Source organism: Rhynchophorus ferrugineus, unplaced genomic scaffold (assembly GCF_030347505.1).
Source record: "Rhynchophorus ferrugineus isolate W39M unplaced genomic scaffold, kcgeb_rfMv2 rfM11, whole genome shotgun sequence".
NCBI lineage: Eukaryota > Metazoa > Arthropoda > Insecta > Coleoptera > Curculionidae > Rhynchophorus > Rhynchophorus ferrugineus.
The window spans coordinates 27,134,761-27,206,849 of NW_027472590.1; the positions used below are offsets into that span (position 1 = coordinate 27,134,761).

A 72,089-nucleotide genomic window follows, 5' to 3' on the forward strand; every position below is an offset into this window, starting at 1 on the left:
TAAGGACCTTGCCAGATGTACTAAGTTCTAAGTTGCTGTAGAAAAAAATGATATATTAGTCGGCAATGATTGGTAATAATATATTAATAAATTGAAACAATTATTGTTGCATAATTACTTAATATTTATTTCATTGCCATATCGTATTTAACATTAAAATTGTATTTAACGTATATCAAAATGACACAGTAATTTGATTGAATGTTATGAAACTGTTCAAGTCCTCCACAGTCGTCAGTCTCAGAAGTTATTACAATCTCGAATTTCTCAAACCACCACATTCTGTCGCAAATATCATCTGTGCCATCTCGGAAAGAGTTTATGGACTTTTACAATTCCCCACTTTTTTATATGTACATGCAATAAATAAATAGTAAAAGTGAAAAATGTTCTTAGTTTTTAGTTCACAGAGAAACTCTATATATAAATAAAATATGTGTAAAATTTCATATTGATTGGTTAAAAACTTTAAGAGATTGAATGTACACAAATTCGAAAAATATATTTTCGAGAAAAACGCGTTTGAAAGTTAGAGTAGCAATAGAGGTAAGTTTACGTCAGTAATTCATTAATTTAGGCAACTCACTAATTAATCAGCTATCCCAGCACCATGTTGTAGTCCTTCATCAGCTTTATATGTTCCATTTTCGGCTTACTACTGCTGTTCCCTTCAAGCGTTTGGAGCTGCTTTACTGTCCGTAGATCTGCGTCAATTTTCTTGGATTATGCGTCGATTGTCAACTTGTTGGACATAATTGAAACTTCTGCTATCAACGGTTATATTAAGCTCGTTTATTGCATTTTGGGTATGACCATCTAAACATCTCTCATCTATCAATTAAAACAATTATCGTTGGATAATTACTTAATATTGATTTCATTGCATATCATATTTATCAATAAAATTGTATTTAACGTATATCAAAATGATACAGTAATTTGATTGTATGTTATGAAACTGTTCAAGTCCTCCACAGTCGTCAGCCTCAGAAGCTATTACAATCTCGAATTTCTCAAACCACCACATTCTGTCGCAAATATCATCTGTGCCATCTCGGAAAGAGTTTATGGACTTTTACAATTCCCCACTTTTTTATATGTACATGCAATAAATAAATAGTAAAAGTGAAAAATGTTCTTAGTTTTTAATTCACAGAGAAACTATATATATATATAAATAAAATATGTGTAAAATTTCATATTGATTGATTAAAAACTTTAAGAGATTGAATGTACACAAATTCGAAAAATATATTTTCGAGAAAAACGCGTTTGAAAGTTAGAGTAGCAATAGAGGTAAGTTTACATCGGTAATTAATTAATTTAGACAACTTACTAATTAATGAGCTATCCCAGCACCATGTTGTAGTCCTTCATCAGCTTTATATGTTACATTTTCGGCTTACTACTGCTGTTCCCTTCAAGCATTTGGAGCTGCTTTACTGTCCGTAGATCTGCGTCAATTTTCTTGGATTATGCGTCGATTGTCAACTTCTTGGACATAATTGAAACTTCTGCTATCAACGGTTATATTAAGCTCGTTAATTGCATTTTGGGTATGACCATCTAAACATCTCTCATCAATCAATTAAAACAATTATCGTTGGATAATTACTTAATATTGATTTCATTGCATATCGTATTTAACATTAAAATTGTATTTAACGTATATCAAAATGATACAGTAATTTGATTGTATGTTATGAAACTGTTCAAGTCCTCCACAGTCGTCAGCCTCAGAAGCTATTACAATCTCGAATTTCTCAAACCGCCACATTCTGTCGCAAATATCATCTGTGCCATCTCGAGAAAGAGTTTATGGGCTTTTACAATTCCCAAAGTAACAAGTTACTGCGCGCAGATAAAAACAGTTAGTCCATAAACAGATAAGATGCAGCCTCTCGTATGACTGCGGAACACGCAGGAGATTAAATATCTGAGACACGTACGTTAACGTGTCACCAGATTCCGTAGCAGATCTAAATTTCCTTCGGTATTTTATTTGCAATCTGCAAACGGGCATCGCCGTTAATTTGCGATAACTACAACGATATTAAAACATTTGTTTAATGTTTAGTTCATCAGAGAATATCTTCTAAATAGAGAGTTACAACATATCTGTAACTTTTACCTGTTTTCACGAGTCGCAGATGATACCATAACAAAGTTGGTACCATAGTAAGGCCGATCAATTAAAATAATAATCGGAATCGTTGTATTTGTTTTAGTAATGATTAGTTGTTTCTCTTTAATCTGATGACTCTTGACTTCACACTATGAAATATTTTTAACATAAAAATTGAACCGACGTCAAAAAATAAATAGAGAACTCACAGAAAATTAAAAAATAATCAAACTTAGATCCTTAACACAAAAAAAAACATTTTAAAATAAAATATGTACCTAGTAATCGTAGTAATAACTAAATAAAAATAAATAAAAACCTTATTTATCCTACCTAGTCCCCGTATTTTATATTCTATTAGCAGGATTCGAACCCCGCGACTATCGCAACGGTAGGTGGACCGTCCTGTCGCCTTTACCATTGCGCCAACCAAGCCGGCTAGAAGTTGTGGTCATTTGTTTCTACACAATTTTTCCATCTCTCAGGCAAATTATGGATGGTGTTCCAAGAAAACAATTACTGCTTTGAGCTAAACCATTCAGATGACTGGAACAGGAACCCAGCGTGCGCGTTGATGAGCTCAGAACTGTTCATAATTAAGTAATTTGATTGTATGTTATGAAACTGTTTAAGTCCTCCTGGTTACACAAAAGATATGTGTAAAATTTCATATAGATTAGTTAAAAACTCTACGCGTTTGAATGTACATAAAATCGAAAAACATATTTTCGAGAAAAACGCGTTTGAAAGTTAGAGTAGCAATAGAGGTAAGTTTACGGCAGTAATTAATTAATCTAAACAACTTACTAATTAATGAGCTATCCCAGCACCATGTTGTAGTCCTTCATCAGCTTTATATGTCCCATTTTCGGCTTACTACTGCTGATCTCTTTGGCTTTACTGTGCATAGATTTGCGTCGATTTTCTTGAATTATACGTCGATTGTCAACTTCTTGGGCATAACTGAAACTTCTGCTACCAACGGTTATATTGTATTTATACAGGGCAGCGAAATATGAAGAGACCTCAACGATTTTTAACCCAGAATGTAAATGTTTTGGAGCCAATCTCCAAACATTGCAACAACAATTGCATTTTGGGTATGACCATTTAAACATCGAGAAAATCATCTCTCGTTAAATCTTCATTTTCTTCTTGTTTCTTTTTTTTTATCATTTTTTCTCTTTTCTTCTTCTTCTACTTCATTTTCACTACAGCTATTTGACTGTCGAATTGTATAGCGATTTCTAATACTACGGCTTGAAACACCATGGTCGTTTTTCGGACAGGAAGATATTTCTTGTATAAATGAAACGTACGCTATGAAAGTTAAGATTTCTTTTTTAATTTTCAGATTACATTCTTGAATAGTTATACTATCTACATATGAAACAAAAAAATTTTTTGAAGGCTCTACACTTATTCCCCCCTTAATATATCTTTCTGAATAATGTCGCTTTAATTGGTATTGTATTATTATATTCTGTACTATTTTGGAAATGTTTCTTTGTATTCATTGTATTATCACTACATAGTATAAAACGAAGTCGCCTTTTCTGTCCCTATATCCCTATGTGCGCTTAAATCTTTAAAACTACGCAACGGATTTTGATGCGGTTTTTTTCAATAGATAGAGTGATTCAAGAGGAAGGTTTATATGTATAATACATGCATAATATACTAAGGCAACATTGCTAATTTTAGAGGTTTCTAACGTGATGTAAATTAACCTATTGTTTTAGGCTTATTTAGCAATTAGCAAAAACGCTGCCTAACCCTACGAGTTAGATTAAATTAATGTACTACAGTATTGTACACCATAAAAAGGTCTACAAAAAAGTCCGCGATGGTATATGTTTATATTTTAGGGATAACCCACATTAACCATTTTTATTGTTTACTTTTTACGTGAGAAAATGGCTTATTTACGAAGCTATTTTAAGCAATACGGCATTAATCCTTATCGAATTAAGTACCTTAAATACAGTGTGCAATTAATATAGATCAATATGGTTCCTTACAGCATGTAAATTAAACAAATATTTTCGGAGATATTACAAATTTAAAATTTGCGTTTAAAAATGTGTAATGTAATAAAAATTGTATGAATTTAGATATTCCAAAGATAGCAGGAAATCTTCATAGTAAGTATAGGGGAAGAGGAATTGTTTTACTCCAAATTTAATGCGTGCAGGCCAAGGGCATTAATGAATGAACCAAAAATACTGGATCGATTTTAATCATGTTTTCATTGAGTGACATAAGCATATATATTTTATGCCCGTGCAAAGTCGGAGCGGGCCGCTATGTTTTTATATACAACGTTCATATTTTTTCTGTAGTGTATTTAATTTAGTATCAGCATTGCACCCGTGCGAAGCCGAGGCGGGTCGCTAGTCATTATTATAAGTATTAGTATTATTATTATTTAATATATAGTCTATTCAATTTTTTTTGTACATACGTCATTTAAATTTGTGACATCAAAACCTTGCAATGTTGCCGCATCAACTCTGAGTTTTAGTTCGGTTTGGCTTTAACATACAACAAAATTCTATTCTAAATCAAATAATTGAACAAAAGTGTAATCAAATATAATTTATCTTAACATTATAATACATTAAAAAGCTACAGTTATTGTATTGTTAATTAATTGGTTGGAGTTATAACCTTTTATCACCATTGCTTTCAAGAATTTCGCATACGTCTGACAACCGGCGGACTCTGACAGGGTCATTGGTTTACGCGTTCGAACTAATCAGACACTATTGTGTCTCTTTTTAACTAGATTAAAATGAGATGGAAAATATTGTCTGATTCTGGAACGAATTTACAAATTGCGGCCGGTAATATATTAAACATATTGATGACGTATGTACGAAAAGAGTTTTAGTAGACTATAGTATATTTAATTGCAATTTTGAGCGTTCTATAATTAGCGTTTCTATACATTGAATAACTCAATAATGCTAAATGAAAAACTGTTATATAGAGAAATGTTAAATCCATCGAATGTAACAGTTAGGTTAGGTTATTGTTCATATTGATCAAATAAATATCCATAATCAGAATACAAGCAACCACCCAATATATAAATACTATAAAAATTATTGGATAAAGCGACAAGGATTTTATGGCTTTGCTAAAGGAAAGTATTGAACAATAATTGTTCGAATTACTAAAATAACTCGTTAGCATTCTACGGTGGTAGCTGTCGGATAAATACGTCGAGCGCCGGCATGGCTAACGAGATGTTTATTTAAGGAAAATGGCGAATTCTGAAACGATTATGTTCGGTCAGTCCGAATTGACCGCGTCGGCGTACATAAAAGGAAACCGCTCAGTTCGCCGAGACACCGCGAGCGGTTATCTCTCACGTACGGTTTCTTCCTTCTTGTTTTTATTCATTTGCCGGATTAACAAGCCATTTATACGTTACGTGATTTTCTGACCACAATTACAGGTGGATTTTTCTGCCTCGTCGCCAAGTTAGGCCTGCCGCTGCCAGAGACTCGTCACTTCGTTAGTTTAGTTATATATATTTTTTCTTCTTAGTCGACCGGTTTTTGAATAAGACGTTGTTAGACGTCAGTATTCTTGGTCAGACATTTTTTTTTTTGAAAAAACGTGAAACTACTTATAAATTGCTGACATTTTATAGACTTGAGCGATTTTTTATAATATTACAATATGCTTGTAACACCGTTGGACATTGGAAGCAAAAGTTCTCATTATTATTTCAAAGATCCATCGTAATAATAAAATGGACCACCAACAAGATGAATATTCTTAAATAGCTTAAATAGATCCCAAAACAAATGTTGTATCACAACTATACAGGAAGTTGAGCTTAATGAATAATTTGTAAATGCGGATAGAGAAGAACTATCTTAGTTGAATTTACCATCTTAAACCAGCTTGAATGAATCATCTCCAGGTAGTTTTAAACTTTTGACTAGGAATCACTTATCAGAAATTAAATCCAAAATACATTTTCGTTGAGGTTACAATATCTAAGCAACAATAAATAGTACAAAAAACAGGTTAATTTAAAAGTCCCCGGCCTACCATAGTAAAACACATTTTTTTGGCAAAATTAATTATTTTATTCAACATAATTCCCTTCAACAGTGATACACTGATTATAGCAACCCTCCAACTTTTTGATACCATTTTAGTAGTAGGACTTGTCCTTTGCTTCAAAATAAGCCTCAGTTTCATCGATCACCTCTTCATTCGACGAAATTTTTTTCTCAGCTAGTATTCTTTTGAGATCTGAGAACAAAAAATAGTCGTTGGGGGCCAGGTCTGGGGAATACGGTGGATGAGGAAGCAATTCGAAGCCCAATATGAATTTTTGCCATCGTTTTTATTGACTTGTGACTCGGTGCATTGTCTTCGTGAAGCAGCACTTTCTTTTTCTTTAAATGCGGCCGTTTTTCGGCGATTTCGTCCTTCAAACGGTCCAATAACACTATTCAATAGTCGCATGGTCCTTCCTTTTTCAAGGTAGTCAATGCAAATTATTCCATGCGCATCCCAATACAGACGACATAACCTTGTCAGCCGATTGTTGCGTTTTCCCACGCTTTGGAGCGGGTACATCGTGTGTAGTCCACTCGGATGACTGTTGATTGAATTACGGTGTGAAATAATGAGCCATGTTTTATCCATTGTCACATATCGACGCAAAAACTCGGATTTATTACGCTTGATCATCTTCAAACACTGCTCCGAATCATTAACCCGTCGTTCTTCTTGGTCAAAAGTGAGCTCGCGCGGCACCCACTTTGCGCAAAGCTTGCTCAAACCTAAATATTCGTGAATGTAAGATGTACACGTTCGGTTGATATCTTTAACATAACTGTGATAACTTAACTCGGCATCAAGCCAAATTTTTGCTTCAGCTGTATTTTTTCACTTCAAAAAGCAATATTTTATCAACACGCGAAATTCCTTTTTTTTTCACAATAACAAAAATTGCTTCACTCAAAATGCTATAATTCACAAACTAGTGATCCGACAGCTATCAAATTTATGCACGCATCTTTCGAGGGTAACTAGGCTAACTAGAAAATATATGGATTTAATTCTAGTAGCGCCATCTATGTGTCAGGCCGGGGACTTTTCAATTGACCTGTTAAGTACACTAACATCAACACCTTGGTCATTTTCGAAAAAAAAAGGGACCAATGGTGTTTCCAACATGAGTACCACACCATACAGTTCGTTTTAGAGGATACAATGATGTTTGATGAATTAATTGAAGATTCTGTGTTCGCCAAAACGGATTCTTCTATTTATTGACGTGGCCACTGAGAAGAAAATGGGCTTTATCGCTCATTATGAATTTAGACGAATAATCTTCAATTTCACCAGATAGCCTTAGGATTGCATTACTGCACTAAACTCGTTGATTAGGATCTTCCGGTTTTTTTTCGACTAATTGAATTTTATACATTTTCAAATCAGTTTAAAAAATTCGTCTTAAACTGCGTGCACATATATGTAACTGGGAACCACGTCTCCGAATAGATGTTTCTAGAGATTCTGCAACACTATAGCGCACCAGTGCCACATTTTCAGCATTGCAAGACGTCCGTTGTCTTCCAGAACGAGGCCTGTCTGTTGTCGTACCGTACTGTGGACAATTTACATGTAAAGGATAAATTGTGGTTTTGTGAAGCACTGGACGACTAGGATATTTTTGACGCAATTTCCGCTGGCAGGTGGCAATAATGGAACGATTATATTCAATAAATATTGTCACAATTTTTGCTCGTCATTGTGGCGTATATTTATCCATAATAAAATTTGGACGTCTACACAACACAATGGTTAAAGCGAAACTGAGTTAAACGTCACATAACCAAGATGGCGCGCAATCAAAATGGTATCGGGACATTTGTCCCACCAAAAGAAGTTGGGAGTAAGTTTTAGAACAAGGTAAAAGCCGGTAACAATAAATTTAAAACAAATATGTTAACAGGTGTATCGGAAAGTCATTACGATTTTTTTCTGAAAAAAAAAATATATATAATTTTCGAGAAAAAGGAAACATGTTTTTATTACAAATTTTGCCTATTTGCTTCTATACATCTTGCACTTCTCAATTTATGGATGCCTTCCCAAGACAACTGTCTGGCCTTTGTTTTTTTAAGCCATTTTCTAACTCTTTCGAAATTGGAGATGTTCTGCTCTGCAAGCGCGTATCCCAGTGATTAGGAAAATTGTTAGCCGGACAGGGTAAGGTCTAGAGAGTATGGTGCTTTCATCGCTTTCTTGACCGGTTTTGTTTTATGCCCAATACAGTAAGTACTATTGACCACTTCAGAGAGAATAATAGAACGCATTATATCAAAGACAAAACTATACAAGAAACTTGCAGATAAAACAGAAACGAAACAAAATAAGCATCTAATAGTTATGCTAGTGGAAAAAATTGTAGATTATTTAAAAAGGAAATATGTTTGTTCTGCAGTTTATCAGATTATGGTTTAAAAAGCTTTTGGAATCAAATTTCTTGTTGGTTTATGTATTGACTAGAAATAAACCATGAAAGCTAGACTAATTTTAACATACCGTGCTGCATATTTCAGTCTTAACGACAATAGGAAGACGGCGGAATCTTGCTGGTCGGTCGGGGCTGCAACAATCTTCTAATGTCCATTGTCGCTGTGAGAAGTAAATAGCGAACAAAAAAGCCACTGAAAGCCCCATTTCCTGCCCGTAATTATGGGAGTATCTCGAGGTACCAGTGGCCTGCATTGACCATACCATTGTTTCGTGTTAGTAATTAGCCATTGTTTGATACGTTCTCACCTCAGTTACACTTCAGTTTCTGCACTAATTATAGGAAGATGAATTTAACAATTGTGTTTAACAGATTTGCTTCGGTATTTGAGAGGTTGTAGGTCGATTCCAATTACGTGATACTGTTCGTTATTAGGTACGGCACTACGAATACGTAAAATGCTATTATATGAATATTGATGTTTCAAAGACAACCTAATATAATATTAATAGATCTTTTTTATTATATTGTCATTTATTTTCAATTGTATTGTATAATTTCAATTGCCATGTATAATATGGCAAGTTACATTAATATATAATATAATTATATTGTACTAGCGGCCCGCCCCGGCTTCGCACGGGTGCAATGCTGATACTAAATTAAATACACTACAGAAAAAATATGAACGTTGTGTATAAAAACATAGCGGCTCGCTCCGACTTTGCACGGGCATAAAATATATATGCCTATGCCACTCAATGAAAACATGATTAAAATCGATCCAGTATTTTTGGTTCATTCATTACTGCCCTTGGCCTGCACGCATTAAATTTGGAGTAAAACAATTCCTCTTCCCCTATACTTACTATGAAGATTTCCTGCTATCTTTGGAATATCTAAATTCATACAATTTTTATTACATTACACATTTTTAAACGCAAATTTTAAATTTGTAATATCTCCGAAAATATTTGTTTAATTTACATGCTGTAAGGAACCATATTGATCTATATTAATTGCACACTGTATTTAAGGCAATTAATTCGATAAGGATTAATGCCGTATTGCTTAAAATAGCTTCGAAAATAAGCCATTTTCTCACGTAAAAAGTAAACAATAAAAATGGTTAATGTGGGTTATCCCTAAAAGATAAACATATACCATCGCGGACTTTTTTGTAGACCTTTTTATGGTGTACAATACTGTAGTACATTAATTTGATCTAACTCGTAGGGTTAGGCAGCGTTTTTGCTAATTGCTAAATAAGCCTAAAAAATAGGTTAATTTACGACATCACGTTAGAAACCTCTAAAATTAGCAATGTTGCCTTAGTATATTATGCATGTATTATACATATAAACCTTCCTCTTGAATCACTCTATCTATTGAAAAAAACCGCATCAAAATCCGTTGCATAGTTTTAAAGATTTAAGCGCACATAGGGATATAGGGACAGAAAAGGCGACTTTGTTTTATACTATGTAGTGATATAATATATAATATAATTGTATTTGACTCTTTTATAGTTTTTCTAATACTTTAGCATATTATAGAAATTATCTATAATATTCATTTGATCGTATCATAGACGGTAATCAAGTATTATTTTATATATATTTTTTAAATTTATTTATTATATTTTAGGGTAAATGATGTGGCTCGGTGAATGGAGGTAGAACGAAGTGAAACAGTGGTGTTTACATTATATGACCGTTATTTATTGGCTATATAAAAAAATGTGAAAAATACAATTAGATAAAACGGATGGCAGCGGTGTTACCTGGAGACGAGGCTTGGGCAGTCGATGGTGGCACGTCTAAACCAAACGAGGGTTGAGCACTGAATCAATCGAAATACCCTTCAATAATATCCCAGATAAACGTCTCGAGGTTGCCGACAGCTATTCGTTATCGGGTTCTAGTTGGCGCTGCTGGCACCCCGCCCGTGTTCAACATCTGGGATTATATTTTTGGCTATTTTGTGGACCGTTATTCCACGATGTAAATTTCGACATGCCTCAAGGTCGCTACAATATTATTACTAGTCCTTGCCGACTAACCTATAATTTGTCCCTACAATATCTAGATATATATCTAGGCATCGGCCCTATCTTAGTCCCTTGTGTAATGATGTTTATACATTTACACCGCTGTTTTTCTATTAAATGGTCCTCATTAACACTACACTACACAAGATCAAATGGTTTGATTCCTTTGATCTATGTCATATTCTGATTTTATCCAAGAGTCCTTGCCTAGATATTGATATGAGAATGGGGCCTTGTCCTCATGTCTCTTTGTCTTTCTCTTCATTTCCTGAGTGACAGTTGTACCTGACACTGAAGATCTCGGTGTAAGTGCTCAGTTCTGTGGCATGTGGGTCCACCTACAATACTCTTCAGAACATTGTTGTGGAAATCTCGTATTGCATTTATATTACTTTTTCTGGGAGATCCCCATCATTAGCCCATATAAGTTTCATTACTTGCTTTCATTACTTCATTATAATTAACTAATACTTTTTCCTATATATTAACTCCAATTCTTTCCTTTTCTTTTCTATGTGCTCCTTCCAGCGAAGTTTTGCATTAAGATTCATTCCGAGATATTTAGCGTTGTTGCTATATGGAATGACAGTATTATTTAATGTTATTGTTGCTTGTACTGTCTGATTGTAGGTGAACTGCACATGCACAGATTTATTTTCGTAAATTTTTGTTATTGTTGTGTTCAATTACTTATATTGTCACATACCTGTTGTAAATTTCGTGTGGCTCCTTCACTATTGTCTTCGACATCTATAATCGCAGTATCATCAGCAAATGTAGCCATCGTAATATTCTCCATTTGTGGTATATCACAAGTGTAGAGTAGATAAAACATTGTCTTCAGTACACTTGCTTGTGGTACACCTGCTTTAGCTTCTTTTATTATTCATTCTGTCTGTAATGTACGATTTTAGTAGTTGGGTGTGTTATTTTGGTAACATTTTCTGTAGTTTATGAACATGGCCTTCATGCCAAACCTTACCGAAGGCTTGAAACTTATAAACACTAAAATAAAAATAGAACAGTATGTTTGTAACTAATATTTACATAATATAACCATTTTTTATGTAGTTGTTAGAAGTCCCTGGAGGACTCATCCGTCTAATTAACAATTGTGTATCTGAGAAACGTATTTTACTTTCATTCGAGAGTATGTTTACCTTTTTACGTTTAGTTATTGTTTTCTTCGATGAAATGGTTACTTGTCAAGTCATCTTGGTATCACTGTATATTTTATATCTGCTACATTCTTCGTAAAATCAATCACTGAATTCTGTCTAATGCAATTGCCATATCTATAAAACAGTTAGTATTCATTCTCCCCTCATACGCTCTAACCTAATGCTCATTTTTAATTTTGAACATCTACAATCATATCTGTGCACACAAATCATTCACGCCCTACAATACCATATTCTATAGTTATATTCAATTAATTATGTGCATACCTTTAGTTGTTTCCACTCTCATCACTCTGTCTCAGGAATTACCAGTATTGCACAGCATTATCACATATCCTGAAAGTTTCCTTCAGTCACTTTCACTTTCCGACTCACTGTCCAATTCAATCACTAAACTGTTAATTTCTAATCTGGCTAAAACATGTTTACGATTCCACCATTTATCAAATGCCTCCTCTGTATATCTTATCGAGTTCATCTAAACCGAGGGTGTTATGGTTGACAATGCATCCTTCCACATATCCAAACAGTTTTGATGACCTCTCGACCAGCAATGTATCTGCAATTAATTATTAACAAATGTAATGACCAACAAAACCTAATCGAATGCTATGGTAATTTTTACCTTTTCCATCAATTTCTGGTGTCTTTACACTTTTCTGTTACTCTTGCCCAGAGTGCCACAATGAACTATTTTGAAATATTGAAGTTTCATCAAGATACACAAATTCAAATAGTATATCTTCCTTGGTTTTATTTTATGCCTTTAAAAACTGACTTATTTTTAAGGAAATGCCTGGTAGTTCCTCTCCCAGGTTTTTCAACCCTATGCCCAGTTGGAGTGTCCAAAAAAGTCCCCCAAAAAGCAACAGCCAATTTTCTCTAAAATAATTTCTTTAAATTATGTTTATATCTATGAAATAGTTTTTGTACTTACTGTTCTTATACATTTCGTATATTTGTTCTCGAATAGGGCCAATATCAAGATGTTCAAGATGGTGAATTATTTTAATTAGATTAGAATTTTATTGTATGTTAAAGCCAAACTGAACTAAAACTCAGAGTTGATGCGGCAACATGGCAATGTTTCGACGTCACAAATATCCGTGACGCATTACTAAAAAAACTTTGAATAGGCTATAGATATTGTGACTAAAATTTCTTTGAAGTGAAGAACAATATAATGTTAAATCCATGAAAAATACGAAGCGAATTGGAATGAAATATATGAAATAAATGAAAAAAGCGAATAATTTTCTCGAACAAGCTGGATATACTTATAATGTAATACAATTATTTCAGAGGAAACAATCTACGCAGGCAATATTCAGAAAACTCGGGACTACTCACCTCCATGTTGAAGAATTATTTCAAGTTGAAACATGAATAAATATAAATTTTCTTATTGGTAAATATAAATTACATTTTTGCGTTTTATATAATTTGCTTCTTTTTGGAAACAAGTAAAAACACAAACGAAAACGTTTATATTTTACCATATTTACATCTCTATGCATATTAAATAAAACCCGTTAATGTTAAATTCACTAAGAGATTCCTGTGGGATTATGTAATAATGTCTTTTAATGCTAAATTACCGAATCAGGTAGCTATAGCTATAATAATAATAATAACGTATCAAACAATAATTACAAAGCTGCGGCTTGAAGAACAATGCAGGTCGAAGAGGCAGCATGTCCAAGATAGGTAGTATTTAATTTCTTTTGTGTAAATAAAAAATCTTATTGTTACAGTACCGGATTGGAAACCGTTTTGTCAATATTTCGATTGTCGAAACCTTTTGTTCATAAATTCAAACTGTCTGGCAAATATTAGATTCTTTCTTTCGATAATTTGTTCTAATTTTTTTAATGGAAATTTGTTAGTTTTCTATGATAATAGCAATTGGTTAAATTAAGAATTTTCTTTCGTTTTTTGTTTCAGGTTACTGAGAATAATGCAATCGTGTTTTCGAAACTCACTCTCTTCTTGTTGTTTTGTTTATTTTTCGGTAAACATTAATAAACATTTAGTAGGCAAGTAGATAGTAAAAATATTGTTTTATTTTATTCCTCTGAAAAAAATAACTAAAATTCGTCTATATGTAGCTCATCTTCCTTCATGTTGGGTCCAGGTCTCCATGTCTTCACTGTGATGAACGAATATCTGTCTCCTACATGTTAACTAAATACAGGCACTTACTAACTAGCAAAAGAAGATATGGCGGCATTCATTTGGAAATTGATGTGTTCATTGTTGAAATTGAAATGATGATGGAAGCTGGGCCAGAGATCAATAGAGGAAGACTAAAGATTTGCATACCATCTCAAGAGAATGTTTCAACTACATAGTTCACGTTACATTATTACTCTACGCCATGACATAGATACGGATGAAAATTCCATTTGCCACTCTAACAGTTTGCCGTTAATAAAGAAATAAAAATATTGTTCGCACAAAAAGAGCTCATAGTTTGACCTTACTATAGGAAAATTGTTAAAGAAACTCGAAGTAAATAAAAATATGGATCAATTTGTTATCAACAGTCAACATCATCAATTTGTTATCAAGAAACAACATTCCACGATTCATGTTCACAGAATTAATGTTAGAAAAATTACTAGAAGAAAATTATTTTTTTTAGATGTTGCTCAAGCCTTCCATAAATTTCGGTATGAGGGTTTAAAACATAATATTAAAATTATTTTCCCTGGCCAGTAATTGAAAATGTTAGAGTCATATAGGGAAGTGTATTTGGATCAAACCTCTACCTGCTATGTTCTGGTGACTTGCCTACATTCAATGCAATTGGAGATGACAACACTGAACCAACTGAAAAGTTACAAACAACTATTTCCGAAATACAATGATGGACACAAAAAATGGTGCATCAACATTAATAAAAATAAATCTGTGCATATTGATTTCACCAACAAAAGAGTTCATGCACGAGTGAATATGAATGAATCAGCAAATAGTTCGGTATGAAAATACAGCAAAATATTTTGTCGTGACCTTTGAAAGCCATTTATTAATAAAAACAAAAGTTTACTGGTTATTGGATATACCAAGCTTCTGTTTTACAAACAAGTGTAGACTTATGCTGTTCAACTCTGGAGTTGTACCAGCCAAATAAATAAAACTATTACACAAAGCTTCCAAAACAAGGTATTGTTGATACTCCAAGGTACATTCGTAATGACTTTCTGCATAAGGACCTGAAGGTAGAAGCTGTCAAAAATGACTATGCCTAAAGACATCAGTATAGGTTCCATCAACATATCAATGTCGAGGTTCTTCAGCTCGTAAATATTGATGGCTTAGTCAGAAGATTAGAGAGAGAGAAAAACAAATTGGTCTGGTTCAGTTAAGTTAACAGATATATTGAAAAATCCCCAGCCTACCATGGTAAAGCACAATTGGCAAAATTAGTTTTTTTCTATTAAACATAATTCCCTTGTTCTTATTATAGCGACCCTCCAACTTTTCGATACCATTTTTGTAGTACGATATGTCCTTTGCTTCAAAATAAGCCGGAGTTTCGGAGATCACCTCTTCATTCAACGAAAATTTCTTCCCAGCTTCCCCCATTCTTTTGAGACCTGAAAATAGGGAAATACTCGATTGGGGCCAGATCATCCTGGAAATCCATCTGGGAAGCAATTTGAAGCCCAATTCATGGTTTTTGTCATCATTTTCACTGACTTGTGACACGGTGCAATGTCTTGGTGAAGCAGCACTTTCTTTTTCTTCAAATGCGACCGTTTTTAGGCGATTTCGTCCTTTAAACGGTCCAATAACGCTATGTAATAGTCGCTGTTGATGGTCCTTCCTTTTTCAAAGTAATTATTTCATGCGCATCCCAAAATACAGACACCATTACCTTGCCAGTCGACTGTTGCGTTTTCCCACGTTTTGTAGCGGGTTCATCGTGTGCGGTCCACTCGGATGATTGTCGATTGGACTTCGGAGTAAAATGATGGAGCCATGTTTCATCCATTGTCACATATCGATGCAAAACTCGGATTTATTACGCTTGATCATCTTCAAACACCTCCGAATCATCAACTCATCGTTGTTTTCGGTCAAAAGTGAGCTTTGCACGGAGCTTTCTCATACCCAAATATTCGTGAATGGTAATCTTAAGAGTGTCATTTTACTCAATTTCAATTTACGGTCATTCAAAATCATTTTGTGGATTTTTTAAATGTTTTCGTCGGTAACAACCTCTTTTGGGCGTCCACTACGTTTACCGTCTTCGGTGCTCATCTCACCACGTCTAAACTTAGCATACCAATCCTTAATGGTTGATTTTCCTGGGGCAGTGTACGAAAATTCGGCATCAAGTCAAGTTTTTGCTTCAACTGTATTTTTTCCCTTCAAAAAGCAATATTTTATCAATACGCAAAATTCCTTTTTATTCATTTTTTTCACAATAACAAATGTTGCTTCACTCAAAATGCGATAATTCACAAACTAATGATCCGACAGCTGTCAAATTTATGCACTCATCTTTTGACGGTTAAGGCTAATTAAAAACATATGGATTTCATTCTAGTAGCGCCATCTATGTGTCAGGCTGGGGACATTTCAATTGACCTGTTATTAGTAAAACTCAGTGTATTATAATGTTAAATATACAGTGACATAGATAACAGTGACATAGATATTAAGCCCAAAGTGCCAAAGTACTTTTTAATTTTAAAACCGCAGCAAATCAGGATAAAAACAAATATCTCATTAATGTTAATTTACTAGATTGCTACGATAACAAAAATATTTTAGTTTACGTATATTCTCCATAAAATGTTAACGCATTTTAACATCTCTAAACGTACTAAAACAATAACACCAAAGTTATTTAACAAGCAGATCAAGAGCCAATTTTTATCGACATCATTTCGTCGTTACGACTGTCCGTTCCTGTACGGTTCAAGTCGTCAGCAGGGAAGTCGGTCTTCGGGTAACAATGGAAGCCGTGCGAGGACTCCCACGCGATTCGCTGACCACTGACCCCTGGGGATCGCGTCTTCCTGACCCGAGCGAGAGACCCGACCGCCCGGACGTCCTGCGTCTTCCTGCTGTGAGAAACGCCCGCCATCCGCTTTTTTATGACCCTGCCGGGTCGGCCCATTCTCGCGAAATGCATGCCAACCTTTTGATCGGACTTGCCCGCTGCGAACCCGAAACCGATATCCCTCCGGTAGCCGTTATTCCTGAATCCTGCTGCTCGACTAATTTTGGAAAACGGCTCTATAGTATCCTAGCGTATTTACTTTTTCTGAAAAATATGTTGTTTCCTGAGAAAGTCATTATTTAAACGCTCGTTAGTATTATGTGACGTCAGTCCTCAGTAAAAAGTCTAAAATTGTAACGAAATCTTTAAAAAATACGTTCAAGATATATAAAAGGCTGTATAAATGGTCTATATAGGTGAATGAATGATTTCCAAGAAAAACAAGACTCAACAAAAATAGTTCACCCAGGACCTACATCAAAGCAATTAGTTGCCTGTTTCGTTGGTATTACTGGTCACGTGCCGATAGTGGCATTAAAGCAACGTACCATAGTCAATTCTGAATGGTATGAGATCATTTGTTTTCCAGAAGTTTTTGGAGAAATTCAGAACTAGTCATAAAGAAAACATTTCTACATATTACGCCAATATTTTGTCTTACATCTTAGATTGTTAGATATGGTTAGCACAATATTAATTTACAAATGAAATTATTATTATTATTTTCTTGTATCTGCTTTAATGCATGCACAATCAAGGGTAGTGGGGTATAGATATAATAGTTTTGTGTTTCCAAAATTAAAATTAAATTAGATTACTTAGGTTAAAATGTAATCAAATGATTTTAGATATAAATTCGTGTGGTTAGGTTCGCTTCATTCTTCTGATCTAAATGGCCCATTGCTCGAAGACAGTATTGTTTCCACGCTGCTGTGACTGGTAACTTTCTTTCGTGTTTTGAGGCGAAATCTTGAACAAGTTCGCAGATCTATTTGATTTTGAGGTTATCATGCACTTTTTCCCTGGTTATGTAGCGATAAATAGTGGTAATTAATCAGATAAGTTTTGTTGTTTTTACAACGTTAGTTTAATGTTTTTGCACTTTGCATAGAGCTTTCTCATATCCAAATATTTGTGAATGATATGATGTATACCTTCAGTTGATTTCTTTAGAGTATCTACTATTTCATACAATTTCAATTTACGGCCATTCAAAATCATTTTGTGGATTTTTAAATGTTTTCGTCGATAACAACCTCTTTTGGGCGTCCATTGCGTTCACCGTCTTCGGTGCTCATTTCACCACGTCTAAACTTAGCATACCAATCCTTGATGGTTGATTTTCCTGGGACAGTGTCCGTAAACTTGGCATCGAGCCAAGTTTTTGCTTCAATTGTATATTTTCCCTTCAAAAAGCAATATTTTATTAACACGCGAAATTCCTTTTTATCTATTTTTTTCAAAATAACGAAAGTTCACTCATAATTCACAAACTAATGATCCGACAGCTGTCAAATTTATACACGCATATTTTGAGGTTTAGTGCTAACTATGGATTACTAAACTTACTACTTACTGCTAAACATATGGATTTAATTCTAGTAATGCCATCTATGTGTCAGGGCGGGGACTTTTCAATTGACCTTGTATAATATTTGTGATTGTCCTAGACAAGAGTGCAAAATCCGACAAGGAAAATGATCCCGATCATGCCAATAACCAGGCTGGGCAAAACCGGATGTTTGCTTGGATGATCTCCAAGTTGTCAGTAGCCTTAGCGCTGATAACCGTAGTTTGTGGCCCATATTAAAAAGTAGCTCCAGCCCTGATAAACCCTAGTTAGTATAAAATAGACTCAGAGTAAGTATATTAAAAACACTTTTAAATAAGATATTTAGACATTGTCCGATTCTATTTTAACTTATATATTTTTTTAATTAATCTCCTAGAACGTCAACAATTTGCCCGTAGGCAATAAGTATTATTATATGATTTCAGTTATATAATATAACCATCCTGGCATGTAGAAGTGATCAAGCTGTTCAGTAAGTGATCTGCTGTACAACTTATAATCTAAACTTATTTACTTATTTTAAAGTCTATCCCAACTTATTCTAACAACTATTCTAGCTTATTCTAGAGATTATTTGATCTCAGTCTATGTGTCTATTAATTAGTTCGTATAGTAGTTTGCGTTTGAGTGCACTAATAGTCTTTCAGAGTACTTCGCACTAACACTCTGAATCACACTCGTTATGGGTTCTATGGGGATATCGCGCTGAATCAGTTTGTTGGACACGTAATATGAGGCATCGACGATGAATGTTATTTTGTTACGTAACATTTTTTTTCTGTAATAGTGGATAATTAAATTGGTATCAATTTTGTTTTATTGTTTGTCAGAAATTTTCAAAAATATTATAAACTTGGAACAATTTTTGATCTTGGAGACTGAGTACAATTTGGAATAATTGTTTTACTCCGTTACTAATTTATCAATAATAAAAGTAAAAAAAAGTCCCCGATCCTGCCAGGATTCGAACCTGGAATCTTCTGATCCGTAGTCAGACGCGTTATCCGTTGCGCCACAGGACCTTGCTGTTCTTGTGATTTTATAAGTGATGGGATTTATAATTTACTAGCAGGCTGATCACCAAAATGAAATACCAAAATGTGGAAGGGTATTGCTTAACAGGAATACGGTTTCCAGCTGATATTTAAATTGTTAGTCTTTTGTAATGTTAATTATATGTAACCGATTAGTAAAATATAACAATCCTCCATTTTAGCTGTGGCATAGAAGAAGGAAAACATCGATCCAAATATGTTAGGAAATGTGAGTTGAACATCAGCAGCAGCATGATAGATGTATTTGATAAAGTCAGGAACTTTTTTTTTGTTGGTAAATTATGTCTCCACTGTTCTACTTGATTTCCAGTTTGTACACAAAATTTAACTTAACTAGCAGTCGGTCCAATATTTTATATCATGCAATGCCTGTAAAACAATCAATTGTGTTGAGCATTTTTAACAAGACGTGATCAGAAGGAAATAGTTGGGTGTTGTTTGTTTTAGTGAATGAGAAAAGTGAACAGAATAGCAGAACGTAAAAATGATTTTTTTTATTGCAATATCTAAATATAAGACAGCTCATTTGAATTACGTACAATTATATATTTACAATAAATATTTGGCAAAAAAATTAAAAAGACATTTCAAAATAAATGTAATAAATCTTCAATATATATATTGTACTGTACTCTGTATTTGGCCGAGTTATATTTAAGATAATATAAAATGTTCCATATTCAATAGTTTATTAAACTTTGTATATTTAAAAGTATAGGTTTTGTGCTAAATCTGTTAAATTATAATTTAGTGTATTGTTAATATAATATATTGTCATTAAACAGAGAAAATTGTAAGAATATTCATTTCAAATAATATTTGCAATGTAAATTTTACAAATATTTAAATAAAATGTATTTTTAAACTTTTGTTGCATTCTTATTTTTATTATTGCTATAATTATTAATAAAATATTTTAAATTTCCCGCTACTTATATTGTCAGTCGTACCATCTGATGGCAAATGAACGCTAAAGATGTTCACAGGTAATATATGGGAGATATACTTCTAATTCCTCTGTGTTTTGTGAGTACGATCGTCAAAATAGTGACGTAAATAATATTCCGAATCTGCTGCCATTGCATCGACTCGACAAAGTACCTCTATTTGTTACACGCTAACGGTAACAATTAAACTAACAAATAAGCGATACGGTCCGGACATCACGAACGGAAAATAATAGCTTATCAATTTACGATTTTCACGCAATGCGGACCTGTTAGACGGCGAGCCTATACGCTCAAAAGCGATTGATTAGGTTTTTAATAGCCTCGTATGGCCCGGTCACTGTCTATCGTATAGACCGAGGCGCAAGATCAATTCCTCAATACATTTCGGATTTTAGCACTACCTGGTATCATCATGAGAAATTCGTATTTTGTATATATTGAAATTCACAGACAAAGGTTAAGCTCAACAAATAATAATCAGAGAGATTGATTCCAAAAACTACCTGGATATCATTTAATAACTGGAAAAATATTACAGGAGCTATCAGAGAAGGGGGCTCAAGTAATAATGATTCTCAAACCTGAAGAGAAAACTAGAAGTTGTCACTTTCTACCGGCCTATAAGATTATTACAGATAATTTCAAAAGTTTTTGAGAAACTGTACACAAAGAGACTCAATTGCATAATAGAAAAAATACTTTTACAAAAAATTTGAACCGACTTCAAAAAATAAATAAAGAACTCACTAAAAATTAAAAAATAATCAAACTGAAATTTTTAACAAAAAAATTAAAATTTTTAAATAAAACATGTACATAATAATCGTTGTAATAACTAAATAAAAATAAACAAAAACTTTATTTAAGCTATCTATTATACGTATCAGGCCCCGGGGTCCACTACCTAGCCTAGGTAGTGGACTAGACTTATAGGACCTAGATTTAACAAATGTTCTAACTAAACAACAGCAAAAAGCTATTGCCCCAACGAGAATCGATTCTGCTACATCATTTTTGGAGCAAGACACTTTAACCATTACACCATAAAAACCGTTTTTTTATTCAACATAATTCCCTTCAATCCACACTCTACACAACTCACAACTCCAACTTTTCGATACCATTTTTGTAGTGCCACTTGTCCTCTGCTTCAAAATAGGCCTCAGTTTCGGCGATCATCTCTTCATTCGACGATAATTTTTTCCCAGCGAGCATCCTTTTGAGATCTGAGAACAGAAAATAATAGCTGGGGCCAAATCTGGAGAATACGGTGGATGAGAAAGCAATTCGAAGCTCAATTCAAGGATTTCTGCCATAGTTTTCACTGACTTGTTACACGGTGCATTGTCTTGAAAGCAGCACTTCCTTTTTCTTCAAATGCTACCGTTTTTTGACGATTTCGTCCTTCAAACGGTCCAATAACTCTATGTAATAGTCGCTGTTGATGGTCCTTCCTTTTTCAAGGTAGTCAATGAAAATTATTCCATGCGCATCCCAAAATACAGACGCCATAACCTTGCCAGCCGACTGTTGCCTTTTCCCACGTTTTGGAGCGGGTTCATCGTGTGGAGTCCACTCGGATGACTGTCGATTGGACTTCGAAGTGAAATGATGGAGCCATGTTTCATCCATTGTAACATATCGATGCCAAAACTCGGGTTTATTAGGCCTGATCATCTTCAAATACTGGTCTGAATCATTCACTTGTCGTTGTTTTTGGTCAAAAGTGAGCTCGTGCGGTACGGAGCTTTCTCATACCCAAATAGTCGTTAATGACATGATGAACACTTTCAGTTGATATCTTGTTGATATCATGTATTGATATATTGTGGATTTTTTAAATGTTTTCGTCGGTAAAAATCTCTTTTGGTCCTCCACAGCGGTGGACGCTGTCGTCTGGTGTGGTCTTCGGTGTTCATTTCACCACTAACTCGTCTAAACTTAGTATAGCAATCTTTGATGGTTGATTTTCCCGGGGAGGTGTCCGGAAACTCAAGCCATGTTTTTGCTTCAACTATATTTTTCGCTTCAAAATATTTTATCAACATGCGAAATTCCTTTTTATCAATTTTTTTCACAATAACAAAAGTTGCTTCACTCAAAATGCTATAATTCACAAACTGATGATCCGAAAGCTGTCAAATTTATACACGCATCTTTTGAGGATTATAGCTAACTAATCACATATGGATTTAATTCTAGTAGCGCCATCTATGCGCCAGGCCGGGGACTTTTTAATTGACATATTATACACAAATATCTAATATGTGATAACTTTCTACATGCCCTTGGCATTTGAGCGTTTCCCTCAATTTCCCCCCTTCTCCCTATACATCCTGTTTTGGTTCCAATGGGACCACCTCGTATTAATTTATACTCAAGCCTATTTCATTTTTGAAGGAATTTTTTTGAAAAAAGTATCAGTAATAGCATCAGTTTTGGACGCAAAATCATTATCTTGCATGATAATGCCCCCAGCTTACTCACCAGGCATAGCGCCTTTGGATTACCATCTACTTAAATTGTTGTAGCTTGACTTCTATGGTAAAGGGTTTAAATATACCGAAGAAGTTCGGAAATTGACCGATAATCGAGTCACTGCCAAGCCAATATCTTCCTTTCGATACAGTATTGCCAAGTTGCCAGGAAAATCGGTAAATTTTATAAAAATGATGGAGAATATTTTGATTTATATATGATACCAAATGTTTCTCAATAAATGCTTTTCTAAATCGACAAAAAAAGAACCAACAAATACCTAATACTTCTAATTAATTTTTTGGTATTTTGCCGTCTTTTAGTTATTTATTTACTTAAAATAACCTATTGTCGCATATAGCGTGTAGTTTTAATGATCTTTTTTACTACAGGTCTCTCGTAATATATGACTGCTTAAAGAAGACAATACGAGGAAATAATTGACCTTTAGTTTTTTCGACCGTTCGTGCGTTCTTTGATGTTTATTAGCGCTGCCATTTGTTTTGTCCGTTTAAGGCAACTTAATTTCACTCATATCAGGATTTCTCGTAGTATTTTCGTCTGTTTTGCGCGTTTCCGTATGAAATGTGTTTAATTGATCGGCTTGATATAAAGGAATCATTTAATTTTACTTCGTAGTACGTTTATCTTTGTAATATTATTGAAAATCTAATTTGTGTTGAATTATTATGTTTGGTATTTAATTTTAAAGCATATATTTGTTCGAAGCTCTTAATTTTTAACCGACTTCAAAAAAGGAGGAGGTTTTATGTTCGATTGTATATATTTTTGGGTATGTTCACTGTTTTCTCCTGCAATTGTGGGCTGAGTTTCAAAATTTTCGCGAAAGACTGCACTTTCGAGGTGGTTCCAATTGATCCAAGACTGGACCCAATAGTGGCAGGTACAATGTTTCCGCATATTTTTTATCTAAAAGAATCAGATATTTGTATATAATGGTGGACACAGACCTGAGCATTCGGGGCGAGTTTCGTGAGAAAATGCAACGCATGGAAAGGCATATGAGCAAAACCGAATTCGGCGAACATTCATGCCGAGCAGGTATCAAAATTGGTTGAAATTCGTAGAGCGCATGCCTTTTATTTAGTTCAAGTGTTCACCACATGACTTTCAGCACCTGGCGACGAACAGACGAACACAAGAGTTTAGGAAAAATTGGGGGGATTATGAATGAAATTACATTTCTTTATGGACACAGGTTTTGGCTTGGAGAAAATAATCTTGTTTTTCCTTGTAATTTAATTATTACTATAGAGATGTTTTTGAATGATAAATATGTATTTAATATCTATTAATGACTAATAATAACACATATAATTATATTAAATCTTCACGAAAAAAAAATTAGAATTAGAAAATTTGTATGTTACTTGCAAGAAGCTTATTACAAAATCTGAAATAGTATTTAACTTTGATTTTTATTTTGCAAATGCCAAGTAAAAAAACGTGTCATAAAAATATTTGTTTGTTTGTTTGAAATTTGAGTTGTTTTTCTTATTTATCACCGAAAGGAATTACATTTATTGATACTCTTCATAGTACAAAACTTGTCAAATAATATAATATTAATAATCATATCAAATAATTATTAACAACATGAATATATTAAGCTTGCCGAAGGTTATTGGAACATTATACAATTCTTGCCGGTATCTTCGGACGGATGAATTACCTGATGGGTACATTTATACATTTTGTGCCACCAAAAAAAGGTAATATTCTTAATTTAAGGTTTTATAATTTCTACCTCATAGTGAAACTTCCACATATACTTTCTTTTCTATCGGAACTGTATATATCTTCTGTTGATTTTGGATTATTTTGTAATCCTTACAGTATTGTAAATGTCTGAAATGTCTTCAGGACTCTATAAATATAATATTAAAGTTGTATAAGCATAAAAGTTTTATGACATACTCTTACCATAATCTTCAAACAAGTTGAATTGCAATATTATTCGTATTTTCTTCCTTATCATAACTGTGTTTATTATATTACCGGCCATACTTACAATAATTTTATACCCTTTTAAAAACGCTTAGACGGTATATATTATTTTAAAAATAAACATTGCTTTTTAGGAAAAGAGCACTACACGTACCGTCGAGATTTTATTCACAAGACATTTTATTTTGGCTTGCTATTGTGAATAATATGGTTATAAACAAAAGAATACGCGCCTCCGAGCCAAACCATGAAAACCGTCAAATGATTTTTGGAGACAGAAACTTTCCGAGAGGAACCGAACGTGCCATGAATTGATTTCGATCACCAGGAATAGAGAGATATTCGCCCAATCCATGCCGAATCTTCGCGCATGTTCTCGCGCAGGTTCCGAACGTTAGCTTCGTTCATGTCTGTACTCACCGTAATGATATTGCTGAGCTGATATACTGAGTTTTTGAATGATAAATATGTGTTTAATATCTATTAATGACTAATAATAATACATATAATTATATTAAATCTTCACAAAAAATAATTAAAATTAGAAAATTTATATGTTACTTGCAAGAAGCTTATTACAAAATCTGAAATAGTATTTAACTTTGATTTTTATTTTGCAAATGGCAAGTAGCAAAACGTGTCCTAAAAATATGAGTGGTTTTTCTTATTTATCACCGAGAGGAATTACATTTATTGATACCCTTCATAGTACAAAACTTGTCAAATAATATAATATTAATAATCATATAAAATAATTATTAACAACATGAATATATTAAGCTTGCCAAAGGTTATTGGAACATTATATAATTCTTGCCGCTATCTTCGGACGGATGAATTACCTGATGGGTACATTTATACATTTTGTGCCACCAAAAAAAGGTAATATTCTTAATTTAAGGTTTTATAATTTCTACCTCATAGTGAAACTTCCACATATACTTTCTTTTCTCTTGGAACTGAATATATCTTCTGTTGATTTTGGATTATTTTGTAATCCTTACAGTATTGTAAATGTCTGAAATGTCTTCAGGACTCTATAAAAATAATATTAAAGTTGTATAAGCATAAAAGTTTTATGACATATTCTTACCATAATCTTCAAACAAGTTGAATTTCAATATTATTCGTATTTTCTTCCTTATCATAACTGTGTTTATTATATTACCGGCCATACTTACAATAATTTTATACCCTTTTAAAAACGCTTAGACGGTATTATTATTTTAAAAATAAACATTACTTTTTAGGAAAAGAGCACTACACGTACCGTCGAAATTTTATTCACAAGGCATTTTATTTTAGCTTGCTATTGTGAATAATATGGTTATAAACAAAAGAATACGCGCCTCCGAGCCAAACCATGAAAACCGTCAAATGATTTTTGGAGACAGAAACTTTCCGAGAGGAACCGAACGTGCCATGAATTGATTTCGATCACCAGGAATAGAGAGATATTCGCCCAATCCATGCCGAATCTTCGCGCATGGTCTCGCGCAGGTTCCGAACGTTAGCTTCGTTCATGTCTGTACTCACCGTAATGATATTGCTGAGCTGATATACTGAGTTTTTGAATGATAAATATGTGTTTAATATCTATTAATGACTAATAATAATAATACATATAATTATATTAAATCTTCACAAAAATTAATTTGAATTAGAAAATTTATATGTTACTTACTTGTAAGAATCTTATTACAAAATCTGAAATAGTATTTAACTTTGATTTTTATTTTGCAAATGGCAAGTAGAAAAACGTGTGATGAAAATATGAGTTGTTTTTCTTATTTATCACCGAGAGGAATTACATTTATTGATACTCTTCATAGTACAAAACTTGTCAAATAATATAATATTAATAATCATATAAAATAATTATTAACAACATGAATATATTAAGCTTGCCAAAGGTTATTGGAACATTATATAATTCTTGCCGCTATCTTCGGACGGATGAATTACCTGATGGGTACATTTATACATTTTGTGCCACCAAAAAATCTCTACCCCATAGTGAAATTTCCACATATACTTTCTTTCCTCTTGGAACTGAATATATCTTCTGTTGATTTTGGATTATTTTGTAATCCTTACAGTATTGTAAATGTCTGAAATGTCTTCAGGACTCTATAAAAATAATATTAAAGTTGTATAAGCATAAAAGTTTTATGACATATTCTTACCATAATCTTCAAACAACTTGAATTTCAATATTATTCGTATTTTCTTCCTTATCGTAACTGTGTTTATTATATTACCGGCCATACTTACAATAATTTTATACCATTTTAAAAACGCTTAGACGGTATTATTATTTTAAAAATAAACACTGCTTTTTAGGAAAAGAGCACTACACGTACCGTCGAAATTTTATTCACAAGGCATTTTATTTTGGCTTGCTATTGTGAATAATATGGTTATAAACAAAAGAATACGCGCCTCTGAGCCAAACCATGAAAACCGTCAAATGATTTTTGGAGACAGAAATTTTCCGAGAGAAAACCGAACGTGCCATGAATTGATTTCGATCACCATGAATAGAGAGATATTCGCCCAATCCATGCCGAATCTTCGCACATGATCTCACTTAGCTTCCGAACGTCAGCTTTGTACATGTCTGTACTCATCGTAATGATATTACAACAGCTCAACGGTAAGGAGTTAGAGGATAGTTCTTTAAATATTATGGGGACGTACAGACAAATAATTGTATACTTTGAAGTTATTTAGGTAAGCTGATGATGAAAACAGAAACCTGACTGTTATATCCTTCAGGGGCTTTTAGTAAGGGTTTGCTTACCAAAGTAATTCAGTGCAAAGGTTGTTAAATTTTCTATTTAAGCACTAACCACATCGAATGGGAAGCCGTAGTAATATTGCAGACAACTGCCCTATGGTGTAGTGGTTAGGGCATTCAGGTCCCCCGAGGAGGTCGCGGGTTCGATTCCCGGTGGAGCGGCGACGATTTTTTGTTGTTCTAGTTTGATCAGACCATTTGTCAATTTACCTGTAATCATTCTTTATTTTCAATCATTGTTTCTTTATTCCTATTTTTCAAACAAAATCTTAAACAATTTCGGTTGCAAATACTAGATGCTGATCATAATTTCCCAAAAAATTGGTCTAGAAGTAAACGAGATGAGGAAATTGATAGGAAATCGCAGTGCAGAGATTGTGAGCTTTGCCCAGGAACTAAAAACGTTTTTTCATAACAAGAATCCAAATGAAAATGAAAGTCCAAATGGATCCATTTAACATCAACAGCACTTCATCGACAATCGACGTAGTGGCTATCGTTATTGCAGGAGAATGCGTGATAAATATAGATGATACGATGTTGAACAGGCCATCTATATATTACTATTCTTTATGATAGTTTTGTAAATATATTACTATATAATTATAAAGCTTATTCATGCTCTTTGTACTAGATTGCTAAGCAGGATTTTTCAGATATGTCAATTTTTAGCACTATATCCGTCCTTTTCCTTTTCGATACATTCTTGTACTAAGTTATGTGATATTCATATTTCTTCATTCAGATTTAAGTTTATGTAATGTGCAGTTTCTTAAATAACTCACCAAACTGACAGAGTTTTTTTAAAATTAAACATTAAAGGTAACACTCAAATTGAATAAACACATTTTGTAGTTATTCGACGTTAATTTTTTATTTTAATAAGCTTTTATTATTAGAAATTCAGCCTGTTTATGGAGACATTTTAGTAAAAACGGAATATTTGTACAGTTTTAAGCATCTAATGTGAACGAAAATGTAGTGATCAACCTGCATAAAACTTTAAGATAGATATGTGTATAGAGGTTTTTATGACATCCAATGATAATTGTGTATAAAATACGTAATATATAAAACATCAATGGTATTTTTAAAAATAAAAAGTAATCACGATCCTGCCAGGATTCGAACCTGGAATCTTCTGATCCGTAGTCAGACGCGTTATCCGTTGCGCCACAGGACCTTGTTTCATTTTTTGTTCTCTGACTGTCGTCCACACAATGAAGCTCTGAAGTTCCTAGAGTTTATTCACATTCTAAAATAACTATTATTGGTTTGCAATTATTTATGAATATTTTTTTATTTTGTTAAGAAAATCATTTCTAGTTTTGACGCTTTTGTTCTCGTAATACATCTGTATCAATTAATAAATAGTTTTGTCACAATCTGTCTTTACTTACACTAATTTTTCGCCTATTGATAGCTGAAATATTTAACTTTTTATGATACATGGAAGTACGAAATAATAATAAGTGTTTCAGGAACGAAAGATACATCGATCCTGTCTGGATTCGAACCTGGAACATAGTTACAGAAATCTGTTAATTTATCATTTAGATTGAATATTTGGTGTTTTGATTTTGAATATTCGATATTTAGTTGTGAATAATGCCAGACCATCAACAAACAGAAATGTTAAGAACATGTCCATTTAGAGTTTTTGTGCTATTATTTATTTTAATATTGCAATATGAATTCAATTCAGAAAAATATAATAGAATATCACTCGATACTCTTTAGTTACCAACAAAATAGAACAAAAAATACAGAAAACTATCTCAACTTATATATTTATTTATATTGAAAGTAATTTTGGTTTGTTATTGTGTACAATGTTTATAAATGGATAAACGAACTATATATGTTGAAGATTATTGATATTACTGGTGTTATACTACGGAAGATATGTCACTTTTATATACTAAGGAACTTCTCAAAATTTTATTCTTGATATATGCATATAATTTGCAATAATTGGCAACGTGGCAAAATCAAATTTTATTGTGCATGACAGGGGTCTTTATTCGTAGACTTATATAGCAGTGTTCTGTTATAAGACGCAGTATTATAACGCTATAAACAAGAGTAGATTTATAATTCAGTTTTTAGTTAATTCTACATAATATTATAGTTCTTCAAATTAAACAGCCAATGCACGTAGTAGATGACGTCGAATATACTGCCAAATGCACTTTGTAAAAGTGTAAAAGTCCTTTTAAAATCAAAGCAGATTTATCCTTCTTTTTTGGCTCTATTTAAAAAGAGATTTCTGATGTATCTGTAACGAATTAAACGATAATGTTGTGTTGATACAGGTCGACCCTGTTGCCAAATTTTTAATGACGGTCATTGGATGTTTTATTGGATAGACTATGGTTACATATTTGTTATTTCATGTTATATTTTTCTACATATCTGATTAGTTAAATATAAAATAAAATATGAAATATATATTCACTTAAATGGAAACAAAATAATTAATCGATCCTGCCAGGATTCGAACCTGGAATCTTCTGATCCGTAGTCAGACGCGTTATCCGTTGCGCCACAGGACCTTGTTTCATTTTTTGTTCTCTGGCTGCCGTCCACACAATAAAGCTCTGAAGTTCCTAGAGTTTATTCACAATCTAAAATAACTATTATTGGTTTACTATTATTTATGAATATTTTTTAATTTTATTAAGAAAATTTTTTCTAGTTTTGACGCTCTTGTTTTTGTAATACATCTGTATCAATTAATAAATAGTTTTGTCACAATATGTCTTTACTTACACTGATATTTCGCCTATTGATAGCTGAAATATTTAACTTTTTATGAAACATTGAAGTACGAAATAATAACAGGTGTTTCAGTAACGAAAAATACATCGATCCTGCCTGGATTCGAACCTGGAACATAGTTACTGAAATTTGTTAATTTATCATTAATTTGAATATTTGGTGTTTTGATTTTGAATATTGAATATTTAGTTGCGAATAATGCCAGACCATCAACAAACAGAAATGTTATGAACATGACCATTTAGATTTTTGTACTATTATTTATTTTAATATTGCAAATTGAATTCAATTCAGAAAAATATAATAGAATATCAATCGATACGCTTTAGTTAGCAACAAAATAGAAGAAAAAATACAGAAAACTATCTCAACTTATATATTTATTTATATTGAAAGTAATTTTGGTTTATTATTGTGTACAATGTTTATAAATGGATAAACGAACTATATATGTTGAAGATTATTGATATTACTGGTGTTATACTACGGAAAATATGTCACTTTTATATACTAATAAACGTCTCAAAATTTTATTCTTGATATATGCATATAATTTGCAATAATTGGCAACGTGGCAAAATAAAATTTTACTGCGCATGACAGGGATCTTTATTCGTAGACTTATGTAGCAGTGTTATGTTATAAGACGCAGTATTGTAACGCTATAAACAAGAGTAGATTTATAATTCAGTTTTTAGTTAATACTACATAATATTATAGTTCTTCAAATTAAACAGCCAATGCACGTCATAGATGACGTCGAATATACTGCCAAATGCACTTTGTAAAAGTGTAAAAATCCTTTTAAAATCAAAGCAGATTTATCCTTCTTTTTTGGCTCTATTTAAAAAGAGATTTCTGATGTATCTGTAACGAATTAAACGATAATGTTGTGTTGATACAGGTCGACCCTGTTGTCAAAGGTTTAATGACGGTCATTGGCTGTTTTATTGGATAGACTATGGTTACATATTTGATATTTCATGTTATATTTTTCTACATATCTGATAAGTTAAATATAAAATAAAATATGAAATATATATTCACTTAATGGAAACAAAATAATACATCGATCCTGCCAGGATTCGAACCTGGAATCTTCTGATCCGTAGTCAGACGCGTTATCCGTTGCGCCACAGGACCTTGTTTAATAGCATCAAAATTACGCGTCTCGTCGTATGGGTCCAATTCCTATTTTTAGTAGCCGTATAAATAGATTGCGTATGCTGTGAAAGAGAAACAATTGTTTGGACGACAGTATTTTAGTGTCAGCATAGTGGTATCCTCAATATTGACATTTGGCATTCATTTAATTTATCTAAACAACTTCCTATATCTTCTTATACTTATTGTTTTTAGTATATTATTATTATTTTCGCAACACTATTAAGTTAAAGTAAAACTCTTAAATCTTTTATTGTGGCCTAAACTAAATAAAAGAATGAATAATGTATAGGAAGGGGCAAGTGTGCCGCTACCATATTGACTGCGCGCCATCTTGTAGGTGTCATTGAGAGTTTTTCGTCTAAATAGAAATTGTGTTGATTGACAATGAACTGATAATGAGCGATGAAGCCTATTATCTTCTCAGTAGCCACGTCAATAAACAGTACAGTCGGTTTTGGGGACACAAACTGCTCAATTACTTAATGGAAGGTCATTGCATCCACTAAAAACAACTGTTTGGTGTGATATTCATGCTGAAAACAACACTGGTCCCTATTTTTTTGAAAATGACCAAGGTGTTGCAGTTACTGTTACTGCTGAATGGTACCAAAATATGATTCGAAATTTTCTTAAGCTAAAATGGAAAAGAAAGGACTAGAGGACATGTGATTTTAGCAAGATGGAGCCACATCACACACAGCTCGTTCAACAATTCAATTACTGAATGACGTTTTTCCACGAAGTGGCGATTTAGTATGGCCAGCCAGATCTCCTGATTTAACAGCACCAGACTTTTTCTTACGGGGTGTTTTAAAATCAAAAGTTTATGTGAATAAGCCCCAAACGATTCAACATCTTAAAGACAATATTTGTCACGAAATTGAAGAAACTCAGCCTCAGATGATGCAGGATGTCATGAAAAATGCCTTAAAAAGAGCCGAAAGTTGCATAGTGAATCGCGGTCACCATTTAGACTATATATTTTTTCAATTATAACGAAAAAAATGTAAAGACCAAATAAACTTTTTAAGAAAACCATACTTACTTATCTTTTCTTTGAGCAAAGTTAAAGACAATCAAAGTGGCAGCGGGACTTTTGCCCCATGTTATATCAAATATATTTCTGATTTTATATTGAAAATATTATCAAAACAATATTTAGTAATATTAACATATCATTATTAAGATATTCACTTTAGTCTATTACGAGAGAAATATTGTCAACTTTATGAATCAAATCAAAATGGCAATCAAAATGGTAGCGGGACTTGTGCTCCACCTGTTATAACAGCTATAACGATAAATTGGCTACATTAAGTGCAGTCACTATATATGTAGTACGATCAGAACATCTTCCACCACTACAGAGAGACACTATATTACGCTTGATAAGTTTGACAAAATCATTCATTACATCTAATGTAACCATCGTAAGATACCTGAAGAAGTTTAATAATTTTTAGCTAATAATCTTTAGTTCAACTTACAAAATTGTCCTAAGCGAAGGCCAGTGTATACAGTGGAATTTCTTTAACGTTATTTAACGGACAATTTATTGATATCTTCCATATTATTTTATGATACAAATTGGTAGAAATATAAACTAAACAATATGCGTTTTTTTAATGTGTTTGCTTGATATACAATACATCATAATTTCACAATTTGCCGACACTCCCGTCAACTATACCAATACCTCGGCCATTAAATCATCGTACCAACTGTACTCGATCATAATCAGTTTTTATAGCGCTTCTGCAACTCCAAACCGAACAAAATTCACAGAAAATATAACCTTAATTATTTGGGTACGTCTTTCTGCAACCGAACTAACACACCTTAAAAAAAGACAGTATGGTAATGGACAGATAAACATTAACAATTACAACAGGTAAAAACGAAACAGAATATATTTGCATCGGCGGGTACCACTCGGTTAACGCCGGGCTTGACATTTAATCTGCTCCCCTTCGAAATTGAAATTAAATTGGACAATAGACGACATTAAGATTACATTAAAGAAGATTACGTTGATCCGATGGCCAAGCCTGTGGTCCGGCCGTGACGGGGTACCCACTGATCATGGTCATTATTAAGTTTTTTTTTGTTGTTGCTGGTAGGGACGGTCAGAGATGGAACTGTTACGAAACGAATGGTACCGATGGATCTGAATAAAGGTCAAGTTGTTTGGACTCCATCCCGAAACTGTGATTGATTAAAAAAAAAGCAAATCGTTTTCGTAACATTGTCAGTGTAAACATGACACTTAAGAAAGGATATTGGTTTGATCGACTTCCTTAGAAGAAGCACGGAAGCATAATGGTAGAGAAACCCTCCCGGAAAATGGTCCTGTGGCGCAACGGATAAGTCATCTGACTACGAATCAGAAGATTCCAGGTTCGAATCCTTGCAGGATCGATGCGTTATTTTGTTCAGGCAACGCCTATTAATATTTCATCTTTCATCAGATGAGAAAAAACTTAAATCTTGTCGCTATTAATACGCATGGACTTCCAAAATAAATGTAAACACACAAAGATAAATTCAAAACAATTTGTTAATTAATACAGTTGTATTAGAAACATAATAATATTCAAATTTGTAATGATTTTCTTAAAATTTTATAAAAATATTCGTCAATAAATGTAGATTTATCTTCAAATAGTAATACCACTTTAAAATGTGAATATGCTCTAAAAATTCGAGAGGACCAATATCTGGACAATAGCCAGTAATTAAAATATAACAAGATTAGCAGGATCGACATATTTTTTAATCTTTTATTCGCTAATGTGTTAATTTATTTCTTTATTTTGTTTTATGACATAGAGAATGTCTATCATAGGAAAAGTAAACTTCCAATACTAGCAGTATATTTTTACACGGGAATTAACAGTATTTTTATCATAAATGTTGTTTATTGATTAATCAAATCAAATACATTTAATTAGTCCACTGAAAAGTCTCCGGCCTGACACATAGATGGCGCTACTAGAATTAAATCCATATGTTTTTTATGAATTTCGCGTGTTGATAAATTATTGCTTTTTGAAGGGAAACATACAGTTGAAGAAAAAACTTCTGACTAAGGATCAGAAGATTCCATTCGAATTCTTGATGAATATATAATTTTGTCCTGCGACGTTTGTTATTTCATATTTCATCTGATGATAAAAAAAATTGATCTTGCAGCTATTAGTAGGCGAGAACCACTAAAATGAATGTAAAATACACACAAATAATGACAAAACTATCTGTTTATTTATGCAGACGTTTTACAAAAGTAACTAAATTTTTTATTTTCATTGGATATTCAGGATTTTCTTAAGAAGTCATCGTAAATAATAAAGTATATCTGTGTTTAGTATATAAAACTAGTTTAAAATTTGAATATAAACTAGAAATTCCAGAGTACCGATGTCTGGGCGATAGCCAGGAAACAAAAATATTAACAAGGTCCTGTGGCGCAACGGATAACGCGTCTGACTACGGATCAGAAGATTCCAGGTTCGAATCCTGGCAGGATCGTGATAATTTTTAATCTTTCATTTGATCATGTATTAATTTAATTCTTTATTTTGTTTTATATTGTAAAGAATGTCTATTATAGGAAGAAAGTAAACCTCCAGAATTAATAGAAAAATTTTCCTCATCGACAAATGACGGATGGTCGATGATGAAGATAAAGTTAAATAGTAACATTAGAAAGCTTTTATGATATAGAAAAATAAGGTATTATTGTAATAATTTAAATTGTCATTATATTACATTGGTCCACATAGATTTTAACTGTAATAAGAGAGTTTGAAATTTCGATGGATTTATTGGTAGTTAAAAGAAAACATATGGCCTGGAAAAGTTTGATTTTCTACAAAGGAGAACGGCTGAACAATGTGTTAGAAAATCCATAAAGTGTATCTATCGATAAACCAAAATAAAAGTCAAATGACAAAATCGTTGAAAAAAGCTTTAAAATGAACCATATTACATTTTCTTTTTTGTTTCTAAATATTTTTTCTAATTAGTCCCCAAAAGTAGTCCTCCGTGCTATTTTGGTTGTTTCACCTCAACATTTCATTCAGAAAATCTGTAATATCTTCAACAGATGTAATATACAGTCGTAAACACTAATATTAAATTTATAATCGTTCAACATTTAATTTGCAAACAAATAGTTTTATATACCGAAGCTTAAAAGCATTTTATGGTAGCTTTTACCATGAATAAGATGCATATTTGGTAAAAATCTAATTTTTGAGCTCAACATATATTCATTATAGAATAGAGTGAATGATATATATAAATAATCAATATTTTTAACTGCGAAAGCTTCAGAATCGAACATTTAGTATCTATTAAACAAAAATATATTTACTGATATGTTATTAACTGTTATTAATGTATATATTCATTCCTTATCTACACAAGAAGTTGCTGAAGCAGAGTATATGAAAAACAAATATATAAACAAGACGTTTGACTTCTGATCAGAAGATTTAATTCGAATCCTGGTAATATTAATGCAATCTTTTGTTCCTGTAGCTCTTATTATATCATATCACATCAGATGTATCACAAAAATATAAAATATTTTCTTAAGATATATTCACAAATAATAAAGTAAATTTACATTCAGAAAGTAATACTAGTTTAAAATGTGAATATACATTGGAAAATTCAGAGCACCAGTGTCTGTCAGAGTACAAAAAATATAACAAGGTCCTGTGGCGTAACGGATAATGCATGTGACTGCAGGTCAGAAGATTCCAGGTTCGAATCCTGGTAAGATGAATATATTCTTTTGTTCCTGCTACGCTTGTTATTTCATATTTCATCAGATTAGTCATATGGAATCCAACTATGGGGTACCGCTAGGAAATCGAATATATCCATCATTCAACGTTCCAAAATAAAGTGTTGCATGCCATTGTTGATGCTCCGTATTATGTTCCAAATGAAGTGATACAACGCCTCTAGAACCTATAACGAGTGCAATTCAATATGTCTGTGTGAAGTACTTCGAAAGAGTGTCAATGCATCCCAATGTACTCGCTAATTAGCTAAATATGCGACGTGATAGTGATGTGTGTAGACTAAAACGTTTAACACCATCTGATCTGATTATTGGACATATATAGACTTTATAATAAGCTTTAAAATAATAGTAATCAATTAAGATAGTATTTTATACAGAAGATCACTTAATGAAACGATAAACATAACAGATACTTATTACCTATTGGGCAGATTCTGGCACCACTAAGAATAATAAAAAAGTATTCATCAGATGATAAAAACATTAAATTATGCAACAATTAATAGGCGAAAACCTCTAAAATGAATGTAAATACACACCGATAATGACAAAACTATTTACTAATTGATACAGACGTATTAGGAAAGTAATAGCATGAAGATCATGAACGATTTTCTTAAGAAATATTCATAAATAATAAAGTAAATCGATCAGAATATAATATTAGTTTAAAATTTGAATATAAACTGGATATTCCAACGTACCAATGTCTGGGCCACAACCATGAAACAAAAAGTATAACAAGGTCCTGTGGCGCAACGGATAACGCGTCTGACTACGGATCAGAAGATTCCAGGTTCGAATCCTGGCAGGATCGTGATAATTTTTGTCTTTTATTTGATCATGTATTAATTTATTTCTTTGTTTTATTTTAAATTTTAAAGAATGTTTATCATAAAAACACTACAAAATTAACAAAAAGGGTTTCTTGTTGGTGATATGGCGGCTAGCTGATGATGGAGATAAAGTTAAGTATTAATATTAGAAAGTTGCATTATTGTAATAATTTAAATTATTATATTACGTTGGTCAACATAGATTTTGACTGTGATAAGAAAGAATGAAATTTCGATAGGTTTATCGGTACCTAAATGAAAATATATGACTGCAAAAGTTTGATTTGGTATCCAGGAGAACGATTGAATAATTTTTTTTATTATTTAATTATTATATTTTTACTAGTCGCTTCCGTCTAACCTACAATTTGTCTGCATGATAACTTAAATCTAGGTATATAACTAGGAGGACCCATCGGCCCTAACTCAGTCTCTGATGAAATAATGTTTATACATGTCACTGCTGGATTTTTTAATATATGCACCTAACTACACAACACTACACAAGATCAGATGGTTTGATTCTTTTGAGTCTGTGTCCTGTTCTGGTGGTATCCAAAAGCTGCAATATTTTAATATTCTTATGAAAATGGAGTCTTTCCTCATGACCCTTGTAATTTTCTTGATTTCTTGACTGACTGTTGGTATCTGAAGGTCTCGATGTAAGTAATCATTCCTATGGTATTTGAGTGCGCCCACAATATCTCTCAGGACTTTGTTCTGAAATTTATTTATTTTAATTATGTTACTCTTTGCAGATCATCCCCATAATTGAACTCCGTATATCCATATAGGTTTCAGTATTTGGTTATATAATAGCAATTTATTATGTACTGATAATTACGATTTCCTTCCTATTAGCCAGATCATTTTCCTATATTTCAATTCCAGTTCTTTTCTTTTCTTCTTAATATATTCCTTCCAGCGAAGTTTTGCATCAAGATTCATTCCGAGATATTTAGCGTTGTTGCTATATGGAATGACAGTATTATTTAATGTTACTAGTGCTTGTACGGTCTGTTTATAGGTGAACTGCACATGTACAGATGTATTTTCATTAATTCTTATTTTCCAAGCTTGTGTCCAGTTATTTATATTGTCACTCGCCTGTTGTACATTTCATGAAGCTTCTTCACTATTGTCTCCGACAACTATAATCGCAGTATCATCAACAAATGTAGCCATCGTGATATTTTCCATTTGTGGTATATCACAAGTGCAGAGCAGATAAAGCATTGGTCCCAGTAATCATACTCTTTTTAATCGTTTTTTATGCAATCTTTAATAATTCTAACAATATCGGAATAATCGGAAGTAACACACAATCTCAAATACTTCTTAACCTGAAATAACTTCCTTTAATAATGTTTTAGATACTCTTTCTTGAGATTTTTCTTCCAATTCAAAATTTCCTGTCGGCATTTTGTGATACAACGTTGCCAGGTTTTAATACTAAAAATTATGCGTCCGTCGTTGATTTAACTATATCGGAATCGACGAATAATATACCATATAAGAGTTAATGTTGATAGGTAAATGTTTTGTGTCACCGATCCGATGAATATTCCTGTTTGCTTGATATGGGTGTATTTCGTTTTGCTGGATTTTACTTATTTATAGACCATATTACAACTTCTTCCTCAAAAAGGGAGTCAGAATTTTCGCTAAACCGATTAATAAATAGAAGATCCACAATCTCAATTATCCGTTTCAGCTTCACTGTAATTTATTCATTTCTTCTATTAGCTATTCGTTCGATTAGCGACTGCTATTTCAGTCAATTTCAATTTACGATCATTCAAAATAATTTTGTGGATTTTTTTCATGTTTTCGTCGGTAACAACCTCTTTTGTGCGTCCACTGCGTTCACCGACTTCGGTGCTCATTTCACCACGTCTAAACTTAGCATACCAATTCTTGATGGTTGATTTTCCTGGGGCAGTATCCGGAAACTCGGCATCAAGCCAAGTTTTTGTTTCAACTGTATTTTTTCCTCTCAAAAAGCAATATTTTATCAACACGCGAAATTCCCGTTTATCCATTTTCTCACAATAACAGAAGTTGCTTCACTTTAAATGCTATTCACAAACTAATGATCCGACAGCTGTCAAGTTTATACATGAATCTTCTGAACGTTAGGGTTAGCTAAAAAAAACATACGGTTTTAGTTCCAGTAGTCTATGTATCAGGTCGGAGACTTTTTAACGGACCTGTTATGAATTATTGACAGCAAATTAGTAAACATTTGACATTGATAAATATTAAGGTATTTAACGATTAATATAATAAGATATACGACATTTTACTTTTTTGAACTTTGTATCATTTATTTTGATTATTTTCTTTATAGACCTATGTCCAAGTACCAATCCAAGTACATAAGAAAAGTAGTAATAAATTAATTATAAATTAAGATTGTACTAAGCGTATCTAATAAAGATATGATTACTGGTAAACAAAGAACAGCTAAGAAAACTTCTTCTTGCTTAAGGACTGATAGTAAATGATATGGTTCTGAAGACATAGTAGTTGTAATAGAAGCAATTCGGTTGAATGAATATTCGGAAAAATTAACGTAGATATGATTCATAAAAATCATTCATCATAACAGTGAAATTAACTTAAAAATTAATCCAAGTTTTGTCCAATAATCCAAATTGTTTTGTTTGTATTCAGAAGTTAATCCTTTATAGGTAACCTAAGACTTTTGAAAAAAGTCACTCGATCCTGCCAGGATTCGAACCTGGAATCTTCTGATCCGTAGTCAGACGCGTTATCCGTTGCGCCACAGGACCTTGTTATATTTTTTGTTTTCTGACTATCGCCCAGACAATGGCTCTCTGGAATTTCTCTTTGTGTTCAAGTTTTACGATTATTTCTTAAGAAAATCTTTCATAATCCTCATGCTATTATTGTTGGAATACGTCTGTATTAATTAAGAAATAATTTTGTCATTATTTATGTGTATTTTAAATTAACTTTACCTAATGAAATATGAAATAATAAGTGTCGCAGGGACAAAAGAATACCATATTTCGAATGGAATCTTCTGATCCATATGTTAAATGTATTCTTTTTATGTTTGTTCTTCATATACTCTGCATTAGTAACTTCTCATGTGTATAGGATATTTATATATACAGTCTATTCACAGTTTTTTTATATATACGTCATCAAGATATTTAATGGTTTGCCTGCCGCAATTTGTAAATTCGTTTTAGAATCAGACAATATTTTCCTTTTCATTTAATTATAGTTAAAAACAGATACAATGCTGTCTGATCAGAACACGTAAACGAATGAGCCTGTCAAAGTCGTCCGGTTGCCAGACGTCTGCAAAATTCTTGAAAGCAATAGTGATAAGAGGTTATGATTTTAACCTATAAGCTATTATGGCTATACAATTAACTGTAGTTTTTAGATTTACTATAATATTAAAATAAATTATATTTGATAACATTCTTGTTCATAACACATATACTATTTTATTTAGATTAGAATTTTCTTGTATGTCAAAGCCAAACTGAACTAAAACACAGAGTTCATGCGGCAACTTTGAGTTTTAGTGTTGTAGTGTTAAAACAAATTTAAATGATGTAGGTACAAATTAACTTTGAACAGACTATATGTTAATAATATGTCAGTATATTTCTGTTTAATATTTATTATTTGTTCGGTTCTGTAGCTGTCGAAGTTACAAATATTAGTTATTGGTAATCTCAATCACTCTATTTTATAATGTTATATAATTTATAGACCTATGCCTTGAAAAATCATTAGTTAATTTAATTATTGTAAATACATTCCATTAATATACGTGTACATTTGAAAAATGTAAAAAATATATTATATAATTAGATTCTATTTTACTCAATATTTATCAAATAAAAGTAAAGTTGAAGTATTAAAGTTGTTGGAGTTCAGAAAATAGTCTTATTTATGATAATTTTAATATAATGTGCAATGGTGTAGTAATTTAAACTTATCAATATATTATATTATAATATATATATATATATATATATATATATATATATATATATATATATATATATATATATATATATATATATATATATATATGAATATATAAACCAAGTTTTAGTAACATTACATATCATTTTTAAATTATTTTCTTGACTTTATTATTAACCTAATAAGTCGTGGTTGAATTTCGATCACTGGGCGATGGACTATGCGACTAGTTAATATTATTTGATTACCACTTTAGTCATTGTTTAGATTTTATTTAAACTCATTCATACCATGCTGGGTTCATAACAATAGTATACGAGAATGTTTAACAATAATGTTGGTAAATTAACAATTTTTTCTACAGTACCCGGTCTTGCAATCCTATTTACCTAACAGTTTTTGACAACCGAACAAAACCGAAGGAAAAAACCGTGCCACTTTTACTTTTCTGTATTACGCTCCATCCTCTCATATAACCTTAAGCTTTGATTGACTGAACCATCCTTAATTCTCAATGCCATCCGCGATAATCCCATTTTTTTCGTTGTCTCAAAGACGGCTTTGCTTACTTGTTGCCTTGCACACCTTAAAAGCGCAACGATAAACGAATCGCTTCATCATCGAAATGTGAATCGGATCGGATTCTTCTTTCGGGTTTACAATAACGGATGACCATTGTAACCTTCACTTGTTTATTTCTATTCTATATATATTTGAGTTTTGATTTATATAGGGATCAAAATACGGTTTTAAATATTTTTTTATTACTCTTCGTGAGTCCACAATCTGCCCTATTGGCAATAAGTATTTCTTCTGTCTATATTATATATACATGGCATGTAGGAAATCACTTCATTAAGCAATCTTCTGTATAAAATATTATCTTAATTAATTAGTCTTATTCTAATGCTTATTCTAAAGTCTACATATGTCCAGTAATCAGATCAGGTGGTGTTAAACGTTTTAGTCTACGCACTTCACTATCACGTGGCTTATTTAGCTGATTAGCGAGTACATTGGGATGCACTGACACTCTTTCGAAGTACTTCACACAAACACGTTGAATTATACTCGTTATAGGTTCTAGAGGAGTATCGCGTTGAATCACTTTATTTGAAATATAGTACGGAGCATCAACAATGGCACGCAACACCTTATTTTGGAACCGTTGAATGATGGATATATTAGATTTGCTAGCGGTACCCCATAGTTGAATTCCATATGTCCAAATGGGCTTGAGTATAGACTCATACAGCAATACCTTGTTATCTAATGACAACTTGGATTTGCGCCCAATGAGCTAATACATTTGATATAATTTTAGTCCCAGTTGTTTCCATTTAGAGAGTATGTGCTTCTTCCAGGTTAGTCGTCGATCTAAATGCATGATATTTAAGATATTTAACATGCTCTGCTTGGGGGAGTTGACGATGATTGATTCAAGTTTTAAATATAATGTTTATTTTATATATATATATATATATATATATATATATATATTTAAATATACACGTCATCAAAATCTGGACAAAACCTCGCAATGTTGCCGCATCAAATCTGAGTTCATTATGGCTTTGACGTACAATAAAATTCTAGTTTGAATATAATAATGACACAAAAATGTCATCAAATATATATATAGTTTGTTCTGACATTATCGTCAATTATTAATTAAACTAATTCATATATTATCCAAGGACTTAGAACTACAATTAAGAACACAGGTATAATAGTTTCTAGGTTAGAGTTGTTTTATTATATTTACATTGAACTCTTTTCAACGCCACCCATGAGGCAGAGTTCTATTCGCGTTTTTTTATATAGTGGCATCCCTTTGGAGTTTTTTTTCATCAGAGAGCATATTTACCTTTTCATCTTGATATCACTGTATTTTTTGTTTCTTCGGCTACTACCTGCGTATACCATTTTTGATAAAATTAATTACTGAATTCTGCCTAATGCATTTAGCGTACCTACAAAACCATTAGTATGCATCCTCGTACATTCTAACCTAATTATCATGTTTAATTATGAACAATTATAATCATATCTATGCACATAAATCTTTTACACCCTACAATACCATTCTCTACAGTTATACTCTATTAACTATTCGCATACCTTCAGTTGCTTCCACTCTCATAACTCTGTCTCAGTTATTTCTATTGTAACTTTCCGAGTTATTGTCCAAGTCAATCATTAATCTGTTAATTTCCAATATATGCAAAACATGTTCGCGATTCCACCATTTATCAATTTCTTCCTCTGTATGCCCTATCGAATTCATCCAAACTGAAGGTGTTATGGTCGACAGTGCTTCCTTGCACATATCCAAGCAGTTAGTGGTTTAAATATACAATTATAAAAAAATGTTATAATAGTATGTGACCATATTGTTCAGCCGTCAAACCTACTGTAACTTTGTTCTTTGTTGTAAAAGGCAATGAAACATTTCATTTATATTAACTGAGTAATAATTTCAAATAGTTCATTCTTTAACATGGTTTATTCAGAACTTATCTTATGTACGTTAAGCCATTTCTTAATTTCAGCTTTTGTCGATGCACTTGTTGGGATCTTATCTACCAATGTACTATGATATGGTGAATTGTCAATAACAATAATTGATGTTTCCTCCAAATTATTTAAGAGCTGATTTTGAAATCACTGTTAAAACAAGTTATGGTTCATTTCTCCATGATTGTCCCCCTTGAACTTAGAGGAAAAACACTAATTCTGCACCAGGAATAAAACCATTCCTGTTTCGAGCATGAAGAACTATATGTCTGCAATGAATTATTAATAAATATTATGACTAACAAAGCCTAATCGATAGTTATTCTAACGTTTAGCTTGTTCCACTAACTTTTGTTGTCTTTACACTATATTTACTATCATCTTGCCATGAGTGACCCAATGTACCATTCTGAAATATCAATGTCTCATCTAAATATACAAATTTATATAGTAATTCTTCCTAGATATTATAAAAAGCGTATTCTATAAAAGCAACGTCTGGAAGCTGTATTAAGCCCCTTCGTGGGTTATCTTTAGACCGCTTAAGTCCTAGCTTTGATCTCTGATACCAACAACAAGCTGATCTTGGTGCGTCACCCATTTGGCATAAATACGATTCCTTGTTGGTGAATTTAAGGTTACATTGTTCGTGGGGCTTCTTCACTATACTCTTCCGACAGCTATAATCGCAGTATCATCAGCAAATGTAGCCATCGTAATATTCTCCATTTGTGGTATATCACAAGTGTAGAGTAGATAACGCATTGGCCCCAGTATCCTTGTGAAAGCAGGTGTACCGCTTTAGCTTCTTTTTTTGTAGAGTAAATTTCTTCTTGTTTCACTGTAAATATTTTGGTCTTGGTAACATTTTCTGTAGATTATGAACAAGGCCTCCATGCCAAACCTTATCGAAGGCTTGTGCTACATCTAAGAATATAGCTGACCATACTTTCTTACGTTCGTAAGCTTTTTCAATAACATCTATTGTTCTGTTGACCTGGTCAGTTGTTGAATGCTTGTTAATAAACCTAAACTGAGGTGTTGATATTAGGTTTTGTCTCTAGATGAAAATATATATATGATCCAATGCTAAAGCTCCATTTGCGATGGGAAATTATCAACGGGGTAGCAGTCGACTACAATTGATGTGTTTGTTACAATTACAACAATATTAATTATCAGCAAGAGAAAACTCAATCACATGTTATAAAACCGCTGAAAACATACTTGGAAACATTAAAATGGGAAATACTGCCCTACCCGCCGTATTATCCAGGCCTCGCTCCTACTGATTACTACTTCTTCTAATGAAGATACAAAGAAAATGGGTCGATTCTTAGATAGCCACAAAAATACATCTTTCATTCGAGATGGAAGCCGTAAACTGCCTGAAAGATGGGAACATGTAGTAGCTATCGATAGACATTACTTATAAAATACATTGTACTGATTTTTCACGATAAAGCTTTAAATTAAAAAAGTCCTTTAAAATCAAATCATAAGCCTAATACATAAAGAAATTTTAATTAAACCGTAATGTTAATTAAATGACTAAATCCATTCCGCACTGGTACTTAGAGACGGTTTCCATTGCAAGTTGAGTAAGTCCGTCGACGTCGCAGAAGAGAAAGTCTAATTCCGCAAACAAAAAATTACAAAAAACCAGTAGATAGACCGAGAGAGACGGACAGACCTAGAGAGTGAGAGAGGTAGAAAAAAGAACGGCGATCCCGGGGAGTTCCGCGTGTCGCTGAGACCTCGACGCGGATGATTCCCATGGATGGTATCGTACCATCTAAAGACGTGCCTACACGTGGCCGCATCTATCGGGCGGTCATCGCGGTCCCTGATTTACCGGCTCTCTTCCGACAACCGAAAGGACGACGGTATTCTGGTCCGCGTCTGCGGCGGCGGCAGCGACGGTTACGTGTGGGTGTCTGTAATGAAGCACCAAATTTCATGTCTACGTCTTGTTAGGCCGGTTGTAGATGCGGACCAGATAGGACCGGTAACAGTAGTTCATTTGGCTACTATCTCGCCGGAGCGTATAAAGATACGTATATATACGAAAAAAAATCGATGGAAGACTTGTTGGGTGAGTCAAACCAAACTTGACACGAAGATATATACAAAACCGATAGTTTATCGGCTCGCTAATTACTTAAGGTCATTTGTTTTATGTCATTGTTAGTGGAATAATTTTTTTTTGTTCTGGCCTAAAACCAGGTGGTGGAATGTATGACGCATACCTGGTCGCGGAGACTTGCTCTAGGGTGACAAGTTGGACCGGGTTAGGTGGGACCGCCTCTGGGCTTACCAACACACTAAACCGAAACCGCCTCACAGTTGACCCGTGTGGATCGCTACTGCTACTGCATTAAATTTAGGGATATGACACCCGCTGATCGGGCAGCCGTTATTGGGCACGAGGACCCGGCGATTCTATTGATTCACGAACTTGAGTTAACACACCACTGGATACAGTCGTATAGCAAGAGTTATGACTGCAGCAACGGATGAGGTTGTTTCCCCAGCATGTCGACCAGCTCGCGAAAAAGCGCGTTTTCAGAACAACTTGAACTGAGTTGTTATTTGTAGAATTATTGAGATATGAAGTGTTTGAAACCGTTTCACCTGGTTGGATGTAACAAACTTGAAGTAGACATTAGATCCGTAGAGGAGGTACGGTCCAAATTAACATATTGTAATCTAAGCATTTGATGGAGATGGGAAGTCTGCTAGAAGGGCAGATCAGAGAAAATAGCAGGTTTGCTATCCCCGAACTTTTCTGGATTGCTTTCTGGATTTGGGAGTGCCAACCGAACAGTCGGTCGAAGTGGAGACCTAGGTACGTGACCTTATTCAGCCACGGAATAGTTGCGGTTTCGATATTAAGTTGCGAGACGGGAATAATCGTTTATATCATCAAAAACATGATATACCAGGTGCATCGAAAAGTCATAGCCGCATTTTTCAGAAAGAAAACTACCTAACTGTCATTTATTTATTCAAGGTATTGGCCATTTTGATCTATACATTTTGCCCATGTATCAGGCAATTTATGAATGCTATCCTATCAAAACTGTTTATACGAAACAAGCCATTCATCTAGCCATTTTCTAATCTTTTCAAGCGCGTATTCCATATATGGCGAAAAATTGATAGTCGGACGGGGCAAGGTCTGGAGAGTACGGCGGGTGCGATAATATGACCCATCCAAATGCTTTCAACACTTTCTTCGCCGGTTTTGCTTTATGACCAGTACAGTGATTAATGTTGAGAGAACATTTCAGAGAGAACAACCCATTATGACGAAAACATAACTATGCAAGAAACTTGCAGATAAAAGGGAAACGAAACAATATAAGCATCTAATATTTATGCTAATGGTAAAAATTGGAGATTATTTTAAAAAGAAATATGTTTATTTACCAGTTTATCAGATTATGTTTTAAAAAGTTTCTGGGAACAATATTTTGTTGGTTTGTGAATTGATTAAAAATAAAGCATGAAAACTAGACTAATTGTAACATTCCGTGCTGCATATTTCAGTCTTAACGACAGTAGGAATCTTGCTGATTGGTCGATTGGTCCATTGTCGCTGTGAGAGGTAAATAGCGACTCTCGATACAATCCCTGACCTGGTTTGTCTTGTGAGACGGCGCATTATTTGCTGTAAAATCACTTTCTCGTGTTTTCGGGCTCATTCTGGACGTTTTTCGATCAATGCATGGTTCAAATTCATCACAAGATGGCAGGTAGGTAGGAGGTCATCAGGTAGTGATCACTATTAAGTGTTTTACCAGGTTTCAATAATTCGTAATATACCACACCACTCTGGTCCCACCAAACAAAGAGCATTGCCTTGCGACCAAAACGATTTGGCCTTGGAGTCGATCCGCCGTCTTCGCTAGGTGATAACCACGATTTTTTGCGCTTGGTGGTTTCAAAATAAATCCACTTTTTATCACATGTCACTATTCGATGCCCTCAATCGTACCTTTGAAGCAGCATTTCATTGAGGATTTTTCGATTTTCCATTTGCCTGTCATACAGTTAATGTGACACCGATATTCCCATCTTTTGGATTTTCTCCATTGCTCGTAATCGGTCGCTGACACATTCTTTAAGCCACATTTAACGCTTCAGCTAATTGTTTCTGAGTTTTGGGTTGGGTCTTCGTCCAATAACTCTTGCAGTTTCGCACCTTCAAACATTTTCGGTCTACTAGAATACTCAGCGAAATATCCACTTTTAAATTCTCGAAACCACATGTCACATGTTTTTAGGTTAGGGCAGGCTCATCGTAAATTTCTACCAGCAAACGATGACTTTCAGCGGCTTTATTCTTTTGATTAAAGAAGAACAACAATGCTTGCAGCAAATTCACGTTTTCAGGCACAAAACTGGAAGTTTTCAAAGGGATATAAATCTATGACGGTATTACTTTCGCAAGATATAACATGAATAGCTTTGAAGGTCGATGCCAGTAGAATAAAACATATGTGTCAAATCATAACATTGCGTACTTAAACCTAGCGATATCAGTTAGGAAAACCAGTAATGATTTTCCGGTACTCCTGGTGTTATTACTAAATTCAAACAGATCGAAATATGCGAAAATAATTGATTGATTGATTAGTACTTCCCAATGCTTTGGTATTTTATCGGCACAATTCCTGAAAAGAAATGAAAAGACCCGTCAGGAATGTCCGTCTTTAAGATCGAAATATCCTGAATGAAAACCAGCAAAACTATTTTGACAATGTGAGTTTTTTAAGCACTTAACACGCTTATTAAACATAACCTCATATTTATATCTAGTATGTTGCAATTAGTAGATTGCTACCTTTCAAGCAGGCTGTAATATGACCGTATTGAATAAGTGTTACTAGAGCAACTTTAAAGCATTTTGTTAGGAAAAGCCCAAACCTAATATACTATGAGCCTCAAGAGAAAACAAATATTTAAAAGAAGAAAGAAAGTCATCATATCCATCTACAGACATAACTTTTTAATTGATCAATATGCCTGCTACAACCACATTCCTTTTTGACAAGTGATTCCCTATTGATAACTTGTAACTGATTTGATTAAATTGCTCGGTTTGGTTTTGTTTGGTTTTATTTGGTGAAATGAAATCGACAAACTAACCAGTGAAATAAGAGAATAACGAAAAATGTTGAAAAGTTATTCAAAAATAGTCTAAAAATTTATAAATGTTATACAAAAACAACTATTTATATTATTTTCCTAAAGGATAATCGTTTGTGCCAATTAGTCAAGATGTGTTTCATCATAAAAATACAGTCTATCTGGTGGTAAAAATGACAGGATGGTCCATCTACTGATCTACTGTTTCGATAGTCGCGGATTCGAATACTGCTGGGGCATTGTTATAAATTTATGTTTGTGATTGTTTACTACTTGTTATTGTCAAGATTGCAAAATCTGACAAGGAAACTTATTCCAGTCACGTCAGTAACCAGGCTGGGTAAGACCGGATGTCTTCTGTGGTGGTCTCTAGACTGGTCACTAGTCGCTAGTCGGTAGGTTTATTGGTTCAGAGCCCACGTTAAAGTGTAGGTCCAGTTCAGATAAACCCCTTAGTTGATAAAATGATACTTTGAAATGTATATTAAAAAACCATTAAACAACAAAAAATATCCTGTTTATATCATGAAAACAAAATGTAAAGATAATCGACTTATTCTTATGGCATTTAGTAAAATATCACTTTCCAATTGCAACTAATTATGCTTGATACCATTGGCTAGGATTGAACAGCCCGTATCGGTTTCCACCTTGACCATAGATCGATGAAACATGGAGAAAAGGGGACGAGACACCTTTTTTTAAGGACGACAGCGTCAACAATGCGGGTCTACCTGCATAAAAAAGTTGACCATCGTGATAAGGATGATAACGAGGACGTGTGGATCATTATAAAATATTTCCATCAGAAACCTCACTTTTATATCGATTTACAACAACGAACTGTTTATAGAGAGAGTTCAAACTCACTCAGACTTTCTATGGGGATTGTTTAATAAAAAAATTAATATCGAAAATTATAGAACGTTTGATTAAGTAACTATTTAAGTTTTTAATCGACTTCGAAAAAGAAGAGGTTCTATGTTCGGCTGTATATTTTTCTTTAATGTATGTTCGCCGATTTCTGCGTCAATTGTGGACCAATTTTCAAAAATCTTTTGCTTTTTGCATGTCAAACGTCGACCGAAATGCATTCCCAATTATTTAAGGTTGTCTGCTTGCGGAAGTTCATGATTATTCAATTTCACTGAGGGACATGTTCTTCTACAAAAGGTGAATGTCACATGGGTAGACTTTGTCTCATTTGGTTTGATATGCCACGTTTTCAACCACAATTTGACTTTGTTAAGATAAGGCTGGAGGTGTCTTGTAGCTAATACTGGATCCTCTTGTGATGATAAAACCGCTGTATCGTCAGCATATGTTGCAACAGTAATGTTTCTGTTAAAGTTAATGTTGAGGTTGTCAGGTCAGCTGTATACAATAGATATAACAATGGGCCAATTACACTGCCCTGCGGAACACCCGAATATATTGGGTGTAGGTCAGTGTGTTCGTCACCCTGTTTGACAATAACATGTCTGTCTGTGAGGCACGATTTCAACAGTTGAAAGTGGGTATGGGGCAGAAGCTTTTTTAATTTAACATGCAGTCCATACCTTGTCGAAGGCCTGAGAAATATCAAGAAATACAACGAAGCAATATTTAATTATCGTTTAATTTTTTGTTAATGTGGTTGACTAATCTACGTATTTGTTCTATTGTTTCGTGATTATTACGGAAGCCAAATTGATGGTCTGGAATAAAAATTATCTCCTCTGCGATTACTTTCAGTCTCTTAATGTATAATTTTTCGAATAGTTTAGAGATTACAGGTAACAGGCTTATAGGACGATAAGAGTAGAACCTGGCAATAATATGTTTATTTTCAAATTAAGATTATACTGGACGTATCCAATGTAAGATGCAATAATGCCATGGATATCATTCAGGGCCTCCAGTATAAACCATTGTGTCTGTTGTATCACTCTAGAACCTATCACGAGTGTAAGAGGAAGTACGTTAGTATCAAAGTATTTTGAAAGAGATATAGTGCGAGAATTTATCACCTAACGATCGTATGTATTATCTATCAACAAAACTCTGACAAATAATTATAGTTTTCTTAAAAAGTTATTGAACTACCAAGTATTTTGCTTTAATCTAAAATATTTCATATGAAATTGAATATTTGGATCTGTTGAAAATGTAATCATTTTATTATACCAATGATGTAGAAAAACAAAACATTATCAATACGATAACAAACCAACACATGTATATAGATATATCGAAGGAAAATAAGGCGTAATAGCCAAAAAATAATCGCGATGGACAACACGGGTGATCCTTTTTAATTATGCAGAGAACAAGCCGGCGTGAGACTGGTTAAAAGGGCTTGGTCGTTCTCTTTCCACCTTCGCATCGGTTCGAATTCTATAACACGGGCACCGTGGGCGAAACAATGGTCAGTTTTGTCGATACAGCTTCGTAATTTATCATAACAGGCAAAGGACGGTTTAGCATAAGAAAATTATTTTACGGATTGAGACAGTACCGAAGCAAATTAAGATTTTCCTTGAAAGGGCATGGTGTGTTTGGTATGTTGGTATAGATATTACTGTTTTTCTATTAAATGCACTTCACTACACTACACTATCAGGTCAATTGAAAAATCCCCGGCCTACCATAGTAAAACACATTTTTTTGGCAAAATTAGCTTGTTTATTCAACATAATCCCCTTCAAGGGAGATATACTGATTATAGCGACCCTCCAACTTTTCGATATCATTTTTGTAGTACGATTTGTACTTTGCTTCAAAATAGGCCCCAGTTTCGGCGATCACCTCTTCATTCGACGAAAATTTCGTCCCAGCGAGCGTTCTCTTATAGAACAGGAAGTAGTCGCTGGGGTCCAGATCTGGAAAATACGGTGGATGAGAAAGCAATTCGAAGCCCAATTCATGGATTTTCACCGTATTCGATGCTCATTTCACCACGTCTAAACTTAGCATACCAATAGATGGTTGATTTTCCTAGTGTGGTGTCCGGAAACTCGGCGTCAAACCAAGAAACCAAAAACTTTGCTTCAACTGTATCTTTTTCCTTCAAAAAGCAATATAGAGAAATTCTTTTTATCCATTATTTCCAAAATAAGTTGCTTCATTCTAAAGGCTAAAATTCACAAACTAATGATCCGACAGCTGTCAAATTTATACACGCATCTTTTAGGGTTAGGGCTAACTAAACAAATATATAGATTTAATTATAGTAGCGCTATCTATGTGTCAGGCCGGGGACTTTTAAATTGAACTGTTACATAAAATCAATTGGTTTGATTCTTTTGAGTCTGTGTCCTGTTCTGGTATTATGCAAGACTTGCAATGCTGCTATATTAACATGAGAATGGAGTATATTTTAAGTTATCTTATGTCTCCTTGCGATTCTCTTGATATCCTGATTGAGAGTCGCTATCGGAAGATCTAGGTGTAAGTAAGTGCACTTATTGTGTTACTTAGGACTCTATTCTGGAACACATGTATTACATTTATCTTGCTATTCACGGAAAATTCCTTCAGTTAATGTCCATATGAGTTTTAATATTTGCTTGAAACATATAATAACATATTATTATGTACTAGTAATTGCGATTTTCTTCCATTTAATTAATATTTAATTTTCTATAACGGCACTTGTTTCCTTTTTTTTAACACATTCCTTTCGGTCAAAATCTACATCAAGAGTTATTTCGAGATACTTGGCGTTGTTGTTATATAAAATGTTAGTGTAATTTTTTAATATTGATGTTTGTGCAATCTGATCATTTTGAAGGTAATCTATTTATGTGTATTGTCACTGGTTCGTTGTAATTTTCAATAGCTTCTTCATCATTTTCTCCGACAGCAATTATAGCAGTATCGTCTGCAAATATAGTAGTAGAGCTTTAATGAACTTCCTTATGCAACAGCTGCTTTAGTTTCTTTTATTGTGGAGTAGGCTTCCACTTGTTTGACTCTAAGCATTCCGTCTATTATGTAAGATTAATGGTTCAGTGTGTTGTTTCGGTAACATTTTCTATAGCTTATGAACAAGACCGATACTATATCATATCGAGGGCTTGCGCTATATCTAATGATATAGCTGAACTTACTCTTTATCTTCATGGCCCTTTTCAATAACATCAGTTATTCTATGGACCTGTCCATAATTGCTATTGATGTAATGGTATTAGGTTTTTTTCTATATGTAATAGACCTATAAAGTAAAAATTAATATAATTTTTATTGTGTTATTTTGAAAACTATTATTTGCCGGTTAATCAGATCGTGAATCTTTGAGCCTATGTATTTTACAGACATAGTTCACTTTTCATTGTCCGTAGAGTTTACACTTTGGGACAAAACTCACTAACACTAATTTTAACCCCAAGTTGTTTATGTTTTATGAGTACGTACGTCTTCATTCTCATATATTCAATATTCCTTGCTACCGGAAGTTCATGATATATTCATGACATATTCACTGGGGACAAGTATTATACTAGTAGATAGAGTTACAATCACGTGAATACGTTTTATCTCATTGACTTTTATGGGCTATATTTTCTGTTACAAATAGATTTGTTTGTGATGACGTTGGAGCTTTCTTATAGCTGATGTCGTTAGCGTGTATAGTGGAGCTACAGTAGTATTTTTTTAGGTCTGTAGGTCAGCTACAAGCTACAAGAGATATAACAATGAGCCCTGTGTAAGATTTCAGTAGCTGGAAGTGCTGATGGTGCAGAATCATATTCATTTTAATTTCATGCCCGCGTCTTTTCAAAAGCTTGAAATATATCGGGAATATCAGTTGAAGCAAAAACTTAGCTTCATGGCGAGTTTCCGGACACTGCCCCAGAAAAATTGACCATCAAGGATTATTCACGAATATTTGTGTATTTGAAAGCTCTGTGCAAAGTGCTCACTTTTGACCAAAAACTACGACGAGTTGATGATTCCGAGCAGTGTTTAAAGATGATCAAGCGTAATAAACCCGAGATTTTGCTTCGATATGTGATAATGAATGAAACATTGCTCTATCATAGTGTATCGAGTGGACTGCACACGATGAACCCGCTCTAAAGCGTGGGAAAGCGCGATAGTTAGCTGGCAAGGTTATGGCGTCTGTATTTTGGGATGCTCATGCAATAATTTTCATTGGCTACCTTGAAAAAGGCAGGACCATCAACAGCGACTATTAAATAGCCTTATTTTATTGTTTGAAGGACGAAATCTCAGAGTTTCTTTTTATAACATCTTTATTAGATACGCTTAGTACAATCTTAATTATTATTATTATTACAATTAATTTATTACTACTTTTCCTATGTGCTTGGATTAATTAGAAAGCAAGACGAGTGCGAGAAAATACATCAGTATGTATTCCTCAATTATAAAATTACAATTATTTATTAATTATTAACTTATAGCTATAGTTTACACTAATAATACACACTAAATGTTCACACAAGTTCGTATGGTTTTGTTCGTTTCAATCTCCTGACATCCTGTGCGCTGTCCGGCAGTTGTATTGCTTCCACGTTAAAATGATTTAGTAATCTTCTTTCGTGTTTCAAGGCGAAATCCTGCACAACTTCGCAAATCCATTTGATTTCCAGGTCATCGTGCATTTCTTCGTTGGTTACATAGCGATAGGCATTGGTAATCAATCGAAGAATCTTGTTTTGACAGCGCTGTATGACTAACTGATTTGAATTTTTAGTGCAACCCCATATTTGCACCCCATAGGTCCAAATTGGATTTATAATTGTATTATAGATCAACCTCTTTGATTTTAGATCAAGTTGAGATTATCTTCCGACTAACCAGTATAGTTGTTTTATTTTGGTTCTAATGTGTTTTGCTTTTTGTCTAACGTGATTCCAAGGTATTTTGCTGATCTCAGAGTTGATGCGGCAACATTGCGACGTTTTGACGTCACATATTTAAATGTATGTACAAAATAACTTTTAATAGTCTATAGTGATATATACAACGTGGAAAAATACAGATAAAAAGTGAAAAAAAAATTCTTTTTTGCGCGGTAGCTTCAAGGCTGTTATCAGCGAGCGTGACCGCCCTGTATGGACAAAAAGTCTTTGCCGCTTTGCGGTTTTTTTCTCGACATGCAGGCCACGTTCGGCAGACTCACCGCAACAATTTAATTCCGATCGTATCTTCACTCGTTTGTTTTCTATTAACTTTATTTCAGTTCAAAGTTGGAAACCGTGAATGGGGGACAAAGCTAATTGGTTTTTTAGCTGGCCCTTTCGGCGCGCCTTTTATAGTGTCAAATCCAGGATTGCCATTAGGCGGCTTCAAGTTCCCGAGCTATCGGCGGTCAGATCGCTGGTTAGATGTCCGAAAATAATTTAAGATTACCGCCTAAACAACAAACTCGACGATCTGGAGACATTATAAAATACACATGCTATATTTTAATAGGAATTTGTGAATTTTCGCTTCTTCAGCTTCACCTAGAATACGCACGAAGAATCACAAAATAATTATATCAATAAGTGACAATTCAGTTCGTGATCGTTCTTTATGAAGTGCTGGTTGAAGGTAATTTATGGAAGTGAGTATATCTTCTGGAAATTTACCGCAATGCTCTCCAAAGTATCCCGAAAAGAAGAATGACAATCTTTAAAATGAAGATGGTCTTTTACACAATTTATTATAACATTACCCACCTCTAAAGTAGAAAATCTTTATCAAATTTACTATTACCTGAACGGCTGTATTCATTTTCTGGTGGCTCATGACTTACTATATCTGATGTTTCACTAATGATGTTATCAATATTGTTTCGAACTTGGTTAATATCGCGTTCAAACTTATCGATAGTGGCTCTTATTCCAGTAGGCTTGATTTTTCTTTGCTGAATAGAGGCTGCTACACTACAGACTATATTACATAAACTCAATGAAAATGTTTCTATTATCGTTCGTATTAGTGTTGTAATAGTCCGTATATTATAATAAGTTCCAACGGGTTAGAGCACCATGGGGGATCCTTCTGTTCACAGTTTTGTTCAACACTTCTACTCGTTAGGATTAATTATTTAAAAAAAAACAACAGAAATGTCTTGTAGACTGCCAAAAAATATTCGTACTTGCTTATTTATGGAAGCAGTTTTAGTTACCCCATAACAGTGTATATAGGGAACAATGGGATAGTTTTTTTAATTAATATTTGAACGCTTGCATGTTGGCCTCTCATCACTGCTGCTCCATCACAGCTTTGCATCATGCGATCAGTTTTTTGGGTGAATTTTGAATTAAAGGATCTATAATGTTTAAAATTGTTTTACTAACTGTTTCTGCATCACATTTTTCAGGAATTAAGTAGCTCCAAGAGCGCTTATTTGACTCACCATCACAAAGATATCTAAAATTAACTACCAGTTGAGATTTTGCGGCAAAATCAGTTGTTTCGTCAGCCATAGTAGCCAAAACTGAAGAGTTATTAATTTTGTCTATTTCTTGTTCATGACAAACTTCCATCATACACTGTAACAGATCGTTCTGTATCTCTTTGGAGATGCCTTTAAATACTAAAGCATTCTTTAGGTGCTCATCTATAATTGCATATAGTTCATCCGAAAAATGTATAAGTTCTCTATATATCCCCGGATTTTGGGAAATATTAAACTAAATGATTCAAACGTTCCACAAAATTTAATGCAATTTATAATTTTTGATAAAACTTTGCTATTCCTTGACACATTTTCATTATGTTTCTGTATATTTATACAATACGCAGAATCTGGTAATAACTATTATAAAAATAATTTGCAGAAAGATATAAGTGTAATAACAAATAGACAGAAAAATTATACGAACATGACATATTTCATTCTTATCTTTACTATAATCTTCAAATAAGTTCTGTTTCTAAATTATTTAACATAAAATTATATTCTTTGTACCATAAAAATCTACAAAATTGGTGTTATAAAATGGTAATATTTTACTGATAATTCATACCTTATACACTTACTTTCGCATTATTTGCCGCTAATTTTGTCTATTAAATAATTATATCACCTCGTCAAAATGTAAATACAAAATTAACCTAAAAATTACTTTTAACCCCAACTATGACTGTGGTAAGAAAGGTGTAGCAGAAAAGGACGCGTAGTTGTGAAAACTGTCAGGCTAGATTAGAACAAGTGCGCATGTGCAGTCCTAGTCAATCGAAATTTGTATAGGCATGGATGTATAGGTTTTTTACTGTTGTCTGGTAAAGTGCCGAGCATGTGTTTGAGGAAATTATAGGCTATATTAAGAAAATAATGCCTCTGCGACTTAACAGGTCAATTGCAAAATTCTCTGCCTACCATAGTAAAAACATTTTTATTCAACATAATTCCCTTCAAGGGTGATATACTGATTATAGCTACCCTCCAACTTTTCGATACCATTTTTGTAGTACAATTTGCCCTTTGTTTCACAATAGACCTCAGTTTCGGCGATCACCTCATCATTTAACGAACATTTCTACCCAGCGAGCATTCTTTTGAGATCCGAGAGCAGGAAATAGACGCTGGGGGCCAGATTTGGAGAATACAGTGGGTGAGGAAGCAACTCGAAGCCCAATTCATGGATTTTTGATACGGTGCATGGTCTTAGCGAAGCAGCACTTTCTTTTTCTTCAAATTCGGCCGTTTTTCGGCGATTTCGTCCTTCAAACGATCCAATAATGCTATGTAATAGTCATTGTTGATGGTCCTTCCTTTTTCAAGGTAGTCAGTGAAAATTACTCTAAGCGTATCTCAAAATACAGATGCCATAATCTTGCCAGCTGAGTGTTGCGTTTTTCCGTGCTTTGGAGCGGGTTCATCGCGTACAGTCCACTTGGATAACTGTCGATTGGACTTCGGAGTGAAATGATGGAGCCATGTTTCAGCCATTGTCACAGATCGAAGCAAAAATAAGGGTTTATTATGCTTGATCATTTTCAAACACTGCTCGGAATCATCAACTCGTCGTTGTTTTTGGTCAAAAGTGAGCTCACGCGGCACCCACTTTACATAGAGCTTTCACATACTCAAATATTCGTGAATGATATGATGTAGACTTTCAGTTAATATATTTAGAGTGTCTGCTATTTCGTTTAATTTCAATATACGGTCATTCAAAATAATTTTGTGGATTTTTTAAATATTTTCGTCGGTAACAACCTCTTTTGGGCGACCACTGCGTTCGCCGTCTTCGGTGCTCATTTCACCACGTCTAAAGTTGGCATACCAATATTTGATGGTTGATTTTCCTGGGACAGTGTTCGGAAACTCGGTATCAGACCAAGTTTTTGCTTCAACTGTACTTTTCCCTTCAAAAAGCAATATTTTATCAACAACGAAATTCCTTTTTATCCATTTTCTTCGCAATAACAAAAGTTGCTTCACTCAAAATGCTATAATTCACAAACTAGTGATCCGACAGCTGTCAAATTTATACACGCATCTTTTGAGGGTTAGAGTTAACTAAAAAACATATGGATTTAGTTCTAGTAGCACCATTTCTGTGTCAGGCCGGAGACTTTTCAGTTGACCTGTTACATAAATATTTTTGGGAGTTTTTTAGATATATTTAGGGGTCACTGCAGCACTTATGCACTCCAGCCACCACCAGTTAACATCCTTGTCAGTTAGCAAAAGTAATAAACGGCTTAACTTTTCCACAGACCTAAGCTAAATGAGAAACAATTGAAATTATAGGCTATATTAAAAGAATAGTGCCTCTGCGACTTATGTATTTCGTTTTTTTCTTCTGCGAATCAAAGTGCCCGTGTTTAGCCGTCATGCTTGACACCAATGAGACACGCAACTCTCGTTTCCGCGGTTCAGCAAACTCGAGCTAACGTCCAAGCCGAACGGGCACACGACACATTGTCATGTGCGCGATGAGAAAAATGACGAAACTGACGACGACTCGCCACGACGGAGAAAATATCTCGGATTCGGTCGGAAAACTATCCGCCTCACCTCTGTTGGCGAGGTTATCTCTCGCTGATGGTTCGTGATTTAAAGTCGGTCTGTTTGGATTGGCCATTTTTCGAAATCTCACCGTATCTGATCGAGAGGTCTTGTTGAAATATTATAGAAATAAAGGATTCGTTTCCTGCTCTACCCCCTCACGTATAATTTTGTGCCGGTTTACAGTTACGCGAATGTTCGTTTTCTGACGTCGAGTCGACAGACGAACAAGCACAATTTCTGACGTAATCAATACAATCTATATATAAAAATGAGTTGCTGTTCGTTAGCAAAATTTATTCCTCTTCCTTCCTGCTAGGATTCGAAACTGTAATATTCTGGTCCGTTGTCAGATTTCAGATCTATTGCGCCCCAGGACCTTGTATTTATATTTTCTTTCTCATACTTCATTTCAACAAATACTTGCGAGAATAGTGAGTGAATATATATGTTAATAACATATCAGTAAATATATATATTGCTAATAACTATTATCTGTTCCTTTTTAATAATTATTTTTTTTATTAATTACATCTTACATTAGATATGCTTAGTACAATCTTAATTGCTATTGATGTAATGGTATTAGGTTTTTTTCTATATGTAATAGACCTATAAAGTAAAAATTAATATAATTTTTATTCTGTGTTGTTTTGAAAACTATTATTTGTCTATTAATCAGATCGTGAACCTTTGAGCCTATGTATTTTACAGACATAGTTCACTTTTCATTGTCCGTAGAGTTTGCACTTTGCGACAACACTCACTAACACTAAATGTAACCTCAAGTTGTTTATGTTTTATGAGTATGTAAGTCTTTCCAGTTCGATCCAAACGCATTCTCATATATTCAATATTCCTTGCTACCGAAACTTCATGATATATTCATGACATATTCACTGGGGACAAGTATTATACTATAGAGTTACAATCACGTGAATAAATTTTATCACATTGACTTTTATGGGCTTCATTTTCAATTACAAATAGATTTGATTGTGATGACGTTGGAGCTTTCTTGTAGCTGATGTCGTTAGCGTGTATAGTGGAGCTACAGTAGCAGTTTTTTAGGTCGGTAGGTCAGCTGTATAAAAGAGATATAACAATGAGCCCTCTTCCTTCCTGCTAGGATTCGAAACTGTAATCTTCTGGTCCGTTGTCAGATTTCAGATCTATTGCGCCCCAGGACCTTGTATTTATATGTCCTTTCTCATATTTCATTTCAACAAATACTTGCGAGAATAGTGAGTGAATATATATGTTAATAACATATCAGTAAATATATATATTGCTAATAACTATCGTCTGTTCCTTTTTAATAATTAATTTTTTTATTAATTACATCTTACATTAGATATGCTTAGTACAATCTTAATTTACAAATTAATTTATTACAACTGCTCCGTTATGCTTGATTAATATATCAGTATATATTTCCCAAATTAAAATAAAAACTAAGGTGCTTAAGCTAAAGTTAAAAATACACTTATACACTTAACTAGTTCGTGTGCTTTGGTTCGCTTCAATCTTCTGATTTCCTGCTATATTACATATTATTTCATGTTTTAAGGCAAAGTCTTGGATAACTTCGTGTAACCATTTGATTTGCAGGCCATCGTGTAGCTCTTCATTGGTTACGTAGCGATAAGCATGGGTAATTAATCGTAGAAATTTGTTTTGGGTGCGTCGGAGTACTGGTTGGTTTGATGTTTTAGTGCTACCCCATATTGTAACATTGTATTGTACATGTACATGTACATGTATTGTATCCTATAGGTTCAAATTCTTTATGGTTGACTGATAAACTAATCTTTTTGATTTTAGATTAAGTTCATAATTCAAGTGATATAATTAGGTCTTTGTCTTCTCGCCCCAACGAAAAATTAGCATGGATGGAATTGAATATGACTATATTGAGCTGTATTTTCCAGTCTCAAGTCTTCATTTTGTAGATTAATCCCAAATACCATACCCGGTCAAAAGCTTGTGGGATATCCAGGAATAATGCATGGCAGTATTTCTTTTCTTTAAAGCCTCTTCAACAACTGCTGTTGATCTGTGCACTTGGTCAATTGTCGAGTGGTGATTTCGAAATCCAAACTGGAATTTTGGTGTTTCTATAATTTTTTTTATAACATCTTTATTAGATACGCTTAGTACAATCTTAATCTACAATTAATTTATTAGTACTTTTCCTATGTATTTGGATTAATTAACAAGTAAGACGAGTGCGAGAAAATACATCAGTATATATTCCTCAATTATAAAATTATAATTATTTATTAATTATTAACTTATAGCTATAGTTTACACTAATAATACACACTAAATGTTCACACAAGTTCGTATGGTTTTGTTCGTTTCAATCTCCTGACATCCTGTGCGCTGTCCAGCAGTTGTATTGCTTCCACGTTAGAATGATTTAGTAATCTTCTTTCGTGTTTCAAGGCGAAATCCTGCACAACTTCGCAAATCCATTTGATTTCCAGGTCATCGTGCAGTTCTTCGTTGGTTACATAGCGATAGGCATTGATAATCAATCGAAGAACCTTGTTTTGACAGCGCTGTATGACTAACTGATTTGAATTTTTAGTGCAACCCCATATTTGCACCCCATAGGTCCAAATTGGCTTTATAATTGTATTCTAGATCAACATCTTTGATTTTAGGTCAAGTTGAGAGTATCTTCCGACTAACCAGTATAGTTGTTTTATTTTGGTATTAATGTGTTTTGCTTTTTGTCTAACGTGATGCTATTTCTATAAATGGTTTTATACGTTTAAGTAGCAGTTTCCCAAAATAATTTTTGAAGAGATTTTCGTTTAAGTCAAGTGTTTAGAGATTATAGATTTTGTTTTTATTTATGGCTATATATAATGTGTTTTAAAGGTATTCAGCAAAAATGCTGAACTAAGCATAGAGTTGATACAATAGTTAAGTTAAAATTATAATGAGTTTGGCTAAATTTGGCCAACTGTCAGCTTTATATTGTTATAAAAATACTGTATAAGGACAATTATATTGTGAAATTGGCTAAGGATGGGAAAACGAACTAAATCTTTCGCTGTTGTTTATTTAAAATTATACATCACTGGGACGAAAGTAGTTAATAACATAATTTAATCCAAATTATTAATAGTTAATGTTTAACTCTATCTTCGTCATCTACCACCAGCTGTTTTTCTAGCGATTTATTTTTCTTTATGGTAAACGTTCTGTAGGCCAAAATAGCAGTATATTAAAATGGAACAAAAAATCGATCCTGCCAGGATTCGAACCTGGAATCTTCTGATCCGTAGTCAGACGCGTTATCCGTTGCGCCACAGGACCTTGTAATACGTTCTGATTTCTGGCTATCGTCCAGGCATTGGTGCACTGTAATTTCGAGAGTATATTTACATTTTAAACTAATGTTATATTTTGAAGATAGTATTATTTTTTTATTTACGAATAATTTTAAATGTTCCTATGAAAATCTTTTATAATTTTTATGCCATTATTTTTGTAATGCATCTGTATCAATTAATAAATAGTTTTATCATTGTCTGTGTATATTTACGTTCATTTTCAGAGTGAATTTATTATCTGCTGAAATATTAAATAATAGCAGTCGTTGCAGGAACAAAAGAATACCTCGATCCTGCCAAATACCTCGGCATATATCTCGATGGTACGTCAAATTGGAAACATAATGTTAGACAAAATGCAGAGCAGATTAGTCTCAAAGTCAAGCAAAGACTAACCAGCCGGAGGTACTCTCAACTTTACTTAAGATCAAAGAGACAAGTTAATCTGTCAATCATAAAGTCAATTTGGACCTATGGTCGGATTGTGGTTGAAAACATGGCGTATCAAAGCAAATGAGACACCTTTGTAGGAGTGTGTGCAACATATTGTGACAAAACGCAAACATCTTGGGCTTAAACTAAACCAAATGTATTGGCTGATAGGGTATAAAAAATCTCTAAATTACAAGGTTTTGCTGAATAAGTTAATTTCTAGGCGCATTTGGACCTATGGTGTTTGATTTATGGTATTGAACTGTGGATTACTACTAGCAAATCTAACATAGCTATTAACAGGTCCAGGGCCTACCATAGTCAAACAAATTTTGTGGCAAAATTAGTTTATTTTATTCAACATAATTCGCTTCAAGGGTGATATACTGATTATAGCGACCCTCCAACTTTTCGATACCATTTTTGTAGAGCGATTTGTCCTTTGCTGCAAAACAGTCCTCAGTTTCGGCGACCATCTCTTCACTCGGCGAAAATTTCTTCCCAGCGAGCATTATTTTGAGATCTGAGAACAGGAAATCAATGAAAATTATTCCATGTGCATCCCAAAATACAGACACCATAACCTTGCCAGCCGACTGTTGCGTTTTCCCGCGCTTTGGAGCGGGTTCATCGTGTGCAATCCACTCGGATGACTGTCGATAGGACTTCGGAGTGATATCATGGCCATGTTTCATTCATTGTCACATATCGATGCAAAAACTCGGGTTTATTACGCTTCGTCATCTTCATACACTGCTCCGAACCATCAACTCGTCGTTGTTTTTGGTCAAAAGTGAGCTGGCGCGGCACTCATTTTGCAGAATGCCTTCTCATACCCAAATATTCGTGAATGATATGATGTACACGTTCAGTTTATATCTTTAAAGTATCTGCTATTTCATTCAATTTCAATTTACGGTCATTTAAAATCATTTTGTGGAATTTTTAAATGCTTCCGTCGGTAACAACCTCTTTTAGGCGTCCACTGCGTTCAGCGTCTTCGGTGCTCATTTCACCACGTCTAAACTTAGCATACCTATCCTTGATAGTTTATTTTGCTGCGACAGTCTCCGGAAACTCGGTTCCAAGCCAAGTTTTTCCTTCAACTGTATTTTTCCCTTCAAAAAGCAATATTTTAACAACATGCGAAATTTTTTCATCCAATTTTTTTCACAATAACAAAAGTTCCTTTACTCAAAATGCTATAATTCACAAACCAATGATTCGACAGCTGTCAAATTTATACCCGTATCATCTTTTGAGGGTTATGGCTAACTAAAAAACATATGGATTTAACTCTAGTAGTGCCATCTATATGTCAGGCCGGGGACTTTTTACAATTTACCTGTTATATATGAGGATCCAGTGTTGTGTGCCATCGTCGATGCCCAGTATTACGTCACTAACAATCTAATTCAATGCGATATCCTTGGAACCAATAAAGAGTGTGATTGAAAGTGTTAGTGTAAATATGAAGTGTATTCCAATGTACTGGCCAAACAGTCAAATATGTTGAAACACATACTACCATACGAATTGATTAATCGACACATAGAATAAACAATATAAAATAACAATATACCAATCTCCAGAATAAGTTAGAATAGTCTTTAGAATAAGTTATGGTAGACTTCAGAGTACGTTAGAATAGTCTCTAGATTAAGAATTAGATTAAAGGTTTTACGGCACATCACTGAAGCAATCTTCTACATGTCATTAAATAATAGTCCTGTCCACTTTACTTTTGAAAACATTTCAAAGGCCTCACATATACCAATTTGAAATAACAATCATCGTATTTGTCTGGCCGTATGAGAAATATACATTTTTAAGCAATAAATATCATTGTTTGTCGAAGGCGCATATTATTCAAAAATTACGGATGAAAATATATTCCGACATGACCTGCCCTGGGCGCGGTAAAATATACAGTTTCGTTGAGGTCAAACTCGAAAATGGTCAGCGAAACCGACGACGTTGAATAATGAGGACCATCTTTCGAAGAGACGAGCTAATTTTAATTATTCCCCGGGATGATTAATGAATTTTTAATGGGAGCCAACCATCCTCGTTATTATAGATGCAACAATGCGAACAATTAGCGTTTTTGAGAATTCTAGAAATATGTCGAGCAAATTCCTTGAAGCCTATACATATCTGCAGGAAGTATATGGTTTCGTTACTGTTTCTTATATTTGGGGAAACGTTGAGATTGATTATAGGCTGCCAGTTTTACTGATTCTACATTCTACAGTTCTACAGATTGATTGATATTATTACTTCAGAGTCTTCCCGATGTATGGTCTTCCCAAAATTGTTTGAAACCTATTAACACAATGTAAGAAAGATTCACGAAAATTATTAAGCCTAAACAATTCGTTAATAGTTATAATGTTTAGAATTTAAAAATTTATATATATATATATATATATATATATATATATATATCAGTTATACCGGAAAGTGACCACTGGTTTTTATAATTTTTCAGAAAATGGAACATTTTATCTCGCCCAACTCTCAGGCAAATTATGGATGCCATCCCAAATAAACTGTACTTTGAGCAAAATCATTCTTCGAGCGATCTTCTAAGTTCTTCGAAATTGACGGTGTTGCTCTGCAAGCGCGTGTATTGTGAATGATACAAGTTGAGAGTCGGATGGGGAAAGCTCTGGAATATAATGTGCGTTAATATCTCCCATCTAAGTGCTTTCAACGTTTCCTTGGACGGTTTTGTTTTATCAGACAGCCCGCTACCGTGCTGTTAATTCACTTGACCGTTTATTCGGGCCAATTCTGGGCGCTTTTGGATCGATATATCGTTCAAATTGAGCATTTGTTGTCGGTAGCGATCGCTATTTCATTTTGTTGCTGTTTCACTAGATTTCAACATTTCGTGGTACACCACTCAGTTTGGGTTGGGTCTTCATCCAACTACATTTGCAGTTTCGCATCTGCAAATTTTTTCGGTCCACAAGAACGATCTTTGCATTAAACCTCGAAATCGCCAGTACTGAGTTTTCGACGTTTTTTTTAACGTTTTTGAGGTTAGGGTATGGTCACCGTAAGTTTTTAGCAATATACCATGGCTTTCGGCGGCTTCTTTCTTTTGATTATATAAGAAAAGTAATACGTATCGCAACTGCACGTCTTCAAACATGCAACTTGACATTTTCAAAGAGGTATAAATCGATGACCGTAATATTTTCGCAAAATATAACATGTATAACCATAGAATAAAGAAATTTAGAAGTGAAAGTTATATGGAAAAATCGGGTCCCACGTTTAAGCTTTTCGGAATCCCCGTTACGCGGTCAAATTTAAATTAAAAATGCAAGAGCTATATGTGTTTCTATCTCGTTCGACCTCGGTATTAATTATTCTAACTTAAGCAGTTAACGGCCTTTTCTAGGTGATATAATTTGTATTGTTTATTTACGTGAAGTTTTTCGGTATGCGTTTTTATATATATTTGACAATTACTTTAGATTATTCTGTGTATTTTAATTTATTAATGTAATAAAAAGAAAACCTTAAGGGGATCTCTTATGATCTCCTATGTAGGTCCAGGGAAGTTTGTAATCATTTCAAAGATGAAGACTATAGACCAAAATGTGGAAAACCATGGCTGAAACAAGACGTAATTCCTACTAGTAATTTAAATAGTAAGTGTTTTGTTAAATAGTAATGATTTATTGCATTGAAATAATTAAGCAGTATTTATTGAGATTCTTTACCTTTACTACAAGACAAGGAACATATGCCCCAATGGCAATATTACATCACATAAGTTTTTTGAGCCTGATAGATATACAGGAGATTTTCTACCCCCAACAAGACCCAGAAGTAAGTATACAATAAGAAACTTATGTTTATATTTAGAGAATGGAGGTCCTAACTTGAAATTTATATCTTCATTTACAGATAACTCAGCCTGTCCCATCAGTTTCGTTTCAGGTTGGCTGTAAAACTAATGGCTTTATCCTTATTGAAACGCAGTGGCAGAGGATATAAACTGATATCGAAGATATTCAGCTTGCCTTCTAGAAGAACATTAATGCAGATACTGAATAAGGTTCCTTTTTGCTGCAGGAGTAGTAACCTCTAGTTTTGGTCGTTGGTTCAGAAATTTGACTGTATAAACCGAACTGCAGTTGTCATATTTGATAAAATGTGCTTCAATTTAGGTAGGTTGTTAATTTAGTTGGTTAGAAAATAATACAACAGAACCATTAATAGTTATATTATCTTATTTTAATGTTTATTTTGGGTTTGTTTTAAATATTAGAGAGAAGATAATATCATTGGATTACGTGTTTTGGGTAGTGGAGATATCTCTGTGATTATATCAATGTCTTTATGACCAAGGAGAATTAATGTAATTGTAATATATCAATAAAATATATTTAAATATATTTATTTTTTTATTTTCCCAGTAAAATTAAAAGATTTTTTTAATTTCCAGCTCAAATTTTTAAAATTCCCGCCGTAACTAACTGTCATACGGGGCATGGGTAAGCCCCTCACACGGGGATTCCGAGCGTAAGTTAGAACCAATTTTAACATAGGAGATGCGCTTCTAAGTTTCTTTATTCTGTGATGTATAACTTTAAAGATTTGGTGTTGTGCTAAATCATAAAATTGCATACTTAAGCCCAGCGCTATTGGTAAGAAAAACCGGTAATGACTTTCCAGTACACCTAGTATAAAATCAACAACAAAACTTACATAACATCTTCATTACATCTTCCAAACGCCTGGGACATGTTTTAGATACACATAGATATGTCGACTTTATCAACTTTGGTTGCTTCTTTTGGTGTGACTAATTGAATCGTTGAATTTTTCCATTCTATTTCCGGCAAATTATTCTCAATATCAGTTTCTTTCGATTTAAAAGTTTTTTTTTTCTATATGCAGCAAATGCTTACCCTTTTTCTTGATCACTTCATTAGTAAGTAAATATTGTGTATATTTCCGGTATTCATATTATTTTGTCAATACCCTGTATATTAATTAAACCCTAAAACCATTTCTGCCCTTTTTCTGTCCAAGCAATATATATTTTTTCTAGGCTTATTATTTTATATTGTAACCAATGAATTTCCAGTACACCTGGTATAAAATCAACGACAAAACTTACATAACAACATCTTCATTACATCTTCCAAACGCCTGGGACATGTTTTAGTTAAAATGCTACATTGATCAAGTTGGTGAGTTTTATAATTCCCATTCTTAGTAGTTTTTGCGGCAATTATCCTGTTATTGAATCATAGCCTGTCGATTTCTTTGAAATAATGTCAACTTTATCAACTTTGGTTACTTCTTTCGGTGTGACTAATTGAATTGTTGAATTTTCACATTCTATTTCCGGAAAATTATACTCAATATCAGTTGCTTTCAATTGAAATGTTTTTCCTATATGCAGCAAATGCTTACCCTTTTTCTTGATCACTTCATTAGTATGTAAATATTGTGTATATTTCCAGTATTCATATTATTTTGTCAATACCCTGTATATTAATACCACCCTAAAACCCTTTCTGCTTTTTTCTGTCCAAGCAATATTTATTTTTTCTAGCCTTATTATTTCATATTGTAACCAATGACCATTTTATACATTCATACATGTTGTGCATTTTTAACATGTTCTAAGCAATTTGCCTCATAAATTGTTACTGGAATAATCGTGGATATTTTAGCAAAATAACAGTTATTGGATTATATTCGAAAGTAAATTGTTATAAACTGAAATTGGTATAATATTATTATATAATATCTGTAAGTGTAAACAAACAAATTTATTTGAAATGGATATCAGAGAACAATACATATATAAATATTTATACCATTATCTAGATCATATTGTTATTTTTAATTATTTTCAAGGTAAAAATAGTATGAAACTGATATCGGTTTTTATGTAAATAGGCACGAAATAAAAGTGCAACTTTTGCCGACTGGTCCGCTGGTCAATATTAAACCACAGGTCCACTTAAAACTATTTATGTTACCACTTAACCAAAAAAGACGTGTTCGTTGAGAATTTATGTTATTTTTTGTGGGCGTAGTTATAGAATCCAGATTCCTATTTTCTAGATTAGTCGACATCTGCAAAAAAAAAACCATTCAAGAAAGACATTAACCAACATTTAAGCATTTAATGAATGGACAGTGTTTTTGTATTTTTTTGATAAAATATAAAGAACGCCGATATATTAGAGATAAAGGACCACTGGTAAACATAAAAAAAAACATATATTTGAAATTTTGATTAAAATTTATTAAAATAAAATTAATTATTTAGAATGTGTTCACTATTATACTAATAAAATATAGAGAAACATCTATTGGCAAGACCGGTCCTTTGTTTTTGTCTTCTAAATCATCCATGTACCAGTTCAGTAGTTCGACAGGAAGTTATAGTGGTTTGCTTAATCAACATGGACGCTCTAGTGGAAAAATTAACGTCACAGTCTTAGTTTTGCATCTTTTGTGGTCCCAGGTGCGTGACATTGCTCGAAACTACAGTTAAAAAGAGTCATGTCATGCTTATTGTCAAGAATCACGATCATTTAGATTAAATATAAACATATGTTGTATACATATTCTTGTTTTGAGAGTTATTTAAAAAGAGCGTATAATGAAATTACATTTTATACGAGAAGTGCAGTAATATTTAAATATTCTTGAAATGTTTAACCAACTTCGAAAAAGGAGGAGGTTATTATGTTTGGCTGTATATATATATATATATATATATATATATATATATATATATATATATATATATATATATATATTTTAATGTATGTTCACCGATTTCTTCGTCAATTGTCGGTCGATTTTCAAAAAATTTTTTTTTATTCCAAAGACTGCACTTCCGAGGTGGTCCTGTTGGAGCAAAATTAGAATCTGGTGATGAGAAAGGCGGTAGAACAACGGAAAAGTTTTAATTTGTTTTCCACCATCTTCATCAGTTGTCTTTTTCGCTATAGGCGTGATGGTCGCCACTTCGAGCCCGTAAGCCCATAATTCCGATACAAATGAAATGTAGTAATAAACTAATTTGTAAATTAAGATTGTACTAATTATATCTAACTAGCGACCCGCGCCGACTTCGCACGGGTGCAATGCTGATACTAAATTAAATACACTACAGAAGAAATATGAACGTTGTATATAAAAACATAGCGGCCCGCTCCGACTTTGCACGGGCATAAAATATATATGCCTATGCCACTCAATGAAAACATGATTAAAATCGATCCAGTATTTTTGGTTCATTCATTACTGCCCTTGGCCTGCACGCATTAAATTTGGAGTAAAACAATTCCTCTTCCCCTATACTTACTATGAAGATTTCCTGCTATCTTTGGAATATCTAAATTCATACAATTTTTATTACATTACACATTTTTAAACGCAAATTTTAAATTTGTAATATCTCCGAAAATATTTGTTTAATTTACATGCTGTAAGGAACCATATTGATCTATATTAATTGCACACTGTATTTAAGGTACTTAATTCGATAAGGATTAATGCCGTATTGCTTAAAATAGCTTCGTAAATAAGCCATTTTCTCACGTAAAAAGTAAACAATAAAAATGGTTAATGTGGGTTATCCCTAAAAGATAAACATATACCATCGCGGACTTTTTTGTACACCTTTTTATGGTGTACAATACTGTAGTACATTAATTTGATCTAACTCGTAGGGTTAGGCAGCGTTTTTGCTAATTGCTAAATAAGCCTAAAAAATAGGTTAATTTACGACATCACGTTAGAAACCTCTAAAATTAGCAATGTTGCCTTAGTATATTATGCATGTATTATACATATAAACCTTCCTCTTGAATCACTCTATCTATTGAAAAAAACCGCATCAAAATCCGTTGCGTAGTTTTAAAGATTTAAGCGCACATAGGGATATAGGGACAGAAAAGGCGACTTTGTTTTATACTATGTAGTGATAAAGATGTTATCAAAAAAAAATTGTCGTCATAAATACGTCCCTGTAAATATTATCGGTTTGGTCAACTCTACCAACACAAATACTACGACTCATACACGCACAACACACACACAACCCTGCATCTGATGGACAGACCATTCGTCATAACTGCGACCCGCATTGTATTATTGCGTTATTCATTCAAATAAAGGCACACGGGACAAGAATCGACGCAAATGTGACAGATTTCTTCGGCCGAACCGGTAAACAAGTCGGCGAGAGCCCTGTTCCAGCCACCGTGTCTAAAAGCATACCAAATTGTGGCTTAATCTAGTTAAAGCAACTAAGAAACGCACGATATCCGCCCGAGCTGTTTGGGAATGATGCGAAATGAACGGACGGATGGATGGGTAGAAAAATGTCGGGTCCGATACGGCTGTGCGGATATTGGCTAATAGGATGTGTGGATTAAGTGTGTGTTCGACCCCCCCCCCCAAAAAAAAAGAACTGAAAGAAAATTATGTCTGGAGTTATAAGTCAGTATAAGATGTATAAATCCCACCACTAATCTGACCAGTAGCAATATATTTAAAATAGAATAAGATATAATGTAACAAATATTACACAATATAAACCAAGACATTTGTATTCCTTATATTTCAGACAGAAATGCGACACGATTTCAGTCAGTTTGCTAACTGGGTACAAACTAGAAAAATCCCATAAAAAGGGAAAACGAAAAATGAATAATTCGGTTTTAAGTATTAACAGGTTAAGTGAAAAATTTTTTTTGTTCAACATAATCCCCTTCAAGGGTAATACACTGATTATAGCGACCCTCCAACTTTTCGATACCATTTTTGTAGTACGACTTGCCCTTTGCTTCGAGATAGGTCTCAGTTTCGGCGATCATCTCGTTATTCGACGAAAATTTCTTCACAGCGAGCATTCTTTTGAGATCAGTTCAGGAGAATACGGTGGTACTGACTTGTGACACTGTGCACTGTCTTGGTGAAATAGCACTTTCTTTTTTTTTAAATGCGGTCGTTTTTCGGCGAGTTTGTCCTTCAAACGGTCCAATAATGTACTACAAAACTATGTAATGCACTGTTGATGGTGCTTCCTTTTTCAAGGTAGTGAATGAAAATTATTCCATGCGCATTCCAAAATAAAGACGCCATAACCTTGCCAGCCAACTGTTGCGTTTTCCCACGCTCTGGAGCGTGTTGATCGTGTGACTTCGGACCCCGGAGTGAAATGATGGAGCCATGTTTCATTCATAGTCACGTATCGATGCAAAAACTCGGGTTTATTACGTTTGATCATCTTCAACCGCTGCTCCGAATCATCAACTCGTCGTTGTTTTTGGTCAAAAGTGAGCTCAAGTGGCACCCATTGTGCACAGAGCTTTGTCATATCCAAATAATCGTGAATG

General features: G+C 33.5%; 8 non-coding genes across 8 annotated transcripts; 2 read left to right on the forward strand and 6 right to left on the reverse strand.

Moving 5' to 3' along the window:
* Positions 1-19,409: 19,409 nt before the first annotated feature.
* TRNAR-ACG (transfer RNA arginine (anticodon ACG)) lies at positions 19,410-19,482 on the reverse strand. Its single transcript has one exon. It is a non-coding gene; the product is annotated as a tRNA-Arg (tRNA).
* A 9,339-nt stretch (positions 19,483-28,821) lies between these two features.
* Positions 28,822-28,894, reverse strand: TRNAR-ACG (transfer RNA arginine (anticodon ACG)). Its single transcript has one exon. It is a non-coding gene; the product is annotated as a tRNA-Arg (tRNA).
* Positions 28,895-30,193: 1,299 nt separating this feature from the next.
* TRNAR-ACG (transfer RNA arginine (anticodon ACG)) lies at positions 30,194-30,266 on the reverse strand. Its single transcript has one exon. It is a non-coding gene; the product is annotated as a tRNA-Arg (tRNA).
* A 1,296-nt stretch (positions 30,267-31,562) lies between these two features.
* TRNAR-ACG (transfer RNA arginine (anticodon ACG)) lies at positions 31,563-31,635 on the reverse strand. The gene has a single exon. It is a non-coding gene; the product is annotated as a tRNA-Arg (tRNA).
* Positions 31,636-35,114: 3,479 nt separating this feature from the next.
* On the forward strand, positions 35,115-35,187 carry TRNAR-ACG (transfer RNA arginine (anticodon ACG)). The gene has a single exon. It is a non-coding gene; the product is annotated as a tRNA-Arg (tRNA).
* Positions 35,188-37,219: 2,032 nt separating this feature from the next.
* TRNAR-ACG (transfer RNA arginine (anticodon ACG)) lies at positions 37,220-37,292 on the forward strand. The gene has a single exon. It is a non-coding gene; the product is annotated as a tRNA-Arg (tRNA).
* A 2,741-nt stretch (positions 37,293-40,033) lies between these two features.
* Positions 40,034-40,106, reverse strand: TRNAR-ACG (transfer RNA arginine (anticodon ACG)). The gene has a single exon. It is a non-coding gene; the product is annotated as a tRNA-Arg (tRNA).
* Positions 40,107-62,172: 22,066 nt separating this feature from the next.
* TRNAR-ACG (transfer RNA arginine (anticodon ACG)) lies at positions 62,173-62,245 on the reverse strand. The gene has a single exon. It is a non-coding gene; the product is annotated as a tRNA-Arg (tRNA).
* Between the last annotated feature and the right edge of the window lie 9,844 nt (positions 62,246-72,089).